General features: G+C 32.6%; 9 protein-coding genes and 1 long non-coding RNA gene across 11 annotated transcripts in view; 6 read left to right on the top strand and 4 right to left on the bottom strand.

Annotated features, from left to right (window-relative positions):
• The window catches only part of LOC107487188 (uncharacterized membrane protein At4g09580), a 2,956-nt gene extending 2,927 nt beyond the window's left edge, over positions 1 to 29 (top strand). The window contains exon 4 of the mRNA XM_016107796.3: positions 1 to 29. This exon is cut by the window's left edge and continues 433 nt beyond it. The gene's annotated coding sequence lies outside the window, so the exon portion shown is untranslated.
• A 492-nt stretch (positions 30 to 521) lies between these two features.
• Positions 522 to 3,575, bottom strand: LOC107487189 (nucleolar protein 12). The gene is made up of 6 exons (XM_016107798.3): positions 2,787 to 3,575; positions 2,620 to 2,678; positions 2,438 to 2,507; positions 2,201 to 2,326; positions 1,966 to 2,094; positions 522 to 1,346 (listed from the first exon to the last, which is right to left on the bottom strand). Exons 1-6 carry the CDS (start codon positions 3,477 to 3,479, stop codon positions 900 to 902), a joined length of 1,524 nt encoding a protein of 507 aa, XP_015963284.1. The 5' UTR covers positions 3,480 to 3,575; the 3' UTR covers positions 522 to 899.
• Positions 3,576 to 9,239: 5,664 nt separating this feature from the next.
• On the bottom strand, positions 9,240 to 9,889 carry LOC107487190 (uncharacterized). The gene is made up of 2 exons (XR_001591749.3): positions 9,757 to 9,889; positions 9,240 to 9,658 (listed from the first exon to the last, which is right to left on the bottom strand). It is a non-coding gene; the product is annotated as an uncharacterized LOC107487190 (long non-coding RNA).
• Positions 9,890 to 20,636: 10,747 nt separating this feature from the next.
• On the top strand, positions 20,637 to 23,708 carry LOC107487191 (cinnamoyl-CoA reductase-like SNL6). Its single transcript, XM_016107799.3, has 5 exons — positions 20,637 to 20,926; positions 21,007 to 21,161; positions 21,939 to 22,130; positions 22,947 to 23,284; positions 23,422 to 23,708. Exons 1-5 carry the CDS (start codon positions 20,797 to 20,799, stop codon positions 23,501 to 23,503), a joined length of 897 nt encoding a protein of 298 aa, XP_015963285.1. The 5' UTR covers positions 20,637 to 20,796; the 3' UTR covers positions 23,504 to 23,708.
• A 3,525-nt stretch (positions 23,709 to 27,233) lies between these two features.
• LOC107487192 (zinc finger CCCH domain-containing protein 12) lies at positions 27,234 to 30,213 on the top strand. 2 transcript variants are annotated; one of them, XM_016107801.3, is made up of 2 exons: positions 27,234 to 28,450; positions 29,792 to 30,213. In XM_016107801.3, exons 1-2 carry the CDS (start codon positions 27,610 to 27,612, stop codon positions 30,079 to 30,081), a joined length of 1,131 nt encoding a protein of 376 aa, XP_015963287.1. In that variant the 5' UTR covers positions 27,234 to 27,609; the 3' UTR covers positions 30,082 to 30,213. The 2 variants fall into 2 exon arrangements, with proteins under 2 accessions (XP_015963287.1, XP_015963286.1); XM_016107800.3 differs by having other exon boundaries at positions 29,744 to 30,213.
• A 1,055-nt stretch (positions 30,214 to 31,268) lies between these two features.
• On the top strand, positions 31,269 to 31,966 carry LOC107487019 (RING-H2 finger protein ATL29-like). Its single transcript, XM_016107599.3, has one exon. It carries the CDS (start codon positions 31,292 to 31,294, stop codon positions 31,964 to 31,966), a length of 675 nt encoding a protein of 224 aa, XP_015963085.1. The 5' UTR covers positions 31,269 to 31,291.
• Positions 31,967 to 36,786: 4,820 nt separating this feature from the next.
• LOC107487193 (transcription factor bHLH71) lies at positions 36,787 to 38,315 on the top strand. The gene is made up of 3 exons (XM_016107802.3): positions 36,787 to 37,215; positions 37,308 to 37,778; positions 37,879 to 38,315. The coding sequence occupies exons 1-3, from the start codon at positions 36,856 to 36,858 to the stop codon at positions 38,056 to 38,058; spliced, it is 1,011 nt and encodes a 336-aa protein (XP_015963288.1). The 5' UTR covers positions 36,787 to 36,855; the 3' UTR covers positions 38,059 to 38,315.
• A 4,916-nt stretch (positions 38,316 to 43,231) lies between these two features.
• LOC107487194 (RING-H2 finger protein ATL52-like) lies at positions 43,232 to 44,833 on the bottom strand. The gene has a single exon (XM_016107803.3). It carries the CDS (start codon positions 44,474 to 44,476, stop codon positions 43,328 to 43,330), a length of 1,149 nt encoding a protein of 382 aa, XP_015963289.1. The 5' UTR covers positions 44,477 to 44,833; the 3' UTR covers positions 43,232 to 43,327.
• A 5,280-nt stretch (positions 44,834 to 50,113) lies between these two features.
• LOC107487195 (28 kDa ribonucleoprotein, chloroplastic) lies at positions 50,114 to 52,281 on the bottom strand. The gene is made up of 4 exons (XM_016107805.3): positions 51,872 to 52,281; positions 51,695 to 51,793; positions 51,175 to 51,474; positions 50,114 to 50,374 (listed from the first exon to the last, which is right to left on the bottom strand). The coding sequence occupies exons 1-4, from the start codon at positions 52,172 to 52,174 to the stop codon at positions 50,201 to 50,203; spliced, it is 876 nt and encodes a 291-aa protein (XP_015963291.1). The 5' UTR covers positions 52,175 to 52,281; the 3' UTR covers positions 50,114 to 50,200.
• A 1,195-nt stretch (positions 52,282 to 53,476) lies between these two features.
• LOC107487053 (protein TORNADO 2-like) lies at positions 53,477 to 54,884 on the top strand. The gene is given in 3 exon segments (XM_016107633.3): positions 53,477 to 53,682; positions 53,685 to 53,971; positions 54,204 to 54,884. Coding segments are annotated over 3 exon segments (723 nt in total). The 5' UTR covers positions 53,477 to 53,558; the 3' UTR covers positions 54,516 to 54,884.
• The last annotated feature ends 16,636 nt before the right edge of the window (positions 54,885 to 71,520 follow it).

Below are 71,520 nucleotides of genomic sequence, written 5' to 3'. Positions count from 1 at the left end.
GTAATTTGGATAAAATGCTCATTTCCGAATCACTGTCTTCCCCCATCATTCAGGTTGCGGATTGTCATCAGTTTCATCAATGAATTTTAGAGCTTACAGTAATAACATACTCTTTTTTCTTCATTTTGAAAATAATGAGTAATTAAAAATATAGAATACATGTCGCTGAGAGTAACACTTCCTTAACAGACTTATAGGAACAAGTTCTCTAACGATTTTACCTTTATTTTATATTTGTAGAAACTTTCCATATAATTATCATAGAATTTCAAGGATAAAAGAGCAAAAATTAAAGAGAATTCTGTAGTTAATGCGGTTAGGCAGCTACTTGTAGGCATCTTGTAAATTGCCCGAAACTTTGGACAAAATTCATTAAGAAAAGTCGGCAATTAAGCACCCATTAATGATTGAGAAGCATTTTCCAACAAAGAATTTGGCACACAAATTCAAGCATTAAATGGCTTGAACCGTGTGATTTCCTTTATTAACAAAGAGGAAAGCAGGGTCCATTCTAACGTTGCTTTAAAACAAGGACTTAAAGTGATATCACATTAATTAATGAAAACATTCTAGAAAGTAGAATTACATATCCAACTTTAAATGAAATGAACGAAGAAGAGGGAGGGGGAAGGAGTTGAGAATACTGTTAAAAAAGGATTATAAAAGACAATATAGTTAAGCTTTCATCCCTTTATCTCTATCTACTGATTTTTTTTTTCTTATCCGAAAACCCTTTTGCTATAAAATAAATGCACCTTCAAGCCCACTGCGTGGTTATTAACTGGGAACACTGTCCAGTGAACAAGTCGCTTTTCACGCATGTTTGCTCATCAGCCATCAGAGCCAGTGAGGGCTAACAAGTTTTGTAATCTAAAATCCCTTATAATACTGGAAACGTGCTACCTATTCTTCTTCACCTTCTTATTTCTGAAGGAGCTATCTGGAGTACGACTATCAAGCTTGCGTTTCATCCCAGCTTGTTTTGATGAACCACTTTCTTTGAGCATTTTTGCTTTGGCTTTTCTGGCAGCAACTGATGGTCGTTTCTCCGAGCGTCCTTTTGATTTTTCTACTCCATGAGCTTTCTTCTTGAAATCAGATTTTGTTGCACGCAAACCCTGGTAAGATGCATTGAATTTTTTGTTTGACCTGTTGATGCTGCTTGAAGGAGACGTCATAGCCAGAGACTTTCTCTTGGCCGGGGTGCCAGGAGCTTGTGCTGGTGATGGCTTTGGCTTTGGCTTTGGCTTTTTCGATGGAGTGGAATCAGCCTTGGCATGACTGAGTCGTAATTCTCGGTCTCGAAGCTTCAGGTTCCGTTTCTTGAGTGCAGAATTAGCAGCTTCCTGCAGTTAAGACAACCCAATTTTAGTTAAAATTTATGGACATGGTTCTAGAGGGCAAGGCTGAAAACAATTTTTGCTGCTCTTTACAGGCAATATCATCCCATTCAATACTAACCTAATTACACCTTAACTGTTACAGCACTCATGTATATTACATATCACCATTGAACTATGTACCTAATTAATAATTATAACCCCCAACCCCGCAAAAAAACAAAAGAGAAAAAAAAAACTAAAGAACAAATAAAAAACAAGTACAGTTAAAAATAAAAATCCTGTTGGGATAATATATTTGGGTTCAAAATGGCATCTAAAAAATTTTTCAAAACAGCTAACCCATATGAAAATAAGGAAACAAAGCCTCAGGACAAACAATAGTCCAATGCAATTACAATGACCTATGTTCCGGATTAAATGACGGAAAACCTCTACTTCTCAGAAACAGATAACACGAAAAAGCAATCACATAATATGATGGTTTCTCACAGAAATATCAAGTCACAGACAGCTCTGATTTTAACTAGTTATAACATGGTTATTTAACCTAAGCTTTAAGAGCACAAAGTGAGCATACTTGATAAAAAAAACATATAGCTATTCGAGCACCAAAACAGCCTACCTTTGTTTTAAACAGCACATAGGCAATACCCTTTCCAACATTAAGATGAGGATCTCTAACAACTCTTACAGCTTCTACACTGGTTCCCAGGTTAGGTATGCTACAAAATAACTGATATAATTCTTCATCCTGGAGAGAAGGATCACATGTTATATCTATTAGCCTCTGTAGACCCTCAGACGTGATGTAATCGTGAGAACTCAATCATAATGAAAATTATTGACAAGAAATATACCTTCACATCAAATGGAAGGTTGCCCACAAACAAAGTTCTCTTGTTATCATAAAGTGGAGTACTCTCCCCTTTAAGTTTCTTGCGGGGCGGGCATGCCCTATCAACACGAATATGATTCCCTTCAACCTACATCCAGATAAATAAACTACTTTATAACTTATAAGCAAGCCATCACCAAAATATACAAGGTAAATACAATACTAGATACAATTCCACATAAGTGGGACAAGGACATACCACTGCCATGTTGTGGGACAAAGATGCCTGAGCAGATTCTTCCGTTTTGAAAACAATGTAGGCATGAACACTTGCAAAAAGTAAACAAACATTCATCAATTAGAAATCCCTAAAAATGAGCCCTCCTTATCAAAGCATTAAACCAAATCTGTAAATTGTTCAGTTTAGTTCAGCTCGAATACCTATCAGCAGCATCATTGATTTTCTTCGCAAGGATAGCACCCTTCCTAGGCTTTTTAGTCTGTTCAATACAAAATAGTACAACGTTAACTCAGATTCCAAATTGAAAAAGGATAAAAAAAAAAGCATTTAAATCTTGAAAGAACACCCAAAAGATAAAAAAACCTACGTCTTGTATCGGAACAGAACGAATCCTCACGGATTCAACCTCACCGAACTTCTTGAACTCTTTGAGCAGGGTCTTCTTCTTCACCTTGAGAGGCAAATTTCCAACGAATACCGTTCTCAAGAGCTTCTCCTCATCATCAAACCCTTCCTTCGATACCATCATATCAGCAGGGTTATGCAGCAACTTCCTCTTGTTCCCAACTTTTCCGTTCTCCAACAAAGACGCTTCTTTTTCTTCATCCACCACCGCACCATACTTCCTCTCCTCCCACTCCTTCTCAAGCTCCTCTCTTTTCCTCTTCTTCTTCTTCTTCTCCTTCCCCTCATCGTTCTTTTCAATTGCCAAGTCAGAGCCTTTGGCCTCTTCAATTGACTCGTGGTACTTCCTCTTCTTCCCCGAAGCTTCGATTGCGGAATCGGCGGAGGGCTTCTCCTCTAAGGTTTTCCTTTTCCTCTTCTCCTCGCCGGTGTCGTGTTGTGCGGATCCGACATTGTTAGGGATTTGAGTTTGTTCGTTTGATTCCTGAGAAGGTTGAGTGGGCTTTCTCCGAAAGGGGTTGTCGTCGGAGAATAAGGAAGCGAGGGCGGTGCTTGGTTCCGGTGCGGCGGCAAAGAGCGAGGAGAAAATGCCGGCGGCGGGACGGGGCGAAGCTAAGTCGGTTTGTGGAGGGTCCTTTGGTTTCTTTTTTCCCATTGTTTGAATTGGAGAATACACTGACTCGAAATTCGGGTTTGGGTGGCAGAAAGAAACCCTAGAACTGGACTCTGATTTAACAAGGAGAAAGGTGTAAAAAACTAGTCTTAGAAAATATATATATATAAAAATATAAAACAAAAAATAACAACTAGTTTACTGGCTACTATTATAGAATTATTAATTCTTAATGGTTGATTAGTTATTAACAGTTTATACACAAATAGGAAAAGCCAGCTCAAAAAATGTATTTGTAGTAGAAGTCATGGATTATATTATATGTGAACTAATAATAAGTTCAGCTTAATTTTTTCTTGATTCCAATTTAACTTTGTGTCACTATTATAACTTATAAGTTTGTTTTCAAAACAAATAGTTCAGACTTCAGACGCTGATCTAATCATACTACTAAACTCTCAGTTTTTTTTTTAGTTAGCTTCTTAAACAACATGAAGATTTAAGAATTAATTCTTCACAAATAATCAACGAGTAAAAATTATTCAAAATATAATTTTTAACTATTTAAATAAAAATTTAATTTGAATGTACCATGGAGAGAGTACTCTTTTACTATAAAATTATGGCACTTCAAAAGATACTTAATAAACTTACATGAGTGAGGTATTCAAATGCAGGAGATCAATCACCAATGTTTCTGCACAAAAGGGTATTCGTTGTGATTAAAATGTAATTGTGTATCTGAAGTGTTGGTGAGTTTGCATATAGGGTCCTCCTATTAATTTTAAAATGTCCTAAATTTGCAATTGAGTCTTACGGTCATTTCTAAACTTACAATGACTTTAATATTGTCCCTGAATTTAATAAAGGTGACTCACGGTCGTCTCTAAAATATTTTCTGAAAAATATTTCTTAACGGCGTGATGACGTGTACTAAGAGACGCCACGGTGGATAGGTAACAGCTATATAACGTGGCTGTTATCGTTATTGACTCAATTTAGTCCCTAAAGTGGTTTATAACCTTAGTCTCCAATTTGAGCTCTATCTGTATCCAACATTAGAAGTCACTCTCTTTCTTCTTCTCTATTCTTCTTCTTCTCCGCCACATCTCCTTCAACCAAAGCAGCATAATCAAATAAGATGAACCCAAATGACATCCATGCAAATTTAATTTAACCTCCGATGAATCCCACACCATTACCTCCTCCAAAATCACACAATAATCCAGTAACTTCTTAAGTCCGAAACTCATTTCCACTGTTGATTACCTCCTGAATGAGTTGCCATTGTCGATTGAGGAGTTGAATGAGATGCCTAAGGTAATCATCTTCTTTAGCTAGGAAATCATTTCAATGTGCTCACCATGAGTGCCAAAAGTTGAAAGAACCATATTAGTGCAAACAGTGTCAATCTCAAAGTCACCTCACTTATTGATCCACAACTCTCTGCAAATCATGGAACAATCCCAGCCTCCTATAACCATATATAATGGACTTCAACTCAAAAGCTGAAGCGTCAAATTTCTCCACCATTACCTCTCAAATCCTCAACCAAATCCTTGGCTTCACGAAACCTATCCATTGCACACAAACCACTAACTATCTACTCAAAAGCCCTGGGTTTTATGTAAACAGAGGAAGAATTACAAAAAAGCTAGTTCATGTAACAATAAACAACACCAAAACCTTTCTATGAGCCTCGCTTGGAGTGTGACTCAAGCAATTTACAGTAGAAAAGAGCAAGCTCTCTGTTTTGAGATTCAAGCTTGGAAGTGGCCTTAAAGACGAGAGCTTCAGCTTCCTCAGAACGACCCAGTTGATAAGAAGAGCTGCAAGGTCAGAAACAAAGGCAGGGTTCCAAGTGAACTAGGAAGTTTGGGCGATACATGAATAAAATTGCAAAATTTTGAGGAATTAGAAAATGGAAAAAGAAGAAAAGGGTTTAGGGTTTACAGCACTTACAGAGAAAGTGAGAGAAGAGAGGTGAAAAAAGGAGGAGGAGGAAGAAAATAGAAGATGACAAAGTAGTGTCTTCTAATAGTGGAAGAAGAAGAAGGAGATGTGGTGGAGAAGAAGAAGGAGAGCAGAAAAAAAAGAAAGAGAGTGACTTCTAATGGTGGACAGAGATGGAACTCAAATTGGGAACTAGGGTTATAAACCACTTCAGGGACTAAATTGAGTCAAATAACGATAATAACCACGTCATATAGCCGTTACCTATCCACCGTGGTGTCTCTAAGTACACGTCATCACGCCGTTAAGGAATATTCTCCGAAAAATACTTTAGGGACGACCATGAGTCACTTTTGTTGAATTCAAGGACAATATTGAGGCAATTGCAAGTTTAGGGACAACCGTGAGGCTCGATTGCAAGTTGAGGGACCACTTTGAGATTTAACTCAATATAAGTGTATATGACTTCTGGTGTGAATGCTGAGAATATTGTTGTGTTTTTATGTGAGTTTTTAAATACAGATTTTAGAGTCAATGTTTTGGAAGAGTGCATTAAAACATCCGTCCAATTCTTGCTGGAGGAGTACAGTGCAGCTCTAGAGTAAATGGTATTTAAAATCAGTGACGCAGTCTTGGTAAGATGGGCCAAAAGGCAAGATAATAATTATTGGAGTTTGAGTTTAAAAAAAATAAAGTGAATTTTTTTTACAAAGTTTCAATAATATCAAGATTCAATATGCTTCACACAAAGAGTTTAAATTTATCAATAATTGAAAAAAAATAATTAATAAACAAAACAAGAGTAGTAAAGTCTTGTGATGCTAATGAGAAGCTGCATGATTACCAAAATGATATACGTGTGCAACTTTAGCAACCATTACAAAAATGAGGCCTTATATACAGTGCTGGAGACGGAATAATATAATAAAAAATAAAGACAACTTAACAAGAGTTATTATAACCCTAATATTTAGTGGGAGAACTTTCTTTTTAATTTAGTGTTAAAGACTTTGTTTTAGGTGTGATTTTTTTTTATTTTGGATATTTTTATATTAGTAGTTATGTCTTATTCTTAATCATTATCCTTGATAGCAATATTAAAAGAAATATGACTGAAATGTAAGATTTGTTTTGTATTTTTTCTTTCTTCAAATTTTAGAGGAACAGTGAAAATAACAAAAATATCAAACACTGGAATAAAACAAAAATTAAAAAACACAAACTAAATAATTTACTTTTTCGAAATCACTCCAACCTTTAAACACTAGTAAGGTTGTCGAAATAGCATTACGACTCACAATGTTGCCTAATCCAAAAGAAGTTGCAACCATAAGCCTCTATCCTTAATCCGGTTAATCATTTTGCAATTAAAACATCACACAAGGACAATTATCCTACATACCTCCAATCAGATAATAATCAGGTGAATTTGGTGACCTAATCTGTAAACCGGATTTTGTTGGATTTTATCGAATATTATCCGACAATCCAATTGAAGGAAAAAAAATGACGAGTTTAATAAATTGGACAATCCTCTCTGCCTCCTTCTTGCTTCTTGCTCTGAATTTTTGCTGTGGCTAATTCAAATTTGATAAGTATTAGAAATATAAATTAGAATTTGATCATCGAAAAACATCTTCAAATCAATACCAAGAGTACGACTTAAGAGAGGAATCAACAAACAGTAGTTCAGAAAAAAAAAATAATTGTCCTTCATAATGAAATTGTGGTACAATTAGGCCAGCTGTGTATCAAAATTGAGTAAACAAGAGCATTAAACAACTGGATTAAGACATTACAAAGTTCATGCATGTTTGATGTGATGAGTGGTATGTTAATATGACTTGTTCAAAAATCAAAGTGCATATTTTTAGTTTGCGGCGTCCTAAAAAAAAGACATAATTTTATAAACTTTTACGGGAATTTTTGAATGCATATTCTAGAGTTAATGTTTTGATAGAGTGCATTGAAACTTCCATTCAATTCTTGCTGGAGGAGTATAGTGTAGTTTTAGAACGGTGGTCTTCAAAATCAATGAAGCAATCTTGGTGAGATGCTGGATCAAAAGACAAGGTGATAACTATTGGGGGTTGAATTTTGAAAAAAATAAATTGAAAAATTTTCTGCAAAATTTCAATAATATTAAGGTTCAATATGTTTTATAGGAGGAGTTCAAATTCATCAACAATTAAAAAAAATTTCATGATCAATAATAATAAGAATAGAAAAGTCTTGTAGTGCTAATGAGAAGCTGTGTGATCACTAAAATGATTTTCGTGTGCAAATGTGACATTGAGTATAGGGATGTGGTCTTTTATACCGTGTCGGAGGCAGAATATTGCAATAAAAGGTAAAGACAACATAGCAAGAGTTATTGTATCTCTAGTATTTAGTTGGAGAACCTTTTTTTTTTTAATTTGGTGTTAGTCTTTGTATTAGGTGTAATTTTTTTTATATTTGACATTTTTATATTAGTAGTATTATCCTATTCTTGATCATTATTCTTGATGGCAATGCCAAAAAAAATATAACTGAGATGTAGGATTTGTTTTGTGTCTTTTCTTTTCTTTTTGGGTCGAGTTTGTAACCCAACAATCGGGAAAAAAAAAATAGCCTACATAATTTATATACTATTCCGTCATTTTTTATTTTTCTTTTATTTTTATATATTTTCGACAATATTTAAACAAACTTGTAATGACTAATGAGTTGATTACATCAATATTCATTGTTCGTGTTATAAAAAATTAAGAGTTTCATTCAACGGGAGAGCGATGGTGCTTTTAATGTATCTAGCATGTAAAAGAAGGTAGCTTTCATCCTCCAGTAGGGATCATAAATGGGAGCTAAATGATTGCATATTTGCATGTAATCAAAATTGATATTTTTGACATTTTTCCTTTTCTGTGGCCTCCATAAATTTGTCTTCTCATTCGCTGAAGCAGGTGTGATATTATCACATTATAAAACAAAAAACAAAATAAGATCTTAGTTTAATCAATAGAAGTAGATCACATTGAAGCATATGTTTTTTTTTTGTTTTTTTTCCTTCAATTATTTGTTCAAATTGTTAATCATATAAAGTAAAAAAGAAAACCAGGTGCGTTGTCGTCCATTACATTAAGTAGATTATGATATTCCTCTTCCCCACATGAAATGACATGTTGCAAATCCAATTGAAGGATTGAACAACAATACTTTGTTTGTTTGTAGAACAAGAGTTCACTCTAATTCATAAACCCACTTAAGATATTTTTCTAATGGAACAGTGAAAGTGAGCGTGATCTATAGTTGTGATGAGATTGCTTACAGTGCAATTAACAAAAAGATAATACCTGATTGGATTGTGCTAATTTTAATTAGCCGGCATGTGGTTGTCTCTATCAGTCTGTCGGTGAGATAAGCTGCTTAACACTAATCTAAATCTAAATATACTTTTGGAGACTATAGTTTAGTCGGGGAACTGATTAATATTGACGAATTGAGCTTTAATCTTAATATTAAAACTTAAAAGGAGGAGTGAATAAAGTTAAGCAACTTGAAAAGTAACAACGGATTAAGAAACTCAAAACCAATTTTGGTACAAAAAGGTTAAGGTACCTCTCTCTGTTTGTTTTAGAAGAGTAGTAATGGCCTAATAGTGGATGAGTTTAACAACTAATTTATTCAGTATCCATTTTATACTAATTTTCAGATCTAAAGCTACATAGTAAACGAGTACTATAAACGTAGAGTCCACAACTAATCTAAGATTTAGCTAAAAATTATCTCAGAAGAAGATAAAAGTTCTGCGTTACTATTGATTATGTAGATATGGAAAGATAATGCCTAATAAAACAAGGCTAAGGATGCTGGGTAAAAACGATTAGCACTATTATTAATTGCATTAACAAAATTTTACAAGTCCATGTCTATCCCAATAATATCTATCATACATAATTTAAGCGGGATCTACAAAGTTATATTAGAATGTTACAGTCTCCGGAAGTGGCGAGAACGGAGGAGAAGGGTGAAGGGACAGAGGCAGCCATTTACTTTTCAGTCTCTGATATTCTATAACTTGGAGCTATTTCCGGTTAGACATATCAAACAACAACGATCCTTATTCTGTAACTTTCAGATTCAAATGCCATTTATAGAAAATATAGCACTCTCTACAACCTCTAAATACCAAAAATCACTTTAAAACACAGCCATTAACTTCCTCCTCCTCCTCCTCTTCTTCCTCTGCTTCCCACATGAAGTGCGCATAGGATCCCAGCACCGTGCTGCACATAAAAAAATATCAATTATTGTTGTAATTACTAATTACTTTACTATGTGATTTATTATTATTATTATTATTAAGAAAAGATGGAGGAAGTACCAATCATCAGGAGCAGCGTAAACGGCCTGGTCAAAGTAAGATTTGGCTCTCTCTTCATCTCGCTGCGTCTCCCAAATCAGCGTTCCGTACAGAGAAAGAAGTTCGCCGTCGCCGGGATTAGCGAGGATCGAAAAGAGCGTCCGTAGGGTTTGACTTCAGCATTTCCTCGTAGTATGCGCCAATCTTCATCCTATCGCCGCCGTTTCCTCCGGTCACGGTCGAGATTCTTCTATCGCCGCCGCCGTAGCCGGATCCGCCACCGAATTCTTCATCTTCGTCCTCTCGCACGATCACCGGGAAAGGGCGCGTTCCTCTTCGTTTCAGATCCTGGATAGCGCCGAATCCTTCGCTCGCGGACCGAATCGATGACTCCGACATCACTCGGCGGATTCCGTTTGGCGGAAGGTCTCTACGGCCGTCGGAGTCTAAATGTATCGAGAGGCTCGGCGACTGAACACGGCTGTTGTCACCGGAGAAGGACGCTTGGCGCGGGAGAGCGAGGCGAGGCGAACAGTTCCGGACCGGATTCAGGACCGGCACGGATCCGGTTCTTATGAGAGAAGCTCTCATAGCTCTTATGAGAAGTTTCGAGTGTTTGATTTTTTGGTATTGTGTGTAAGATAAGAGGCGATCACCCCCACCTACTAGAAGAGTTCAAAGGACCCCCTTTATTAAGGGGATTTAATGGAGGGGCAAAACGGGTATTTAACCATATAGTGTATGATTGTATTGCATCTGAACCATTAGCAGTTTAGCACCGCTGAAAGGGTTGACCCCCTGATTCTACTAGATTATGACACGTTTTTGTGGTCACACGTGTACCCCCCAAAATAGCAGGCTTTTTCAACTAATTTATTTCTTGTTTTCTAATTATTGTGTGAAAAAAAAAATTACGAGGAGATTTTAGTATTATTTTACATAAAGTTTTCTTATAACAAATCAAATGTGTCCTCTAAGATTAATAAGCATGATACTTTATTTGATTTGCTTTATCGTATTTTGAAGGAAATACTAAAGCTGAGGTGTGTATGGTTCGAGAAAAATTAGGTTTGATATAACTTAGATTCGGTTTGAAATATATATCAGATTTATTTATTAGACTCAAATTCGATCTTAAATTCTATAAAATTTATACATTTTCAGACCACGATTATATCGAGTAAAAATTGGGTGAAAATTAGACTGTTAATATTACATTATATTAATATTTTCTTATAAGCTAGCATGTGAAAACATCCAAATTTTTAAGACTCCAACCATTATTTGACATGGTAAAATTCACTTAGAAAAATATAACAAGAACCAACTCTTCTCTAAAATTAAAGCATAACTATAATGAATATTAATATTGTCTAATAACACCAAATATTTAAATCAATATAAATAATACAATATTATACATTAATTAGTCTAAAATCTTATACATTTTAAATATAAAATATTAACTCATAGTCTTATAATAACTAATAACACAAAATATTAACGTTTACAGAATAATGACCGGATCTATTTTTTAGACCCTTATCCAGTCCTAAACTCGGTAAAATCACACAAAATTATTTCCTAGAGTGTTCGAAATCGAGTCAAGTCTTCGAGTCGGGCCGGGCCATGCACACCCCTAACCAAAGCCAATTTAATTTGACAATGTAATATTATTATAGTAAAAATGTTATATGTATATAAAAAAATATTTATCAAAATGATTATTTTATTCTATTCTATATAATTTTTAATGTATTTAATTGTTAATTTTAAATGTATACTTAAGATAAACACTATTATGGAGTTGAATACAAGTTAATTATGGAAAGTTCTAAAGGAGCGTAGACTTTTCTGTGGGAGGGAGGCGCAAGAAAATTGAATCACGGGCGGTTTGTGAAATGGTGTGATGGAGTCCAAACTCTAAATATTACGCCACGTAGAAAAAGATCACGTGATGGAGTATTGAAAAGTAGTGAAGTGAAACTGATGTGGTGAAATACTTTCATGTAGATGTAGCATTGATCAATGCAATGTGAAAGTGTGTTCTAATGGTTCCTGTTGTGGCGGGTTTAACAAGAATGCCATACTACTCTGCAATTAAAATCATGAATCAATTTGTGTTAGAAGAGCTAATTAAATGGAATGAACAATCGGGTATGTATTACGCAAAGGAGGAAGCAAGAAAAAGTTGCTATCAGAAAGTAGAATATCTAAACAAGTAAACAACAATAGTGAAAAGGTAAGTTAAGTTAGAAAGTGATATTTGAAGTTGAGAGCATGTATAAAAATATTTTTTAATATTTGAATTATACTAATTATTATTTCAAAATTGATAAAAATATCTACGTTAATCTTTAACAATATGATAAATCACTTGATAAAAAAAAATTGACAGATTAATATATGATTTTTTTTCTCAAAAATTTAATTATTTGAGTGTACGTGATTAATCTAAAAAATTCGCTTTAGCATTAACTCTAAAAAGAATAAAATTTAAAAATGGATTCATATTAGGTGAAAAACTTATTTGCTTGTTTGATCTAGGGTTATCATGTTGAGTTATTTTCTAAAATAATAAAAGAGTCATGCTCTCAAATACAGCTACTCACTACGAATTATAAATATATAATATAACAATTAAATCATATCCATATTTCTTTTTGGGTGACAACACTTTTGTTTCTTCCTATTAGTTAGGAAGTAAATTTTGATATTATATCTTTAATTTACAATCATGGATTCGCCATATATAAAAGATTCAAGTCCTCCTCCTAAGAAATAATTGGTAGGGACATTAAAATAGGGAAGAAAATTCCAAGACTCATCACGTCGTTATTATTGTAAAATCTCCCGTCAACGGAATGGGCAAATGGTATGGTAAGAGTGCTTGCTGTGGTTTTCGTGCGAAAATGGTTTTGCATTGCATGGAGATTGGAGAATACAGACAAAATGGTTGAAAATGAATCTTAAAAAAAGGAGAGGACATTGGATAGTAAACACTTCTAGGATAAGGTTCATCTCCTTTGTTCCATTTTTGCACTCTCCCATTTCGATTGACTTTACAAGATAAGATAATTATTGAATTTCTATGCTTCAATTTTTATTTTTTAACCTTTCAACTTAAAATTGAAAAGAAAAATTATTGAATTTCTTAAAATTCATTGATTTTCAAGAATTTGTTTGAATTAAAAGGAAAAGAAATATTTTACAATCACAATATTTAAACTTTTAGAAAATATGCATATACCCACCGAAAGTTATAAACATATGATTTTGTCAAAATTTTTATTCAATTCTTGTAATAGTTGAAAAAAAAAAGAATGCCTTCCATAATATATATAATAGAATGCTTTTCATTGTTTGTTTATTTTCGTCATAGATGCTTATTTATCAGTTTTTTGGGAGATGACAGATCTTTGTGAATATCAGTAAATATTAATTGCAAAAAAGTTTTAAAATATATAACACAAAATAATAAATATAACACAATTAACCCTAAAGTTAAAATATAATATAAAAATCCATTCATATCATTTTAAGGTTATTTTTATTAAATACACAATAAATATATTGAAATTCTAAAATATTTATTTTTTATTACAGACTTATTATATTGATACCCTTAACAAGTGGTTTTAGAACACTTATTAATTAATTTCTTAAAATATTTAACTTTTCTAGTTTTTAGATTCATTGACAATTTATTGATTTAATGTATTTATGTACAATTTTTGTGGATATGCTAAATTACTAATGAACCTAAAAGTAGTGCGTAAAGAAGAGAAATATTATGAGAATGATGGACCTAGGGTGCACATGGCCGGATGAAGTCGGGTTTGATGTGATCCAGACCCGATTCGAAATATATACCGGGTCTATTTACTAGACCCGAACTCGGTCCTAGACTCGATGAAACCAATACACTTTCGGGCCACAATTATACCGGGTGAAAACCGGGCCGTTAACGTTACATTACGTTGATATCTTCTTGTAAACTAGCATGTAAAAATATCCAAATTTCCAAGGCTCCAACCATTAGTTAACATGGTAAAATTCACTTAGAAAAATATAACAAGAACCAATCATTCTTCAAAATTAAAGCATAACCACAATCAATATTAAAGCATAACCACAATCAATACTAATATTGTCTAATAATACCAAATATTTAAATCAATACAAATAACACAATCTTATGTATTAGTCTAAAATCTTATGCATTCTAAACATAAAACATTAACTTATAGTCTTATAATGACTAATAACACAAAATATTAAGGTTTACAATACTTAAATTCCACGTAAGAATAGTCATGATCCATCACTAATAACACAAAATATTAATTGTGTATGATGACCGGGCCACCGGGCCGACTTCGGGTGACCCGAGCTATAGCCCGGACCCGACCCGAAATAACGATGGGTCTATTTTTGAGACCCGTATCCGACCCTAAACCCGATGAAATCACTCCAAATTAGTTCCTAAAGTGTTTGGGACTGGGCCGGGCCTTCGGACCGGGCTGGGTCTGTGCACCCCTAGATGGACCTTCCAATTTTCACTAATGTCCAATAATACAAACAGGGTTTCAGCAATGCAAACCATCAAAAAAAAATTATAGACTTCCACACACACACAAGTTTGGGCTCTTGGTCAATAAGATATTTGTGTATCAGCTACCCCAAAAAAAATTGATGACTCGTTAACCAAAAAAAAATTGATGACTCTTTTGGATCAGTGGGTTTACCAATAAGTTTGAATGATGGACATATATGTATCAAACACCGAATTAATGAATTATCGATATACCGGATCTCTTTAAGTTGGGCTCTTAACATCTGTTGGGTTCATCAAACTCTTTATATTACAGAAATGGAATTCAAATAATTAATTAATTATTTTACCAAAAAAAAAAATTAATTAATTAATAGACACCGAACAATAAAAAAAAAGAAAGAATTTGAGTGTTCCGGATACGATGGTATATTAAGAAAATGATGAAATAGATGTTAATTTGTAGGATGAAATCTTAACGTTAACATACTAGTCATATAAAACATCCATAAATGGAATGTGTATATATCAAATTAGCTTTTGAGTTTTTTAGTATTGAGTTTATGATTATTTCTTTTTTGGTTAATATTTTTTGGGCTAATTTTTTTGTATCAAAAAAATATTAGTGTTTTTGTTAAAAATTGGAGTATTTGGTGTAATTACATATGGGTGAATTTTTTTGTGAGAAGTCAACACGTGGGGGACGTGGTGCAACACGTGGGAGGCATAGTGAACACGTGGCAGCATTCTGGTCAACACGTGGGGGACATGTTAAACACGTGACAGCATCTTAACCAACACGTGGAGAACGTGGTGAATAATTTTCACAACACTATAATACACTTCAAATATCAATATTTAACTAAAACACCACTTCTCTTTCCATATTAAAAATAATTTCTATATTTTTCGATCATATTTAATTTTCAAGGTTTTATGATTTGGATAAAGTCAAAGTGTTTGGCCTATGAATTATATATGTTGTAATTTGCAGACTTTTCCAACTAAGCTTGCCGTTGTCGCAGTTGTCATTTTCAAAACCAAAGCCACAACTTTGGACTGAGTCATTGTGTACTTGGCAATTAACTAAAGCGGAAGATAATTAAGCTCTCTATACAATTAGGATTAAAAAAAAAAAAAAGAAATCTTGTGTTTGTTTGGAATCTTTACATGGACATTGTAAAATTTATTTTATGGTGTGTCAACGTTTTTTTCTTTTTATCCTTTGCAAATCAAAATTATTAGAACATATTTAAGAATTTTGCTAGCTAAACAACACCTAATTAACTAATTACCAGTCAATTTGTTAATAATTAGTAATTTTGATTTTTTAAATTATTATTAATTAGTGATTATTTAATTTTTGTTTTTTAAAAATATATAATTAATAATTAATAATTACAATTATTTAAAATTAACTATTTAACAGCTGTTTATTTATATTTTTCCTAATGATAAAGGCCAAAAGGAGAGGGTAAAATAATAAACATGCTAAGAGGAGGGTAACACCACAAAACTCAGCCTTGTGTGCAGTGTCTTTTTCTTTCTTGTAATGTTAGTTTACACATCAACTACTCAACGTACATACATATGTCCTGTTTTCCTTTCAAATGTTCATTATTAATATTAATATTCCCTTCAATGCATACAAATATATCCAGAGAGACTATGAACCTTTCAAAACTTGCTTATCGTCATTCTTCTTCCCTTCTTTCACTCCCATTTCCTTTTTGTTTTCTCCCAAAAATCCGATCTCTTCGTTCATTTTTCTTGTTACAAGCGAAAAACCAGGAGTTAATATTCAAATAAATTTTTGAAATTTGAGGTGGAATTCAATTTGACCATACTCTCAAATTTTTTATTGATTTAAATTAAACCTCGAAATTTATAATTATAATTTAACATTAATTTTTGAGCTGAATTTTATTAATGACGTGTTGATTTAATATATTAACTTGCTGTAATTTAAATTTTTCATTCAAGTTTTATGTGATCTACACTTATAAACTTTCATAAACTTAGCCACTACTTGTAGAATTCCAAAATTTTTAAATTGAATTTGTTATTATCGTATTCGTAAGGATGTTGACGAGTTAATCAAATTTATAGAAAGTCTATTACATCTCAGTCACTTGAAATCTAGACGATAAGTCCAAATCTTGATAAATTAACGTGTAAAATTAACACGTCATTCACGTAAATTAGTTCAGAGACTAACGCAAATTATTATTGTAAATTTTGAGATCCAAACTGAGTCAATTATAATTTTAAGGATTAATTTAAGCTCAACCTAAAATTTCAGAGATAAATTGAATATTGACTCAAAAAGTAAGTGTGTTTCACACCAATTAATTAGTTTATTAACATTAAAAATAATAATATGTATTTCTTTGAGCTTAATCACTACAAAAATTATTGGAATAGCGACCGATTATGGTGTTCGTTAAAACCTTGGTCACTAATTAGAAAATAGCAATCACTTCGATCGCTAACCATTAGCGACCGATCTTCAACCAATGCTACCAAACTAGTACAAAAAAGATATTGGAATTAAATTGGTCGCTGAAGAAATCGGTCGCTAAATAGCAACTGGCCAAATCGGTCGCTGATGTTTCACTATAAAATCTAAAATCAGTCGCTGTTACTGATTTTTTTATTATAGATTTTAACTAATTTCACATATACCATTATTAAAATTCGATTTTCATAAATAATTATATTTCAACAAAATATAAAAATATCAAATAGAGATCAATTTTTCAAATAAATATCTTGTAAATACCTGCAACCAAACGCGTTGAAAGAGAATGCCACCGAGAGTGTAACTGCTTTTGAGAGTGATTTGGAACCTCATGCGCGTGCTTCGGCTAAGGTTGCAAATTGAAATAAGGTGAACAAACAATAAGAAAACAAATCAAGAACATATAAATTAAGAAATCAAGGCGTTTCTTGGTTTTGGAAACCTGAATGTGAACGATCTTCTTCTCTTCCGTTGGAGGTTCAAGATTGAGAACTGAAAGTGATGGTTCACTGAAAGATTGTTATTTGTTAACATGTGTACAAATCCTAGCTACCAAATTTAAACGGTGATAAAACGATATGCGAACTCAGATAACGCTAATACCGCCGGGATCTTAAAGATGAAGGCGACGATGCCAAGACCTCAGAGGATGACGCTGCAATCAGAAGATGATGAAGACAGTGCTGCAATAAAGAGACGACAATGGTATGGGTAACTCAGAAGGCGAAGAAGATGGTGTTATGCTTCTGGCGAGTAGCTCGGCAACTGAAGGGAGAAGATGAGAATGGTGTAGGTGAATTAGGGTTGGTGACGGTAATTTAGTAACTATTTTATTTTTTTAAAATTAGCGACCGATTTTGTGACTAATGAGTTTATAGTGACCGAATTAGTGATCATATAATCTTTCATCATATTTTTCTATCGATCGCTAAATTAAAAAATAGTGACTGATTTTGTGACTAAGAGTCCCAAAAGATGTTGCTTCTTTATTTTGGTTGCTAATTCGGTCGCTAAATTAAAAAATAGCGACCGATTTTAGCAACCAACTTTATTCTGATTGGATAAAAAAGTAATCGGTCGATAATTCGATTGCTATTAGTGACCGATTTTAGCGATTACTGTCTTAACGACCAAATAAATTTTCACTATTTCTCTATTGGTTGCAAAATCGGTCGCTAAATTAAAAATGGTGACCGATTTTGTGACCAAGAGCCCCAGAGACATTATTTCTCTTGTTTTGGTTGTTAATTCGATTGTTAAATTAAAAAAATAACGACCGATTTAGTGACCAATTTTATTCTAGTTGTATAAAAAATTTATCGGTCGTTGAATGTTATTAGCAACCGATTTAGCGATTAATTTTTCTCTAGTCCTAAAAATTCTATATCAATCACTAAATTAATTGCTATTAACAATCAATTTTTTAAGTCGTTAAACTCAGTCGCTATTCTAATAATTTCTTATAACCACTAAGAATAACTCAAGTCTACGTCGTTAATTATAAAAGAAATTTATCGCATGGGTTTACTTCCTTTGAATTAAATTTATTAAGTTGCATATTCAAATATGGTGTTCTATTATGGATTGATTCCATGTGCTAGCTAGGTACATATAGGGAGACGAATAACACTAAAAATAATCTAAAAATACATGAGACACCATGTCATCACCATGAATTACGTACTTGCATACATTATCATTTAATACCGTTTTCTCGAAGAGTACATTAATGTGACTATTGAACTAATATTTTGTTACGAGGAAAATATAACTTGGGATGAAAAATTGAAAAGAAATCGCAGAAAGAGTAGTCATGGAGATTATCTATTACAAATGTGATCCACCAAAAGCCCATATGGAGATGAAGACTTGCCCGCACAAACAAATTGGGATGGAATAGGGAGAGAGTGAGAATTCTAGTTATTATTGTTTTTGTTGATAGAAAAATCTAATTTTACATGAAAATTTTTATATGATAATTTTTTTTTTTACCTTTAGAATGGTATGGATAGATAATATTTTACATTTTTTAACTTTACAAAATGTGATGAATATAATGAAAAATTTTAAACTTTATAAAAATGCATTGTGTACATGCTCAAAATTTATATTAAATTGTGTGTCTAGCACGAATTATAACAATTGTTTGCTACACTAAATCATTTGAGGGTGAAGGAATGTACTTCTCTATTACATCGTTGATTTACTCAAATGACACCACCTACTAAATTGTGGTAAAATACAACGATGTACATGAAAGAAAAATATAAAAATACATCAATGTAATTAATTTGAAATAATTTGGACATTCACCTAAAATTTTATTCCAAACAATTTATTTAGGTGATTTATCCAAATTTTTAACTACTAAAAATAAGAGATTTCAATTTCCACCTATAACGAAAGAATTTTAATTTTTTCCTCTCTGATCTCTCAACCTCATAAAATGCATCTTATAGGATATTTTAAAAATACAACTAATATTGATAGTTCAACCAAATAAAATATTCTGAAATTAAATGAAATATAGTTACAATGTTTAAGTTTTCTTATATTAAAAATACAGGAAATTTAAAAATATCCCATCCAAATATATCTTAAATTTTATTATTTTACTCTTAAAATATACTATTAACTATTTTTTTTAATAAAAGACAAATTAGTGTACCTTAGTCATGCAATACCTTAAAATTAACTGACTATACTATGGGCCAAAAATCTTTGTTTTAAAGTTGTACATTAAATAAGAGTAATAAAATAGCTTTTGAAAATAGGAGAAGTTACATTTTTTAACTTCTTCAAAAGCTCTTAAATAATTTTTTAAAAAGTTAAAAGTTTATTTAAAAAATTGTACCAAACATTATTAATGTAACTTTTTATAAGTCAGAAGTAAAAAAAAAAACTTCATATTTCCCAAACAAGTTTTATATATACACTAAAATTAGTTATTAGTATAAAATATATATAAAAAATAAATTAAATCACACGTATATTTATATACGAATTTATTGGTGTCTAATTTTATGTAGGAATAATATTTTTGAAAATCAATACATAGTCAAAGACGTAGTAATTGACTTAGGCCCAGTTTGGGTAATCAGTTTAATTAAGCTCATTTTGATAAAATAACTTAAACAATAAATGACTCTGTTAAAAGTAATTTATAGATAAGTTATTTTGTGTTTGAATTTTTAACTCTAAAAGTGCTTATTTTATAGAAATGTGATGAAAAGTAGAAGTATTATGAGAGAAGTCATTTTTTTTAACTTCTCTATAAGCTCCTAAATAGCTTCTTAGAAAGTTGTAATTTTGTTTTAAAAATTGTACCAGACATTAATACTACTACTTTTCATAAGTCAAAAGTTAAAAAAAATTACTTCTAAAATTTTTCAAACGGCTCTAAGAGTGAGAGCATAACAATTTAATAATTTAAGAAGGCCACCTGTTAATTCTTAAAAAAAATTTAATTAATATGTACTTTTTAAGAAAACACATTAAGATGATTATTAATAAAAAATTTAACATTTCTTATTGAATAAATACATAATAAGTATATTTTTGGATTAATAATATTAAGAGAGTGTTAAAACTTAAAAGCTTTATGAAATTAGAAGAGAAGGAAGAGATGGTAAGATGGTGAGTTAGGTGCATATAACTAGGCACGCCACATTCCCACCAAACTACATTTATAATGGGTTGAAAGTTGAAGAAACTCAAATACGTTCCCCCTTTGTTTTGACCCTTTGACCCCATGACCCCCTCTTTTTATATTAAGAGCTTAATATTGTGTGAATAATAAATGAAATTAGAGAGACAGAAAGGTGCGTGCGCGTGTCAATCTCCTAAACGACAACTACCTCCTTCCTACCTATCTACCCTCCACACTCTTTGAATGCCCTTCTCTCTCTATAAATCAATCTACACTTTCTTCACATAACCCCCCCTTTTTATTTTCCACTCTTTCAACACAGATTAAGATCATAAGATGGCACCCTCATTCGACCACACCGCTCAAACCGTTTGTGTAATGGACGCTTCGGCCCATTTGGGCTTCGCCCTTGTCCACACACTCCTTCATAGGGGCTACACCGTTCATGCCTCCTTTCAAACACAAGGTATGTGTATCTCCCTAAATGGGATTATTCTTCTTACTATTTCCTCTTTTATCTTAATTAATTAATTACTTCTTAATTAGGGGAAGATATGTTGAAGGGGATTTCTACTGACCCAAACAAGCTTAAGATATTCCGCTCAGACCCGTTTGATTATCAAAGCATAATGGATTCCCTTAAAGGCTGCTCTGCTTTGTTCTACTCTTTTCAACCTCCTTCTGATCAACCTGATTATGATGTAAGCAAGCAAGCAACCTCCTTTATTTTTACCCTTCCTTGGAATTGTTATATTATATTATTATTTAATTTATTTATAAGATAGAGTTAATGCATGCAGTTTCTGTTGGGGAGGTTGTGGTTGGGTGAAAATACCAGCAGTGTTTGTTTGCGTTAGTCTTTAAACTTTGGGATATAATATAGCTTCCATTTATTGTGGTAGGCATCATTTGCCTGAATTTTCCCAACTTCTTCTATTCCATGGCAACTCTAATTTCCCTACCCAACGCTTAAGATTATGACAACTAAGCACTTCATACTTCATTCACAGTTTTAGTTAATCATAATAATGTAGCTAACCCATATGTCATTGTCGTCCATTCACTTGGTTAATCCCCCACCTTTTTTTTTTAATTTTTCTTTTTGGGTAAGGATATAGGAGTAATATCCATACTCCAATAACTATCCAATTATATCATTGCTTATTAGTAATCATATGGAACACATGCAATGGTTCTAATCTCATTAAAACATAACTGCTTGATCATCTCTATGTAAATCGTATAGGTATTATGATTCTTTAAATAGTAACCAGTGTATTAATTAAGAGAAAATTAAACCACATTAATATTCTTTAAAATATTTTTACTTCCTTCCAAGTTTGAAAGTAAGCAATAAACCAATGAGCCGACCGTCCAACCAAATTAATTTGGCAAAAGAAAGTTGTCAAAATTTGTAAAAAAAATAGCTGTAAAGGCGGTAGAAATTGAATTGAATTGATGAGTTGTCATGCACGCAGGAATACATGGCTGACGTGGAGGTAAGGGCTGCACACAACGTGCTTGAAGCTTGTGCACAGACAGAAACCATTGAGAAAGTTGTTTTTACATCCTCGGCCACCGCTGTTGTTTGGAGAGAGGATCGTAAAACCATGGAACTAGACTTGGACGAGAGGCATTGGAGCGATGTCAATTTCTGTCGTAAATTCAAGGTATAGTGTCTAACACCTTAGCTTCTAGACAGAAGAAAATTATTTTCCATCTAAAAGCAAAACAATATGACTACGGTTTAAAGAACATAAAAAATATTTCTAATCTTTACTTATTTGCTCGAAAAATAAATCGTTTTTTCATAATTCAAAACATTTGGTTTCCACTAGTTGAACACCAGGTCTAAGTAGTTTTTGTTATTTGGACAAATAATTAAAAAGCAGAAAATACATTTAGGGTGGGTGTGGTCGGAGAAATTATAAATAATTTCTAAGAATTTTAAGATAAAAATATCATATTTTCATATTTAGTTCAAAGTTTTGAAAAACTATTCCTAAACAAGTTTGATTCTAGAGAATTAAAATACCATCATTTTAATTTCTACTTTTTCATTCAGTATCTTTAATTTTCATGGGGATGAAATCTTTATAACAAAGTAATACTTAAACCACATGCTCTTTAGTTGGTGTAAAAAAACGTAATTTAGGAATTGTACAAAGTTGAAAAGTAAAGAAATGAGGAATTGAAAAGTTAGAAAAAGAAAAGCGATAATTAATTAAAAGAAAAGTATAGCGTAAAAAAACGTAATTTAGGAATTGTACAAAGTTGAAAAGTAAAGAAACTAGAAATTGAAAAGTTAGAAAAAGAAAAGCGATAATTAATTAAAAGAAAAGTATAGCGCAAATAGTTATTCTAATATTAAGATTTAGATGAGTATTTTAAAAATGTAGTATATTTTTATTTTATTAGTAATTATTCATGTTATTACCTCACATTATCCTTGATTAATTAATGAATAGTTGATATCTGTGAAACAGTTGTGGCATGCAATGTCAAAGACGATGGCAGAGAAGACAGCGTGGGCCCTAGCAATGGACAGAGGGATGAATATGGTGTCAATCAACGCAGGTCTTTTGATGTCCCCTGATCTCTCCATCAGCAACCCTTACCTCAGAGGAGCCGCTGAGATGTACGAGGATGGTGTCTTCGTAACCGTTGATCTTCCTTTTCTCGTCGACGCACACATCTGTGTCTACGAGGATGTCTCATCCTACGGTCGTTATTTGTGCTTCAATCATATTATTAACACCCAAGACGATGCCCTTCGCCTCGCCCGCATCTTGACCCCTGATGCTGCTTCTTCCATGCCTCAAAGGTTACTCACTTTTTCATTTCTAAAATATTTTATTTAATTTGCCTTTTACGTTTTTGGAATTTTGGTCACGTTGACTTTTGTATTTTAGTGAAGCATATTCTCGGGTGACATATTTGACTAAATTTGATTTTGTGCAGAGAGGAGTGTGGGAAGAGTTTTATAGAGCAGAGAATAAGCAACAAGAAGCTGAACAAGTTGATGGTAGACTTTGAGGCTTGAATTATGAATGATTTTTGTTGGAAACCAAAGAGAAAATACATACTGTGTGTACAATGTTACCATGTTAATTATTAGTAGAATTATTTGTTTGTATGTATGCCCCCCATGTCCCCATGATGAGCCACAAAATGAATTTATCTCATTTTTAAACTAAATAATTATAATTATTTCTTTATTATTTATATTTATTTCTTTATTTGTGCCACATATTTGTCTGCAGTTTTCAATTCTTTTGTTTATGCCTTTATATTTTCTTATTTTTTGAAGAAAATAGTAAAAAAAAAATGTGCTAAATAATTGGAAATCATCAACTTAATTAATGATTAAGTTATATATAGTTAATTAAAAGACGAAGTTAGTTTGTGCAAATGTATTGATAGTTTAAAAATATTTACACTACAAACTAAAGGATTAAAGAAAAATATTATCAAAACATCAGGATGATAATTTTTTTTTCACAATATTAGATAATTAATTTTTTCTCTTATATTTAATTAATATTAATTAATTTTTCATTTTTTTATTAAAACAATTACCTTCTAATATTTTACGGAATATATTAACCCTATATATATGCACAACCCTCACTATAAAAAAAAAATCACTCTCTTAAATAGTGACAGTACACCATCATATTCACTGGACATTCATCTTGTAAAAGAAATATTAGAAAATTAACAGAAATTATTTTTAATTGGTAATTAACAAGTAATAAGTGTGAACTAAAAATATGTTATTGGACTGCTAAATTAAAGGTATTAGATTAATAGTTAAATATACTCATCAATAATAATAATTTAGCTCGTACCCAAATTTTTTTCATCTTCCAATTACTACTCGTCCTAAAAGTATATTTTAAAAACATAATAAAAAGGAATATTTGATTAAAAATGATTAAAAGAGTAACTTCTTTTACCTTTTTAATATATTGGATATATTAAAAACTATGATTATATTTTTAACATGTACCCCATATAAAGGGAAAAATTAACTAAATCTTAAATAGAAATAACATGCGAGTTATTTTGTTGGGCCCAATAAAGTAGAATTTTGATGTGGCTACTAGGGTAACATTAAAACAAAAATAAAATAAAACAAGTTGATGGCGTGACATAATAGAATGTGTTGGTGGAGCAAGCACATGTGGTTGAGTATGAGAAAATTAAATGACCCATCAAAATGCATGGTAGAGCAGAAAGCAACTGCAACCAGGAGACTCTGGAGTGGACCAACACAAAGAACCTTAGCTGGCTTATAAATTCATAAATCGGATCGGTCGGTGGTGGAAAACAGAAAAACTAGAAGATGATGAAGAAGAAGAAGAAGGAGTACTAGCTAGTTCCTATGGTTAAATTAAATATAGTTGGCAAAATGAAAGCTAAGACTGTGGTGGCATTGCCATTATTATTGCATAAATGCATATGCAATTAAACCAAAAATTAAAGCCCTTTGCTATTTATTATTGGGTACGTAGTAACTTGCCTCAACACTTTGCAAAGTAAAATAAAGATAATGGCAATTAACAATACCCCAGCTAAATGCAGATAATAATAATAATAAGGTTTAACTACTCTATTGGTTTTTTATAGTTTCGCAAAATTTTTAATTACGTTTTTGTACTTTTTTTCCTTTTATCTTTGCAATAATTTTTTTTAATTGGCTCTCTATACTTTTTTTTCTTTTTATTTAGGTCTCTGCACTAATTTTTTTTTAAGTTGTGTCCCTATAAAATTAAATCTATTACTACTAAAAGAGACTTAATTGAAAAAAATTTGGTGCAGAGACTCAATTAAAAAAAAAAAAAGTATAAGAACCTAATTGAAAATTTCTAAAACTAGGGACCAATAGAATAATTAATAATAATACAAATAAAATAGTAGAATGATTTTATCAAGTTATTTTTATGATTAAGTAAAAGTTGTGTGTGTGTCTCATATTGATTTGACGCATACTTTTCATCGTTATTAGATAAAATATAAAATCAAATATGTCCATGCAAAAAAATATATTTCTTAAAATATATAGTGGAATCGAAGAACATGATTAAATTGAGTTGTGCAAAATGCGATGAATGTTGGTAGGTTGACCATACCATTTTTTTCAATCAGCATTTGATGCGAGCTTCTTCTGCCAAAAGTAGTTTATCAAATGTTTTCTTTTAAACAATAATACGTAGTTGGGTTTAATTTTCGGCCACCTAATAGATTTGTTCCGCGTTGAATGATCGACTTTTCTCTTCTTCCTAAAATTGAATGATGTATTTATTGAAAAAGGTCAACTAATGAAACTACAGCATGGCATACTTCATGATTGTTGCTGGAAGCAGAGATAGATGCAGATCTTATGTTGCTGTTTCATTTAATTTTCCTTCAGCCAAGTAGTTAATTAGTCGTTTCACTTCTTTATCATACATCTTAATTTGATGAGAATAATGTGAATCGGAATATTCCCTAATAATACTTTACTGTTTTTCATTAATTCGTAGTTGATAACTGAGAATTATATAATGTAAGATTGTGCTATTTTTTTCCATTTTTCTTTTCTGCTTAGTCATGTTTTGAAAATAATACTTACGATTTAAAGTGTTTAACTATTTTTCTGGGGTACATATTAATCATCTGAACCATTTTATTCTTCGGTTCTTCCCCCTAAACACATCAACAACACTGTTCAGCTAATTCCCTACATATGTTCATTGAGTTGACTTCCAGCTGCAATTATATTAGGAATAGATTCACATGGAAAAAAAAAATACATCTTTTGAAGAGAATTGATACTCATTTAAGAAAAATAATACATCTTTTGAAGGTTGTTTTGTCTTTTTTTTTTCATAATATTTTTTAACTTGGTATGTTAAGGAATAATCCGTGGTGAATCAGAATTTTATTTAATAATTTGTAGTTAGCTAATGAATTGCGACATACTAAAAATGTATGGATCGGATCATCTATATAATATACAAAAGAAACTCCAGATATTTGATACAGAGTCAATCGTTTCTTTTTTCTCTGAGAAATGGTCAGAATTGCATCTGTGTAATTATGTTCGAATTTTACTTGGAGACCTACTAGAAATAAAAAATTGCCTAAGAAAAAACAAGATGTTTTTTTTGTTCTTCTCTTATAGTGGCACAAGTTTATTTTTTATTCATATGGGGCCTAGGCCCGTTAAGCTGACAAGTGATTTACTAAAAAATAGCTTAAGGTTTTGCAAGTTCTGACAGATCTTACATTGGGCTATGGGCCATAAAGTATTTTAAAGAAAATTGGGCCGAGGGCTTTGACCAATCTCTAAGATGGACTAAACCCATTTGTTCCAGCATTTTTGTTACCGTGGTAAAGAAAAGAAAAGAGAAGCCTTTACGATGCATGATGAAAAAATGATTTTCTGTTTTCGTTTGCTTTTGGTCATATGATTTTTCTGCTTTTTTATTTCTATTTTCTTTTCTTTTTTGGGTTTTAAGTTTCATCACATGACCGAAAAGAAGAAGCAGAAAATCATTGTTTATAAAAGAAAATGGAAATAAAAAGCAGAAAATCATATGACAGGAAAAAAAAGGTAAATCATCAACAAATTGTTCATGGCAGAGGGAGCAAGGAATTAGTACTACAGCACTCCTAAATAAATCCTAATTTGCCATCCTCGAAAAAAGATATAAAAAAAATGAAAAATTTGTCGCACTAAAAATGCTAGTAATAAATAGTTCCTGATGTAATGTAGTTAGTTACATTTGTATCTGAAAATAAAAATCTAAGAGGAGGTTGTGTAAGTAATAATATCTGTTATGTCTTGTTCATTACAAGACAATGCCATTATTTCGGCAAATCTTACTAACACATGCCTTTGAAATTCAATCCATTTTGGGATTTGGGAACCAAGCTACTTCTGTCTCTAGATCTAATCCAATTCATACCATCTTCTTCTTCTTCTTCTTCATCATTCATAAAATTCTTAAATTTCATCTCTTTCGAATACTCCTAGGACTACCACTAACACTAGAATCATTTCTCCCCTTTCTCTCACCTAACACACACTAAACTCAACACACTTCTCAGCTTGTCCTCGTTTTCCGTGAAATTAGGGTTTTCCGATCCCCATTCCCGGCGATGGATTACAGCCGAGACGGCGACGTCGTTCAAATCATCGCCGGCGCCGCTAATGACCCTTCCGTCTGGGCAACCGAAGAGGACTACAAATTCTGGAACAACGAAGGTGACAGCACGCCTTCCAATTCCGGCGGAGGAAGCGGATACGACCAGAGGAAGAAGGCAAGAAGCTCTCAGGACAACAACGCAACGACGTCGTCGAGCAACAACAATAGCAACAGGGCGAAGGCCATAGGGAAGATGTTCTTCAAGACTAAACTATGCTGCAAGTTCCGTGCCGGAACCTGCCCTTACGTCACCAACTGCAACTTCGCCCACTCCGTCGAAGAGCTCCGCCGCCCTCCACCCAACTGGCAGGAGATCGTCGCGGCTCACGAGGAGGAGAGGGCCAACACCGGCTCCGACACTGTTGTTCCCGCCAGGGAGGAGTTCCAGATTCCCATTTTGGGGTCTTCCAATTACTCCGGCGAGTCGCAGCGGTCTTACAAGGGTAGGCATTGCAAGAAGTTCTATACAGAAGAAGGGTGTCCCTATGGGGATAGTTGCACTTTTCTTCATGATGAGCAATCCAAGTATAGAGAAAGTGTGGCTATAAGCTTGGGCCCTGGTGGCTATGGTGGTGGAGGGGGTGGTGCCGGTGGAGGAGGGGGTGGTGGAGGTACTGGAAGTGGCGGTGGTGCCAGTGCTGGTGCTGGTGCTGGTGCTGGTGCTGGTGGAGGTGGGAATGGGAATGGGCCTAATTCGAAGCCTTCGAATTGGAAGACGAGGATTTGTAACAAGTGGGAGATGACAGGGTATTGTCCTTTCGGAAACAAGTGCCATTTTGCTCATGGTGCAGCAGGTATGGTTTCAATTCCCTTCTTTTCATTTGCAAACTAGGAATTGAATAATGGCTATTTAGTGCGGTGGAAGTTTGGAATAATCGTTTTATTTAATTTGTCTTAGAATTGGAAACTCATAAATGCTTTGTGTTGTGGCGGTCACATATCTCCGTAGGTGTTCTTTCATTTGCACCTTGATATTGCGTTGTTTCATTAGAAAATACAGATAAATATGCTTATTATCAGAGACTAAAGATTATGTTAGGTTCCTTCTAAAATGAAAACAGGGTAGTATGTGACATCCTTATAGCTCTTAGATAGATGTTCAGTAGTAGAAATTGATCGAAAGTAAACACTTTTGGCAACTTCTGCATACATAGTGGAAGCAAAGTTGATGAAAAACGAAACTTCATAAAAATATATGCATGGTTTCTTGTCTGTTCCTTTCAACTCTTCATAAGTGAAGTTGAACCTATACAAGAAGAAACTGATTCGGTTTAGAACCATGCACTAGGTTTCTTTCAACCATGACAATAGCCTCTTTCAAGTTGCATATTATGCTTGGAGAATGCAACAATAACTTCAAGAAAGAAGAAATGAAGTAGATAAACTATTTTGAGAAACCTATTTTCTACCTTCCTTACATAAGGTATATTTTTCATGATACTGAGAATGGGGATTAAATTTAAACAAGGTACCATGATTATTAATAATTAGATGGCATAAAATGTTTTCAACTTCACATTTTGGAATTAGCAATAAATAAATAAGAGAGTCAAAATCAGAGTCTGAATCAAAAGCCAACATTTTGCTAAACCTAGGCAAGTTTCAGGAAAAAATGCAAATGTGTGTGAATAACTGTTGGAAAAGACGGTATTTTGCCCAAGTTTTGCTCCCTTCAATATATATTCTATCATCTGATGGCTTTCCCTGAGTCTTTGTCCCTGTTAAGTTCTGTGATTGCTTGTGTGTGGAATTGGTTAGAGAATGAAATTTGCAGCAATTAACTTGAGGGTAGGATGAGTCTTGAGCTCATCCTTAAGGTTAGTGTTGTTATGTTGAGGCCTGGGTTCATGAATATGCTAGTTATCGTCTTCTACGCACAAATTCAACGAATGCCGGCAGTAACTTTTTGTGGCAATGAAATGCTCCTCTGTATTATTAATGGTTGCAATAGAATTTCTCAATTTCAGTGTCAATCACACTACTTGTCCTTGAGTATAACTATATTGCATTTAAGAACATTTTGTCTGATGCTGGCACATAGCAACTTAATTACTCTCTAACACTGGTTCTGTCGAAATTGTATCTAGCAAGCCACCTACATGGAAAAAAGTTTGACTCTGGTGTTATGACCGCAGAATTGCATCGGTATGGAGGTGGGCTTGTAGAGGGAGAAAGTAGAGACCCTGCTTCTGCTGCTGCTCCCGACGCGAAGCAGGGAGGCGTACCTTCAAAATCTCCTGCTGATAATGTGGTTGCATCAGTTACCCCGGTTGCTCATTCGGATTCGATGTATCACATGGGAGTTCCTTCGTCGCAAAGGGCTACGATTGTGCTTCAGAGGCCTGGACAGAGAGCGCACCAGAAGTGGAAAGGTCCTGATAAAATCAGTAGAATATATGGTGATTGGATTGACGACATTGAATAGAGTAGAGTGGCAATCCATGCCTTTGTAACGTGAAAAATAATGGAACAGGACTCGAATGATACTATGTATTACCATGAAACCGAGTATGTAATGTCCCGTTTGGATGAAATGTGATGTGATAATGTATGTTTATGTTCTTGTTGGAAGAGGAAAGAAAAGAAAGAAAAGTGAAACAACCTTGTTTATGCAAGGATTTCCATTCTTATAATTTTTTCGTTCAACTAAACATATTCGAGAAATCACATGTAGGGGGACCCTGCCTAACGGGTTTATACAAGGGAAAATCTTCTCAAAAGGTCTTTCACTGTCAGCAAATAATTGTTATAGGACCCCTTATGGTATAAAATATAATATATGTACGCGTATTATTTTTAATAGGTAGATTTGTTTTTATGTGAATTTTTTTTTAGACGATAAATTGTAAAATTAGATTTTGATATTATAAAAATGTGGTTAAATAAATAAATTATATTTTTATATAAAATATTTTTGATATTTTTATTTGAGTAGTTTCTTTTTTAATATAGTGGCTACTCTAATAAAGATTTTATGATTGTTATCATGTGAAAATATTTTATTTTGACCATTAGATAATAAAATATGTTATAATACTTAATTTTTCTATATTATAAAAGTATTATCTTTATTTAAAGTACATCTAAATATATAAATCACATTTTTTAAACAACAATAAGATATTTTTAACATCTTAGTCTCTTTAATACGTGTGTTGAGACATGGAGGCAAAAAGTGTTGTTATTTTATATCCAAAATTAGTTATGGAACATTAAGGGTTGTGGTTGTTACAAGTGAGAAAAGTAACGGTGCATATATTAAATGAAAATAAAAATTAAAGGAAAGAAGGTTGATCATATTCCACGTTTGCAGTGCTGAAAGTACTCTCATCCATGCAACAGAGGAGAAGGAGAAACAGCATAACAGAGCAACATCATTCCTTTTGATTTCTTTTCATCCATCCATGCAAATAATGCAAATGTTACTATGTCGTCGTCTTCTTCGTCTTCACCATCATCAGAATCAGATCACAGAGGAGGATCAGCAGCATCAACAGCATACAACACACCACCAATACTCGTAGCTCTCGTCCTCATCGTCCTCGTCATCTGCTTCGTCTGCTTCACCCTCGTCTACTTCTGCCGCTGCTACTTCGTCAGCATCATCCATCAACAACGCTCCTAATTCCCCCTTCATGGGCCTCGACGCTTCCCTCCTCCACGAATTCCCCACCTTCCCTTATTCCTCCGTCAAGGATCTCCGTAAGGAGAAGAAGTACGCCCTTGAATGCGCCATCTGTCTCTTGGAGTTCGAGGACGACACCGTTCTCCGCTTGCTCCCCGTTTGCCGCCACGTGTTCCACCAAGAGTGCGTTGATCTCTGGCTTCAACGACACAAGACCTGCCCCGTTTGCCGCACTGATCTTGAAACCAGAAAGTCTTCTGCTTCTTCGATTACTCACGATCATGACAGGCAGAGTGCTGCTGTTGGAGGAGACGACGGTAATGGTGATGATGACGTCTGCATTGACGTCAAAGAAGGCGGCGACGACGACGACGGTAATAACAGATTCTTGCGGTCGCATTCGACGGGGCATTCAATAGTTATGGTTAGAGAAGAAGGAAGAAACGACGAAGATGATGATAGGTATAGGTTGAGGTTGCAGGAGGATGCAGAGTTGAGAATTGTTAACAATGATATGAAGAAGAAGAAGAATCACCAATACTCGAGAAGCTGCGAGAGTTACAAGGAGATGATGATGATGATGGCGGCGGCAAAGCCCCTTGTTCCGCCTTGTACTAACTGTGGTTATGTTGATCATCACACTCTCTCTGTTCCTTCTTCTTCTTCGCGTGTTGGTGCAAATTGATACTTGATTTAATTAATTTCTTAGTATATATGTAGCTATCTATGTATATTAGAATATTTTTCTTGTTAATCCAGTAATAAAGCCTTTAGGATCATAATTTTTACTTAGCAATAACAACACATATTTATGTATACTCAATTTGGGCGAGTGAAGTTGACTTTATATGAAATTGATATTTAAGAGGCTTTAGATGAAAATTTAGTCAAATCAGTCAACTCATCTAACGATTCTCAAATATCAACTTCACGTAAACTCGATTGTACCTGAGTTTCCACGCTCAATTTGCAATATCTCATGTGTCTTTCGAACTTGTTCTTTTGCTTTTCAAGGTGGAATTGGGACACTTAGAAACTCAACGCATAAACCTATTTCATAATTCATGACACAAGTATAGAGATAACAACTTTTCTAGATAGTTTCAATTACTATCAAAGCATAATTCATCCACTTAATAGGATCATTTTTTAGACTAAATATTTGGATAAAAGATGAAATGATAGGGGGTTTCAATTCAGTCTTATAACACTAATTTCATTATCAGCATTAGGGTCTGTCACTGCCAATGTTTTTTCCAATTATTGATGTTATAAGAGATTGCTTTGACTATTTGAATGACACCATTTTTTAGCTGTATTTGTACTTCTGATGCAGTCTGATACCATTCGTGGAATTAAAGCTGTCACTACTTTGAAGAAGCATTTAATTGAGGATTGAAACTTGATACATGCTTTATTTCCATCTTTAATTATAAATTATAATTTCTTTCAATAAATTTTATGCAGGAAATATATCCTTACAGAATTGGTAAACTTGTTTGCTGATATCCTCTGTGTCATTTTTGTTAGTCTTTCTATCTTTGCTTGTATTATTTATGTCCATATTTACCAACTACCGTTGGATATTAACAGTGTTTCATATGTTGATGTTAATTTTGTTGCAAGCCATTGGCAGCTATAGAAATACTTTTTTGCCCCTCTGTGTTGGTCAATTCAACTGATTTGGCAATTTCAATTTCATGCTATATTTTTAGGGTAGATACTTCAATAAAGATTAATAATTATCATTGTATAAAAATATTTTATTTTGATTATTAGATGATAAATTCTAAAATTTGATTTTCATATACTATAAAAATGTTATTTTTGTTTAAAGTGTGACAAAACAAATAAATTATATTTTTTAAACTAAAATCTATCATAAAAAATATTTTTGACATTTTTATTAGAATAATTCTCTATTTCTAATGCCTTGTAATAGTGTGGTACCGGTTATTATAAACTATAAAGTATAAAGTGAATAATACATGGTTTATTAACGTTGTTGATAGAACATAAATATCAAACAGTAGCGGTCTACTTGTACATGCAATGATTCAATTGCATGTTATGATTAATTCAATTAAACTGTTACGGTAGAACTTTAAAATTAGGTCTAAGCTATGGTCGATTCAATAATATCCTTTCTAGAGGCATATCAATCCATACAGATCGTAAACTAGATCATATCCACCAAATATCTATTCGATTTTTTTTTAGTTCACCTTTTAAATACTATAAAAAAAAACTTAATACGTGTTCAAAGTATCTTATATTTACTTTTTTTTTTACTAAACAGAAAAAAAATTGACTAAGTTCATATCTAAATCTATTAGACGTTGAATCTCACTCCATGGTTGACTCCAATTTCAGTGAATGTTCGCACCAGAAGTAATTACTCTAGCCATATAATCTGCAACACTATTTGCATTTCTCTAAATTAAAAGAATAAAAACTCTCCAATTCCAATTCATAATCTCCTGTATATGCTTTGTCAAATCCCATTCTAAAATATCTTTACTAAATATTCTTTGATTTACTAAGAAAAAAGCTTCTAAACAGTCTTTTTCACAAATAATCTCACAAAATTCACTATTCTAAACTAGAAATAAACCTCTCCAAATCGCATACAATTCAGCAAAAAACATTGCACATTTAGACTTTTTTAATGGAACCTTTCAATCAACATGTTATATTTACTTTTAATTCTTATATCTTTTGTAAGTACAACTGCTCCTAATTAATAAAAATATCAATCCTGAGTAAAAAATCATCAACTATTCTCCTGTGTTCTACTCTTACAAATTTATATTTCACATAATCCAATTGAATTGGACTGAGGTTTTACAAAGGACTAGTTATAAGGTGGTATTGTGTAGTATATAATATGAGGTAGTGAATTGGCAATTTCAAATTCTGACATACATTAGAAATTGTGAGTTATATATATAACCTTGAGGGCACATAAAAATTAACGATAGGCATGGATGTGGTTGCACATGCAATTGCATGTTATGGTCTGTGCACGGACATTGATAGATCATGAAAGAAACTCACAACTCATTGTTTGATAGTTGATAAAACTTCATTTTCAAGAAAGTAGAGAAAGAGTAATATATATATTTATATATATAGAATGGGAGAAGAAGAATGTGGAAAATTGAATGACATGATTTCAAAATGTGAGTGCTTGCAGTTGCAGAGGTGAGAGAGATGTACTTTTTCCGTGAAGGGAAGGCTTTGCAAACCAGATTCACATGGTGAGATCGAGGGGTTCTGACACATTGGACCGTGGTCCAACCTCTCCTCACAAAACTTCTCTCTCCTTCATATGTCTTCATCACCCACAAAACGGTATCTTCTTTTCTCTTTCCTTTCTTCTTCTTCCTATCAACCCCATTATTTTACTAACTTCTTCTAAATTAAGTAAATGTAATTCACAAATTCTCATGCATCTTCTTCATTTCAATTACTTACTTTTCAAATTAAAACTTCCCAAAACTAATATTATACTATTAACTAGGTAAGAAATAATAATGTTAATAAGTACACAATAACACAAAGTTACTTTATTTGACTTAGTACTTATATATATATATATATATAATATTTACATTTATATATTCATTATATCTAAAATTACTTATTTATTTTAGTAATAATTAATAAATACAAAATTTAAAATTTTGAATTATTTTAGATTAATTTTTATTATTTCTCAATTATTTTAAACTAATAATAAGGATTCTGCAATAATTTTTTAACAATAATAATTACATTCATGCTTGTATATAAATTTATTCATCAAATGAGTTATCAATCTAAAATACATATTAAAATACAAAATATATAATAATAATATTTAAGATAACATATATATACATAATTTTTTCATTATAACTCGGTTGTAACTACGAAATAATAACTTAATCATTAAATTAATTATTCATTTATTTCAACTTGGTAACTTTAAAATAATTCATCTAATTATAAATAATAAAAATTCATATACAATTATTTTTATATAAAATTAATATTTAAAAATTATTAATAATAATTTAAATAAATTTATTAAATCATCTCATAATGTTTAAATATCAATTTCTCATAAATACAACTATAAGTGACTTTTTACCATTATAAAGACCCATATTTCTACATTCTACTACTTGACCGAAGTATAACTGGTTGGACGAAGAAGAATCGAACTTCTCTTCACAAAAAAACGAAATATACCTCGAAATGCTCAACAATACTGAAACAACAACACACAAATATATAATATGTATATCTAATTTAATAATTAATTTTTGTATACACATTATATTTTATAATAGTTGAATGATGCACGTCAAGTCTTTATTTTCCATCAAACGAGGCCTTAATTGGATTCAGTTACATGCATTTGTCTGTTTTAGATGATACGCATTACATTAACAAAGGTGATTGACTTAGCTTGAAAGATTATTTTCCTAATTGTGAAGTACATGGTGGTCCTCACGATCATTAATGTGATTACAATCTAGCATATCAAAGGTATAACAAGTTCTTAAAAAGATCAGAAATAAAGCACACTATTCACTTGAAAATCAAAGTAACAACGGGTCGGGAAGTACGCACCATGTAGTAGGGGACAGATGCATTTGTCATAACTCATAATAGAAATGAAGTTGCATCCATATACATGACACATCAAAATGACTAAGCTTTGAGGAAGAGGAAAATGTTGATATATGCAAATGACATGTGGAATGTAAACTCTGTATTGTCAAATTAGGAAGCCATAATAATAATTTTTGGGAGGAATCTCTACGTGGGGCATGTGATGTATGCATGTATGTATGTATATGCATGCGTTATGCATATATATACACTTTCCATATCGATTTGGGTCCCTCACTTCACTCTCTCATTGCAGATTCTCTGCACTCTTTCACAGCATCTATCCAATTAGGGAGCCAACCAAAGCAAATTGCAATTGCAATTGCAATTACAAACAATCACTCACTCACACCCTTTTTTTTTCTAAGGCCGCATTTATTTATAAAAACAGGATACTGAGATATAAATACAGAAATATAAAATTATGTTTGACAGAAAAAATATAGATAGAGACAGTATATTCAGAGACACTGAATTAATGACATAATTTATTTTTTATTTTTTATTATTTTTGTTAATTTTTTATAATTATATTTTTTTATTATTATATTTTTTATTTTAAATTTTTTGAATGAAAAAAAATGAGAATAAATTAGATTTTTATAATTTGTTCTATTTTATCACCAAACAGAATATAAGAATACAAAATTTTATATCTCTATCCATCAGTGTCTTGTCCTGTCCTGTTCTAAAAAACAAACGCAACTTAATTTACTAACTTTGTTATTGCTGAAAAGTGTAACTCCTTTTCTGTGCAGGTCACGTGCTGCATAACCTCATATCAAAATTTATTTACCCTTTTCTCAATTTTTTTTTTCTTATATAATCATCAAGTTAGATTCTGATATAAAAGATTGGGGTGGTGTGTAATGTTACATTGAGAAAGGTTATTATTGTTGAGAGCAAAAAGCAATGGCCTTATTAGAAGATCATCATCATCTTTCATCATCAAATGAGTTTTCCAACTTCGTTGTGTATGATACTATTTCTGCAACCCCTTTTAGCAGCCATGGAAGTTCATCTACTTCTTTCTTGGTAGAAGAAAACAAGGTGGAAGAGTATGGAGAGAGGACAACAACACGAAAACGGCAATCGGGTGAAGCAGGGCAAGGGAAGAAGAAGAGAAGGAGAAAGCCAAGGGTATGCAAGAACAAAGAAGAAGCTGAGAATCAAAGAATGATCCACATTACTGTTGAAAGGAACAGAAGGAAGCTCATGAATGAGCATCTTGCTGTTCTTCGCTCACTCATGCCTGAATCCTATGTCCAAAGGGTTTCTTTCTATTCTCTCAAATTTATGTTCATGCATACATAGACATAACAAGTATACTAATTGAAAATTGAATGATTTAAAATGTTAATTAGGGTGATCAAGCATCAATAGTAGGTGGAGCTATAGAGTTTGTGAAGGAGCTAGAGCAGCTGTTGCAGTGTCTTGAGGCTCAAAAGTTGAAGCTTGTACATCAAGGAATGGCAGCACAACAATCCAACAAGAATAACAATGAAGATGAGTTGATGATGATGATGATGATGGTGATGGGATCAGCCCCTTTTTCTCATTTCTTTGTGCATCCACAGTTCACTTGGTCTCAGGCTCCAAACAAATATGCTTCCCACCACAACAAGACTAACAATAATAATAATAATAATCAAGCAGCCATGGCTGACATTGAGGTTACTTTGATTGAAACCCATGCAAACCTCAGAATCCTCTCAAGGAAAAGCCCCAAGCAACTTTCAAAGTTGCTTTCTGGTTTTCAGAATCTCTCTCTCACCATTTTGCATCTCAATGTCACCTCCATGGACCCCTTAGTACTCTATTCCATTAGCGCCAAGGTATGTTAATTCTGTTACTATTACACTTACTATTTGATTAATGAATAATAATGTTGTGTCCTTATTTAGAAAAATTCATTGTTTATTAATTCAAATGAAGGTTGAAGAAGAATGCCAACTTGGTTCTGTAGATGACATTGCAAGTGCAGTTCACAACTTGCTTAAAATGATTGAAGAAGAAGATTCCCTTTGCAGTTTATACGGTGAAGTTACCAAATCAACCCCCTCTCCCCTTCAAGACTCACTAGAGAATTCAAACACAGAATATTCTCTTAGCTAGCTCTGCTTTTTCTTTTTAAATTTATTGTCTGTTTTAATTAATTTTCTCAATCAGGTGTGCATAGTTTTAAGTGTTAATTATTCTAAGAACTAATGTTGTTTATTAGGGTCCTTCTAAGTACATGTTTTGAGAACATTTTGCACCAAACTTGAGAGTGGTTTAATTTTGGTTAAAATGTAAAAAAGCAAAGGGGAAAAAAATAAAAGTACTGACAAGGTTTTATCTTGTTTGCAGTGCTGAATGGATGTATTGTCCTACATTGCCTTAACACTAATAAGTACTTCACTTAGCTTCCTTTGTTTTCTTTCTCAATGTGATTATTATAATATTAATCTCAATTTATTTATTAATATATAAACAAGAATGGTTTTCATTAATTGTTTAGCTATTTGGATGAAACTATAATAACAACAAATGCAAACCAAAATAGGCATTTTAATTTCCACCGTATGATGGTTGTTGTTGTACTTACATACATTAGAAACTTTATTTGTGTTTAAAATAATATATAATATATAATGTATGTACTTGTTAGTTGACTTACTCACTTACCCATGAAAAAGCTCTCTATTATTATACAGCAGGAAGATGAAGTAGAAAACAAAACTGGCCAGGTATCTAGGTTGTGACCACACTCAATATTTTTTTTTTTAATGTTTATTTTAATTATTTGAGTTGTGGACGGAAGGGATAGTAAATATTTTAGATAAGTCACCAGCCATTACTTTGTCCAGAAAGGTATAATATAAGTAATAAAAAGAAAGAATCAGCTTAGAACATTTAAAGATACATTTTGGCCTCATTTGAGTTTGCTATCAGTGGTTATTGTCTTTGTTAGAACTAGCGGTGTGCATAGTTCGGTCCGGTTTGAAGATTCGGTTTGGTTTCAAATATTTTAAAGATTAATTTGGTGTGATTTCATCGGGTTTAGCGTTGGGTAAGGGTCTCAAAAATAGACCCGATCATTATTTTGCGTCAGGTCCAGGCCATAGTTTGGATCACCTAAACTCGATCCAGTGGCCCGGTCATCATACACAATTAATATTTTGTGTTATTAGTGATGAATGAAGGTTATTTTTATGTGAAATTTAAATATTGTAAACCTTAATATTTTGTGTTATTAGTCATTATAAGACTATAAGTTAATGTTTTATGTTTAAAATGTATAAGACTTTAGACTAATGCATAATATTGTGTTATTTGTATTGATTTAAATATTTGGTGTTATTAGACAATATTAGTATTGATTATGGTTATACTTTAATTTTAGAGAAGAGTTGGTTCTTGTTATATTTTTCTAAGTGAATTTTACTATGTCAAATAATGGTTGGAGTCTTGAAATTTGGATATTTTCACATACTAGCTTACAAGAAGGTATCAAGATAATGTAATGTTAACGGCCCAATTTTTACCTGCTATAATCATGACCCGAAAGTGTATAGGTTTCATTGGGTCTAAAGTTGGGTTTGGGCCTAACCAATAGGCCCGTTATATATTTCGGACTGAGTCTGTGTTACAACAAACCCGATTTCATCCGACCCATGCACACCCCTATTAGAGATGTGGGTACAAATACATTGAATCATGAAAAAATGTAACACATTTTTTTTTTACATTTTAATAAAGTAAAATTTAACCAATGTTGCTATATATCTTATATATTAATTAAATTTATTTTGTCAATCTATATATAGAGGCATGAATCATGATTACTCATTCGTAAAAGTTCTATTAAGCTCAATTAAGGAAACAATTGATTAAGATTTTAATTTAGCCCAATACTATATATTCTCATATTGTTGGCAAAGAGAAACAAAATGAGAATAATGTATGGATGTAAATTAATTTCATTTTGAGGCTCTACGACATGGCGTTGGTACATTGGGATAAGTGATACGTTTTTTTAATAATTTTGAAAAGAAATGCAAAACTTTGGTTTGTTTTAACTCTTAGCTTCCAAATTTGTTTCTTTGTTTGCAATTGATGTGTTCATTAAGACAGAGTGTCGAGTAGTGAAAGCTAGAAGCAGATACAGACATGCATGGATGATTCCCTACATAACTTTGTTGTAGTGGGGATAGATTTCTTTGCAGTGTGGTCTTAGCTTGCAAACTGCCAAACAATCAAATCATTATATATTATCATACAAGATATTTGAGCCGATCAAATTCATTGACAAATTTTAAAATTAAATATACTCTAAAAATATGTAGTTTTAAGCTTTTATTTATTGTTCTATGAAAATACAAATAATTAATGGCTTCTTTTTTTTAGTCCCCCCTCCCCAACTAATCATATGACAAAATTTGAAGTTCAATAGGACACATCACCTTCCCTTGTTGGTTAATGTTAGCATTTGAGTTTTTCTATGGATTGATAAAATTGTTGGGCCAACCGTGAGGAGCTCTCGACAATCGAGGAGATTCGGAAAAGAATCAAGTGAGAGAACATAAGATGAGATGACGTCCCATCCAACTCAAAACCTTAAGGTGTCAAGTTAATGGGTCTCTCATCTTATAAACTCATCACTCTTCCATGTTTTCTTTGATGTGAGACTAATTTCGACACTTCTCACACTTGCAACACTAACAAAAATTGTCCGTTGATGTAAGAATAATGTTTTTATTGTTAGTTGCATAATATATATTAATTTTAATGTTTAAATAAATTGTAAAAATTAAATAGGTTTTAGTTTTTGTGACGGTTTTTTGTCACTAAAAATAACTGAAAAAGTTGTCATGAAATAATCGTCACATAAAATGATATTTCTTGCAGTGATAATCATTAATGTCTAGAAGAGTGAAAGAAAAGAAAACTCATTCAGAATAATAGAGGCCATGGAATTGGTTAACAACCTTTTAAGCACGATATTATAATGTGATAGCCCTTTTTTTCAAAACTACTCTATTTTTATGGAACACTTTCATTATCCACTAGTATAGTTTTTTCTGCAATATCAAAGCGTGGTTCGGCATTGTGAGTTTGTGACGTACCTAATTTCATAATGTTTTGAGTGCAATGCAATCATTCTTGAACTTCTTATGATAACAAAGACCCGAGAAGGTGTTAAATTAAGTCCTGATGGTGGAGTACACAAACTTTTTAGAAAATGGACAAAAAAAAAAAGAACTAATTAAAATCCTTGATACAACAAAGGATGGATTAGATAAATGCAGTTCACTGATTCAGACATGCACAAAATAATTTGAGTCGTGTGATACATTAGACTTATAACATATACTATAAATGTTTGCAAGGAAAAATAAAAAAAATGAGTTAATTATAAGCCAAAAATTCGCACATTCAACAATTTAAAAACCGCATGCATTGCAAAATTCATATTAATTAGTTGTTGACTGCTGTTTTTTTTATTTATTATTTAATTTTTTCTCGTATTTATCCAAGTATAAATAAGAGATAGATAGAGAACAAAAGATTAACAGTAACTAAATCTAAATACAATCTCACCATCCACGAAATTTTCTTGATTATTTTGAGCAGTTTAACTTTCAGACACTAATTATAGCATCTAACTAATTTAGGTTTACTGAATGAGCTACTCGTCTACTTAAACAAATGTAGACACATCAAATCTCGTTTTGTGTATGCAATAATTTAGTTGTTTGTAAAACATTCTTAAATAAAATTTAAATCTGTATTCGACTACTTTTTAAGATCAAAAAATTATAGAATCTCCGAGTAATTTTCCTTGATAATCCAAATGCAAAGGCAAACGAGATATAATATCTCTTATCTCACTAAGATCAAGTATAAATGTATAAGACTATTTCTTGGACCAACTTGTTTACTTTAGTCGCTATTTATTAGTGAGCTAAACTTAAAATTGTAGCATGCTTAAAGTTGAATAAAAATTCAAGTGCAGTTAACTTCATGTGAAGTTGATAGTTGAGAGTCGTTAGATGACAATTTAGTCAAACCTGTCAAATCATTTACCGACTTTCAACTATCAACTTCACGTGAAGTTAATTTCACCACCTGAGTTTTCACATTGAAATTGACATGAAATAATCCTTCTAAACTATTTTGTTGTTTTGGCGTGTGAAAAAGAGCAAGTATCGAAAGCAAGTATCACAAGTCACAACCTAGTCTAACCCGAACAAAGAACGAACCAATTCATTCCCCTTATTCACCATGAATCCAACTATATGTCTCTTTCATATTACTAAACAGGTTCCTATCATTTCATTTCATGATATCAAATCCATATGCTTTTAATCGGTGCTTTATTATTATATTAACGCGCATATATGTATGACTTTAACACAGTTTAACATACAAAAGTCTTGTAACATAAGTACTACATGAATACACATCAATGTAATTTTACATTGTACACTGAAATATCGTTTGATAAAGATTTTTCTGTTCCAAAAGATACATATATGATTTCATAGTTTGATTCAAATTAGAAAGAAAAATGAAAGGGAATCTAAAGATTGATCATCCTCATGGCCCAATTGGAGTGACAAGCAGACACAATAATTTAAGGGCTCGTTGTTCAATAATGAAGATTGGAGAGGACTATGGTCCTTAATACCAACCCTGTGTGTTATGGCCACATCATAAATCAACATCATGCACACATTCATGGTCTACTAATTGGATAGCACAACCAGCACATTATGAAAGGGAAACCTTCAATGTGCCTTCTCCATCCTTATATAGTATACATCATTTTCATCTCCACAATGTTTTAAATGATTCAATTAATATATATTTTTTATGATATAGCAATCAAAATTAATATTGTAATAGTAGTACTTTTATTGTTAATATAGTTTAATACTGTATTGTTATTGAGAACTAGAAATTACCACTGATGATTCATTTGATGATAGAGAAATTCTTGGATAAACCACTCTCTAGTACACATTTTAAATAATTCATTTAATGTATAAATGCATTGTTTAAGAAATTGAGGTTAAGATTCTATTACTAGAATGAGACTTGATAGAGAAATCATGTGAAAACTGAAAACAGAATTATGAGAAAGAAAGTGCCAATACTTTCAGTTACCGGGGTGATAGTTCGATGCATAGATTTGGAGCATCATCATAGCAAGAAGAAGAACAACATGTGACTTCCAAGTTCCAAGAATATTGCTACAACAAAGATTCAATCATATCTAGCATTAAGATCTTCACACACAAAATTGGTCAATCTCCTTTTCAATCATCATCATCATATCTATATCAGAAAGAGAATTGAAATTAACATAAAAAAATAAAATAAAATGAGACACTTGTCATCATAAAGGTAAAATCCCCTGCCTTCCCCTGCCATTTCTTCCACTAAGAGAGAATCTTCCACTTGAGAATGATCTCTTCATTGAAATTGGACTCAGAACACAATGCAACACTCTTCTTCTATAGCTTGATTTGCTACTTTCACCCATTGATGATGATGATCTCTTTGAAGTGCCAACTTCTTCATTTGAATCTTGATCATGATTCATGTGAAGAACATCAGCTACTGAAAGTGTAACACCATTTTGAAAGGAATGGTCCATAGACACTGATCTTCTTATTGATTCATAGTAATCCTCATCTCTAATCTCAGCATGCCTTCCCCTCAAATTCCCCAAGTCACTGAAAGCTCTGAATGCATTATTAGTCTTTGGAACTTCTCTGTTACCATTCAGTGCACCTTCGTCCAACACCACATCCAATAACTCATCACTCTCCCTTGTTCCATTATCCACATTTTCATCTACATGAACCACATTCTCAGAAGAACCTCCATTTCTTGCTGAAGAAGGTAGTTCCAACACCTGGGGTGCCGGCGGCAGCGCATGAAATGGCACTGCAGCATTGAAGGTGAAAAGCGTGGCGCGGCAAAGAGGGCAATTGGAGTGAGACTTGAGCCATGTATCAATGCAAAGAATGTGAAAAGCATGGCTACACTTTGGCAAGAGCCGAATGCTCTCGCCATCTTGGAACTCGCTGAGGCAAACGGAACAATCCGTTACCTCAACGAGTCCTTCGCCTTTCCTGTACTTGCAAACAGTTATGGTCTTGATGAGTGCCTCATCTAGACCAGTTGTTGAGGCATGCCATGGCTCATGGAGTGAAGGGTTGTGGTTGTCTTCCAAAATCTCAACATTTGTTACTTCTTCTTCATGTTCTGCTGAGGATGATTCTCTTCTGCCACAGTACTTGGAAATTATGGTGTAGTAACTCACAAGGAGAAAAGCACTTGCCAACACTCCAATGATTGCAATAACAAGAGGTGAGAAATTCGGACCTGAATCTTCATCAGGGAATTCAAATGGAGGAGGAGGAGGTGGAGGGTACACTGTATAACACCACTGTGGACAGTACAAGCTGCAAAATCCTTGAGAACAGTCTTTGCTGTTCACATATGGAACCCAAGTTCTTGGGTTGCCAAGAGATGCCATGGCATCAGAACCTTACAACAAAAAATAACTATATACTAATATTTAGTACTAGTACAAGCCATCTAATAATCATGGGGTTTTAAAGGAGAAGAAGAAGAAGAATATGCTATGAATTATAAACCATTAACTACCACTGAGAACAATTGAAATGGAACTTAAGATACAAGAGAATAGGAGGAGCTTTTCTTGCAGAAGATGGGCATGAGATATGCTATCATGACATGAAATCTAACTGGTGGTTGATATTGTAATGAGAAGTTTTTTATCTGATAAGAATTATTAACTAGCACACAAGCAAAAGATAAGAAGGGTAATGTTGTTTCTTATAAGATTATATGTTTGCAAGTGAAAGGGGCAAGAAGACAGTGAGAATGTGTGTTTTCTATGAAAGGGGAAAAAGATAGCGTGGAAAAGGGGCCAAAGACAATGAAAATGGGAATACTTTTACTTTTTTTTATTTCCCCTTTTTCTTTTTTCTGTTCATAGCTTTCTCTGCTCTCTAGTTTTTATCTCTTTTGGTTAACTTACAATGGTTTGTTGTCTAATAAGGACGTGGTGGTCAAGGTCATGTTGGTTGAGAATTTATTAACAATAATCATTTCATTATTTATTTATCTTTTCTTGATGAATTGAATGAGTGCTTTATAAAGTGAAATCTAAAATTAGCTCCAATAAGTTCATTAATGTGTGTTTGTGGAGCCAATTTTGGCCGTCACGTTAGCTTTGTCATTGTGCTTTGACACAAAAGTGTTAAGACTTAAGAGTCATGCTTTTGTTGCTATGAATTCATTCACCTATGTTATGTATTTCCCACTGTATCTCCCAACCCGTCAAGCTAATAACTAATCCGCCGCGGTACTGAGCTCCATTTAAGGGTTTGTCGCTGGCCAATGGGTTGCTGCATGCACAAGGCGAGATTCGAACTTCCGACACTTGCTTAAGCGGACTAATGAGCTAACCATTAGACCAAACTAACTTGGTTTTATGTACCAGTTTAATGTTGATATTTTGGATATAAATAAGAAAAAGTCTAGGAGGTAGCAACTTTTGTGTTTTGTGGTCAGCACTTATCTATCAAAAGAAAAGTAAATAATCTCCCACAATTAGATGTAATCTCACACCATTAAAAACACTATTGATGGCCAATTGATGGTTACAAAACACAAAAATTGCTAGTCTCTAGCACTCCTCTATAAATAATTCAAAATGAAATGTCCTAATAACTTGTGCAACTTGGTTAATACTTGAGTTGAGTGAAAGTAGATTGTACTCTCTTGAAAGAAAAATAAAAGATCTCAAGAACAGAATAGCAGGGAATTGATATGTTTTGGGAACACAATGACAAGGTACCATTTTTATTATTTTTTTTTTATTTTTGGGTGGGCCTTCAACATATGACTATTCTGTGTTATTCTACTTTGCATATATTCTCCTCATGATTCCATCACTGAGTATGTTGCTCCCCTAACTAAAGCTCCAATGTGTGACTAACTTGTTCCTAAAGAAATACAAGTTAGATTATCATTTTTCATCTTTTTATATGAAAAAAAGTAGGAGATTATATTTGCCAAGTTACACTAAACTATATTTGCTAGTCAACTTTAGATTACGAGAATATATGCTCGGAGAAATAAAGTTACAGTTAAAATTTAAATACTTGGTTTGTGTCTTAAATCAAGTTAGAGTCAGATATAGTTGTGACTTGTCACCTAAAACCTAACCAACCATTTTGCTCAAAAGTTGGGACCATCATCATCTTCACTTGCTAGTTGCTATCTATGTAGGAGGGTTTCCCTCTCTCAGAAGCTACCCATTTAATGCACTTCTTGTTCTCATATAGGAAGTGCCATATCCAATGATATATAACTTGCATAGGATATAGTATATATGTAATTAATAAGAGTCTGTGGGTCCAGGGACGGACCTATGCATAAGGAAGAGGGGGCAAGCTTAACTAAAAAATAGTGATAATTAATTTTATTATATTAGTTAATTAATTACTAATTAAATTAAAATTTAATTTTTTAATTAAATACAACTTAAATTATTAGTAACTTTTTAAAAATTATTTAAGATAAAAAAATATGTTATTTATATGTTAATATTACTGTAATTATTTTGGTTAAAAAATTTATTTATACCATAAAGATTATAATAAGTAAATTTGACAATTAAATATGAGATAATAAAAAATAAAATAATTATTTAAAAAAATATAAAAATAATATTTAGTCATGTTAAAAATAAAAAAAAGTCGTTATAAATTATTTTTTATTATTTTGAATATTATACTGTATGAAATTATATTTTTATTATTTTAAATATTATAAAAGTGATTGTATGTATATTTTTAGTTCTTATTAATATGTATAGATAGTTCTCATTTAAAATTTTAAATATATCTAAACCAATTTGGATTGGTCAAGTGATAATTTAGTCATCTACTTAAGTAAGTATTGAGAGTTTGAATTTCATCTCGTATGTGTAACACGCAATTCATTGTCGGTCAATTGCAGGCTGTTAAATGGAACCCAAATTTACAATAAATTAGTTTTTAACTTGTTGGGGATCGTGGAAAGCCAAAAAAAATTCTATAACTAAATTTTATTATATTTTTGCCCCCACTATTAAATTTTTCTGGATCCGTCACTGTGTGGGTCTAGCTACCCTTGTTGTGATCACAAGAAGCAAAATAAATTAAAATATGTTGTGAATTGTGAAATTGTGACTTTATATTTTGTTTTTCCTTCCTTTGATGCACTTCCATTTTCGACCATTCCGTCACAAAATACTACTGTATAATAATAAGAGAAAGTACGAGAATCCAATAAAATATTTGTACAATATGTATAATGGAGTTTTATGGAGAGTTAGAGATATAACTATTAGTGTTATCTTTTTCTATTAGCTGAAGTTTTAGAGCGCTAGATTCAAAAGGTCAAGAGTTCGATCCTTGGTGAACCCCAAAATCAGTTTAAGCTTGTAGGAAGATGTTCATTAGAGTTCGATTCTTGGTAAACCCCAAAATCAGTTTAAACTTTTGAGAAGATGTTTATTATTCCTAGTACTCGAATGGTTATTCTAGATAGTATGGGAGATGTTCATTTTGTAATTTAATAGCCCATTGTACACATTGTACAAATAATCCATTGTCTCCCTAACTGGATCCAATAATAATAATAGTATTTCAAGTGGTTTATATATTGAGTTATTTTTTCTTTAGATAGAGGAGAAAAGTATATGTTCTTATAAGTGGGAGAATATTATTTTTCGAAGAGATAACGAGAGAAAAAAAAAAAAAAAGAGAGAATCATTAAAAGAATGTCAGGTTCTTATCTTATCAGACTATAATGTAGTTAAGAAGAATCTAAGGCTATAGATTCATTTTGACACTAACAAGCAATAACTTAAAACACATTAACAAATTCTTTGCAACAAACTAAAATGTATGTTAAACCTGATACTGTTATTTGTAATAAAAGTCGCTGAAAAACATGAGTAGGGCCCAATTCTTCTACTAGTGCCATGCAAAGACATAATCATATGCACAAAATCCAATGCATTATTGATCCAAGTCCTTTTGAGTCTTTTGACAAACAGCAAGACGAAAGAATAAAGATGACCTTCATGGAGCCCCTTTACCTTTTTTGGTTTTCAGGGAAATTTTACTTGTATTTAACTATTTATGGTATTAATAAATGAAAAGAAAACTCGTAATTGGGTTTGAGTTGGTTTTAAGAAGCTATTAAATTACATATGAATTTGTTTACAAAATTTTCAATATATTCTATAAGTGAGAAACGATGATTATATAATTTTTTTTAAGTCTAATTTTTATGATATAAAAATATATTTTTTTATTTTTATCTAGAATTCTTAATTCTAAAAATTTTGCCTATATCATTTCTCAGCAAAGGAAAGCTCTTGATTGAAGCATGATTTCACGTTGTAACCCAACTTCAAAGTTTTACTAGCTCTTAGATCTTATTGTTGTTTATGTGGTCAAAAACGAATCTTTTTTACTAAAGAAAGCTAGGAGCACATGCATAGCTTGAATCCAAATGACAATCATTATGGTAACCATTGTGGCTTTGTTACTCAATAAAAATATTGGCAGATCGATGAGTCAAGATTTAGATTAATAATGTTTATTGAGGTCGAGAGAAAGGTTCGATTGATAGATTTGGCAAGATGTTTGTTTATAAAAATTTGACAGTAAGAAAGACTTAAATTGATTTTGAGAGTTATAATTCAATTTGGGATTGTAGTCGACTTAATGGTAGAATAGTTTCTGCAGAGTGATGAACATAGCTAAGGGAGCAGTTATTAGGACATGTTTGGCGAAAACGGTTACTTTATTAAGCCATTATCAGATTAACAAGTCTTACTAGAGAATTGGTGAAAGATGTTTATTAATAAGATAGCAAACAAGGATTTAAAGGTTGGAATTTTTTTTATAAAGAGCTCTTTACACATTCACAATTTTAACAACTGAGTCTGATAATTTTCATTAATATAATTTATTTTTTTTTAGCAAATTTGAAGTTCAATCATTTTACATTTCTAAATTTGTCATTATTTTTTTTATTTACATTTACAACAAACTTTACATTCAGTTATTTCAATTTGTGAGTTCTATTAATTTTTATTTTAGTCCATCTTTTAAAAAACCAACAAAAATCGTTTCTTCTTTTTATTATGACAAAATGAAAGACTTTAATGCATGGTAAATTAGCATCCACAAAAAAAAGGTAGATTTTACTCCTAGATATTATATTTCAATCCGACCTAAAAATTTCTTACAAAAATCCTTTCAATTCTGATTTGTAGAAAATCTGTTAAACAGTCTTAAACTTTTAAATCAAAGTATTTTGTGATATTGAACAAGACGTGAATCAAGACTGGTTGTCATTGTTTTTGCATGAATTTTTTGGGGAGATGGAAGCAATAGCACTTTTCCTTCAGAAATAAATTTATACGTACGTTCACTTTATGATTATTTGGTAATTATATTCACAAAATTAGGGAATATATATCTTCTCTTGGAACTAGGTAACAAGATAAGAATTGTTGGCAAAGAGAAAGAGTTGAGTTGAGTTTTGGTAAATATATAAAAATGTGTTTTTTCAAGTCTAATTGTGTGTTATTGAGTTGCAAGCATGTTTTGTGAATGTAAGCTTTATTTTTTTTTTTTTGGATTACAATATCCTCCAAGCTGATAGGTCAAGGACTAATCCATCACAGATCTACCGCCAAACGAACAAGTGAGCTGATCACTCGACCAATCCAAATTGGTTAATGTAAAGTTTATTTATGTGCCATTTCTTGCATGTCTCTATATGATTTTTGGCATAGCCCAACCATAAATGCGTTCAATAAAAGGAAAAAACTATTTATACATACACCAAAGTCTTATCTTATAATGATTTATGGTTGAACTTATTAGTTTCAAACTCAAATGTACATTGTTTAATTTGCAACTTCATTAATTCGCAAGATTATTGAGTTACACCCTTAAAAATGTGAGTGGAAAACTTAGCTTAGAAATAAAGATACTATATATGAAGATTTATGTCGAAAATTGATTTCTTAAAAGCTTTTCAACCACATTTTTAAGGGTATTAGTAAAAGTGAACATGAGTGAAAAAGGAGTTATCCATCAAAGTTGTGTATAAATGAGGTAATCCGGCTCCAAGAATCAATTATAAGAAAAAGGGTTAGGATTTATGATTGTTCCAGCTGAGCATCAGAATCATGGATTTCCTCCTTTTCAGTTTCAGCTTCTTTGAGCTTCTCTTGATCCACCAATTCAGGAGCTTGGTCTTCATCCCTTTCAGTTGGAGCTGCTTTGACTTTCTTTTCACTCAACTTAAGACGAAGTGGTCGCTCCATTAATTCCTGCAAAAGGAGAACACAACCAAGTAGACAATGAAATTCAAAATAACACAGAATTCATCTTTAATTAAGGACTAATTTGGAGAAACAACTTAATTAAATTCTTTTAAAAAAAAATTAAAACATAAAGAACTTATATTAAAGTAGTTTATAAATAAATTATTTTATACTTAAATCTTTATCATAAAAATACTTATTTTCAAATTATTTTAATAAATAAGATTGATTTATAACTTTTGAAAAACAAAGTCAAATTGTTTTGACTTTTTCAAAAGCTTTGAAACAATTTTTCAAAAAATTAAAAGTATATTTAAAAAATTGTATCAAACAATATTAATGTAATTTTTTATAATTAAAAAGAAAAAAAAATAACTTTTGAAACTTATCAAAAAGAGACTCTAAGTACATGACAAAGGCTAGTTATATTTTGCTTATTCTGAAAACAAAAGACCATGGAAGCATGACATGTTAAAATTTATGATAATAATTTAAGAATAAACTTCAAATTCATATACTATTGTGAGAATGTACAATAAGAAGTATTTAATAATGGGCCAAGAATGTAATTTAATCATAATGACAAAATCAACCTAAATAAACATAAAAATCAATACGAAATATACTTTATATTGATACATAATACCCTAAATATAATCCAACACTTAAACATAGATACCTAATGTCACATAAAAGTATTTCTTCTGATGAACAATAATTTCAGCTAAAGTTGCTCTCTGTATTTAGCATTAAGGACTAAACACAATTAATCATCAAAATAATGAAATTGCAAAATTGAGAAGTACCTTCCCATCCAAAGCAGAAATTGCAGCCTCTGCATCCTCTTTTGTGAGGAAAGAAACAAATCCATACCCTGCAGATCTTCCGGCAGGGCTCTCAAAGACAACCCTGGACGAAACTGGGGTTTTGAAATTATCAGTGAAGAATTGTCTGAGAACGGGTGATCTTACTTTCCATGCAAGGTTGGCTACATATACCACGTGACGTGTCTCGCCGGCAGGGGGACTCGGAGACGGTGGAGGAGGAGGCGGCGGCTTCTTGAATCTCTTGGCAAGCTCTATCCTTATTTCCCTTCCTGATATTTGCTGAATCACAAAACACTTAATGAGCCTCAATGCAAATCATACATAGATATATTGAATTTTTAAGGTGAAAACTGAGGTGAAGTCGACTTTAGTTGATATTTAAGAGGTTGTTATATGAAAATTTAGTCAAATCAGTCAAATTATTTAACGGTTATCAGGTATTAATTTCAGGTGAAGTCGATTGCTCTTTGAGTTTCCTTTGTGCATGAATAAAACTTACATGAGAATTGAACTTGTGAACGACAGCCAGAGCCTCTTCCCCTGAAGCCATAGTAACGAAGGCAAAACCCCTGCTCTTGCCTTGTTTGTTCTTTATGATCTACTATAATACTTATTTAAATTAGAGACAAAACCATAACTTAACGGGTAATAATAAAAGAATGTTGGCCAAACAAACCTCGACGTCTGTTACAGTTCCGCATTGGCTAAACAGGTCTTTGATGTCAGCAACGGACATAGACCAAGGTAAGTTGAAGACATAGAGCTTCTTCTTCACGTTCTTGGGTTGTTCCTGAGTTGTAGGTGTGTGTGGTTGTGCTTCTTGCAATGTGGAGCAGAGGAAGGAGAATGATCTTGGTGTGGAGGCATTGAAAGAGAAGGAGAGAGAAGAGAGGTTTGGAGAGAGACGAGTGTTGTTGTTGGAGAAACGGTGAGAGTGAGATGCAAATATGGAGAGTGCTGACTCTAATGTTGCTGCCATTGACTTTGGAACTGAGATGAGAATGGAACAGAAGAGAAGAGAGAAGAGAGCAGAAAGAAAGAGATAAGAGGTTTTGTGAGGATACAATGTGTCCAAGTATCACCATTTTGCTGCTCTCATCTCTCATAAGTCAATTTCATTACAACTGGATAACCTTATTCAGAAACATGCATGGTAAATGTAAATATAACTTGTATAGATTAACCACTAGTATATTTTATTTAGATAAATAAATATATATTTGCAAATACAAGTAAAAACCGTAGAAGTTTTCATAATTTCTATACCTCAACATTTTAATAATTTTAAAATTAAAAAATTTAAATTTTATATCCCAAAAATTAGAAAATTTGATTTTTGTATTTTTCACAAATTAAAAGATTCAATTTTTATATTTTAATTTAAATAATAACATATTTAAAATTAACACTCTAACCATTCATAATATAGATAATAACCATTATAAACCCAGTATAAAAAAAATGTTAAAAACAGTCTATCGTTTACAATAAATATACATACTAAACAAATAAACATTACTCAAAAAGTTATGTTAAATAATTAATGACTTTTTTTATCAACATAAATAATTACTAATTAAATAAAAATATATTATACCTTTAAATTATTTATCTAAATCTTAATATTAAAATAATTATTTATTTATTTAAATTATTATTTATATTATTTAATATTTTTATTATCTGCTTTGAAGCACAAGATGACAAAGCATGAGGAGGGAATCATAAACAGTTATGGAAGGAATGTCAAAATAGTCAACAAAGAAGCTGACAAGGCATGAGGAGGGTGATTTTGTTCCAATTTTACCCCTGCCCCTTATGTATATATATATTGCTGGCAGCCACTTCTTCTCTTTCCCGCCAAATTTTCCCTCTTCCTCTCGTCTCATGTCCCAACGTCACTGTTACTGTACAAGGTACACCTTTTCAGAAAGGAAAGCACTCCTCACATATCTAATCCCTCCAAAGACCAAATCCCTTTTTCTATTATATTATATTTTATTCTCTCCAATAACAAAAAAAAATGGAGAGAATTCATTTCTTATATTATTGAAGATTTATATACTGTTGAATGTTGATTATTTCTTGATTATTTCATGATTATTTTTTGTTTAATTTATTTTTTATATAAAATTTTAAATACTAAAATTATTTTTTTAAAATTAAGCATATTTTTTAAATACTATAACATTAAGCATATTTCATAATAAGAAATGAACAGTAGTAGTATGTTGGTGCAAGCATCCAAGGTGAATAATTAATTATGTGTAGGACTGCCTAGCCTAACAAAGTAAAAACAAAATCACACAGCATCCAATTTTATTCACACTTGAAAGCCACTCTTCCCAAAGAACCAAAGCAAAATGGCACTCAGCAACAATGTGATCGGAGGCATAAACCTAGTGGCGGTGATACTCTCAATCCCCATAATCGGCGCCGGCATATGGCTAACAAACGAGCCAGCAGACTCGTGCGTCAAGTTCCTCCAATGATATCGTACCTGGTAGCCATGCTCGTGCTCATAGTGTTGCTGGTCATCATGGTGGTGTTTGTGTACATGGTCACCATTCGTGGCCATGGAGTGATAGAACCCAACCGTGCTTACTTGGAGTACCATCTGGACGATTTCTCTTCGTTCCTAAGAAGACGGGTGAGAAGCTCCTTCAAATGGGACCAGATCAGAGCCTGCCTGAGCTCCAGTAACATGTGTGCCGACCTCAATCAGAGATTCCGAATGCCTCAGGATTTCTTCAATGCACATCTTACACCAATGCAGGTACGAACTTACGTATAATTATTTAACGGTGAAAAAGTGTAGTCGATTTCACGTTATTTCACGTGAAGTTGATAGTTAAAAACCATTAAAAAAAATTTGGTCAAATCAATAAAATCATCTAATCGTTCTTAACCATTAATTTCACGTGAAGTCAACTGCACTGAGTTTCACCTTATTTAATAGCTTTAAGATTTTAATGAATGAATTAATAGTGGTGTGGTGTGTGTTGTAGTCAGGGTGTTGTAAGCCCCCAACACTATGTGGGTACACATTTGTGAATCCAACTTATTGGATAAGCCCGATAAACAGTGCGGAGGACATGGATTGCCTTCAGTGGAGCAACGACCAAACACAACTTTGCTATGCGTGTGACTCCTGCAAGGCTGGTTTGTTGGCTCATCTCAGGAAGGAGTGGAAGAGGGCCAATGTCATTTTGATCATCACCATAGTTGCATTAATCATCATATATTTGGTTGGCTTTTGTGCTTTTAGAAATGCTAACACTGAGGATCTCTTCCGCAGATACAAACAAGGCTATACTTAGAACATCATGTTACTATTTACTCTTTCTATTAGTTGCTAGCATTTGTGTTGATTCCAACTTGAGAGTTGAAAACTGAAGCAAAAGGTTTCAAGGGTTCGGCTAGATTTGCGGAGAGCACCGAAAGCTTCATGTCTCGGGATTCTCAATATGTCTATCATTATTAGCAAGTAACTTTTAATGGAGCTTTTTCACATGTTGTCCTAAGCTTTATCCAAGCCAATAACTGTTTTAAGTTTAATAATCCTATAGATTATGAACCTTTAGATATTACCATGTATTATTAGATCTTCAGGAAACTCTTATATATGTGGCATCGATCTTTTATGCTTAAAATCAATTAGAAAACCATTGAATTTTTTTTTCAGTTAATATTTATTTTTGTGTTTAAAATTTTTTTTACTTTTAATTTTATTTGGCCACTGTTTTATTAGATCTTCGTCCTCGTCATTAACGTGTTAGATAATAGTAAAACTCTTATGTTACATAAATCTTTTATGGTTAAAATCAATTAGAAAACCATTGAATTTTTTTCTCTCAATAATTAGTTAATATTTACTTTTGTGTTTAAATTTTTTTTCTTTCTCTTAACTTTATGTGTCCACAGCTTTATTAGCCGATTACTAATTAAAATTAAACATATTATATGTATACTAAAATTAGTCATTAAAATTAATTATTAGTATAAAATATATATTTAAATATAAATACATATTAAAGATAAATTAAATCATACATCTAATTTTAATGATTGATTTTATTATATAAATAATATTTTTAAATTAAAAAATAATAATTTTTATTAAATCCTCTTCTATTTTAATACATGCCAACAACAAAAAAAAATTTCACATTAATCCATAAATTTATCTCAATAAAATATATAAATTTAGTTACAATTTCAGTCTATATATTTTTAGTTTTATCTTTTTAATTATTATACTAATGTACTCTTTATGTACTCTTTCAATTTTATTAATTTCTTAAGAAAATTGCTCTTAGGAGCGCTAGATCCATCCTACTCTTAATTTTATGTCCATCAATTACTTTTTTTTTGGTCATGATCCATCCTCTACTCTTTTTTTTATTTGTTCTTTTACACAACACACACAACACTCACATACACTACAACTACTATCGGTTCTATATAACTTCTGAACTTAGTCAGGATTCCAACCCTTTGTTCGATGATGAGATGGGCCTAAATATATACCAACAAATATTAGTGGGTATGTGCACATATTAGAATCTACCGGGCCTGTAACTTTTTTTCCTTTTGTTTGTATGTTGGGTTATCCTATTTTTCTAAGACCAAGGCAAGATGTTGCTAAAAATAAGTAACAAGGACCTTTTTGTATTTACCTTAAAAGCCCGATTTTATTTGGTTCTGACAGGTTAAGATTATTCATTAACTTACAAACGGGCACCATTTATACAAACATTTATTGTTTTCAAGGCCCAAAATAAGACAAACCAAAATTAAAATAATTCGACAAGGTAAATTACATACCATCAAAAAAAGAAAAAAGCATTGCAGATAAAATGAAATTCCTGAATTCAACCCCGCCAAAATACAGTATAATTTAACTTGAATGAGATATATGTCGATAATAACGTCTTAATATTAGGTACGGTGCATTGCATTATTTATTTAATGAAAGCATTGTATGTATGTTGAGTTACATTATTAGCAAGGTGAATAGAAAGAGAGTGAGATGAGGAAGAAGAAGAATTGGTATTGGGTAGGTTGTGTCAGGGCAAGAAGGCCTACCACACTCAAAAATTGAAGAGCATAGCATGTGTAATGTGTACGGCCACTCTGACAAACAAGCATAAGCAGAGGAATTAGCATTTAGCACCTTATGTGGTCGTTTTATGTATGTATGTGTCGCCACTCACCACTTAGACATTGATTCCCATATCCACTCATCACTGCCCATTACAAAACAACACTAAATACCCATCCCTACGCCTTCTCTACTTCTCTATTACTTCCCTTTAATTCTTCCCATTCCATTCCCATGCTTTTCCCACCTCACACTAAGCTTACTACAATCTTCATATGCTAATTTAGTTTTCGATTACTGAGGAGATTTTGAGGAGAAATCAAGTGAGATAACATAAGATGAGAAGACACCACGTCCAACTCAAAACCTTAAAGTGCCAAGTTAACGGGTCTCTCATCTTATAAACTCCTCACTTTTCATTGCTTTCTTTAATGTGTGACTAATTTTAACACTCCTCACACTTGCAACACTAACACTTGTTATATGTTAATTGTTAGGAAAAGTATAGGTAGACAATAAAAATATTAAACAATGTGAACAATAAATATATCGAATGTTTATTTCACTAGGTGTGCAAATGATTATTCTAATATTAAGATTTAGGTAAGTAATTTAGAGGTGTAGTGTATTTTGATTTGATTAGTGGTTGTTCATATTATTCAAAAAAATTATTGATTACCTAGTATTACCCTAATTGTTAATATAGATTATTTATGAATTAACGATGATTTGAGAGTGAAGCGAAATTTGGATGTTTCACATGTCCAAGTCTCTTTTCAATTGATTTAATCAACAAATGGTTTTCTACTTACGTGTCTTGTTATATATGTGTTTGCATTGAACTGAGAAATGATTTATGAGCAAAATAGGCAACAGAAAAGGACCTAATATTGTAATCCATTAGGGATTGTCTACCCCAAAATCATCCAACCATGATGATAGAGACCCATGTTCTTGGAGCAGCTGGAGGAATATAATTTCCTAACAACGTTTCATTATACACCTATCTATCACCAATGTGTCACTCTTGATATTTAATCGGTAATGTTTCAATATTTAAACTATATGGTAATTATGTTGTATCTCATGAATTGAAGTTGATGTAAACAATAAATAAATAAATTGAACTACAAATATGTGTGATACCAAAAATATGGGAGAGAGATGTTTTAAATAATTTGGCCCTCCTTGCACTTCCCTCAATTTCATGCTCACATTTTGTTATTACTTATATCAAATATTACAAAAAATAGTTGCAATTCCTAGTTTTATTAAAAATTGACTATCGTGTAACGAATTATATCAAAATATCCAACTAATAAATCTTGAAATAGCACACTAAACATTTGGGGATAAATAAATATGATTTTTTATATATAAATATGAAATAGCACACTCAATTTAGTGAATTTACCAAATAAATTAGATCTCAGGTGTACTCGAGATCAATACATTCAAATTCTTTCTATATATTGAGAAATACTATTTGTACACTAAAATTAGTCACTAAAATTGGTCATCAATAAATTTTTGTATAAATACATGTATGATTTAATTTATTTTCATAGTGTATTTATATTTATATCCACTAATTACATTCGAGATGTATTTTAAATTTTAAATAGATAAATGTTTAAAAAATTACGAATATCGATTTATTTTATTTACATATAAAAAGAAATTCTAAATACAGAGGAATTTCTCAACAAAAAGTTAAGGGGAATAGTTTTTTTTTTAACTAACTTCTGACAGAATTCAGAAAAGAAAATCTCGTGAAGGCTAGTTTTGAGGCCTAAAATGTAGTTGATCCTCATCTACTACAATTGTTACAATTTCAGATCAGACGAGGGATCTGATGTTTTTTACATTCTTTTTCATGTTTTTTATAACACTAAAGATAAATATTCTGTTTTTTTTTTATTAATTATTTTAAAAAGAAATGTATATAAAAATGGTGTATATAAATTTTTAAAAAAATCCAGGTGGAGTGTGTGATGATGTCGCTAGCACTGACCAGTGTGGATCAACTTCCATTGAAGACCAACCATGTTGATTTTGATTTTGATATTTAGAAGGCGTGAAAATGAGCGAGTAATCTAGTGACCCCTCCAAAAAAAATTCTCATCATTGATTGGAATCTCAGTACCATGGAAACTTGTAAAAAGCATCAACACTACCAATAATAATAATAATAATAATAATAATAATAATAATAATAATAATAATGTTCATCATTGATTGAAAGAGTTGACTTGTAGCTTGTAGGAATGGCCAAACCTTTCTTTGCTCCTTTTCTTCTACGTTACATATTTTTTTAGGTTCAGAATAATTGTGGCCATGACTTTATGATATTAATTAATTAATTTTGTTAAGATGAAGAAGGGACTCTTTCAGCCTTAGGAGGGTATCTTCAATGGGCAAACGCCTTGGACCATGCCTTAGACCTTTTCTTTATAAAATAAATATATTTTTTGAAACCTAAACAAAATATCTTAAATAGTGTATGTAGATATTGAAAGAGTCAAGGCTTCAAACATGTATATATTCCTCTACCTTATGAACCTCAATAAAGTTATAGAGGACTTGATAGGTATTATTAGTAATTACTGTTGCACTATGGTGTCATAGGCAAAAAGGTATGGAACATTATTTCTCAAAGTGTTCCATTTTATTAGTACAAAATGAAGCAACATTAGAGAAAATATAGTAGAATAGTCTCTGCTTTAAAGACTAAAGAGACTAACGTGGATACTATTATTGTCACAAAGGCCAAACCAAATAATGGAGGGCTATGTCAAAATCTATGATCCTCTCTTCTCTCTTTAATTCTTCCCTAACCATACCAATCAAAATTACAAAGGGAATGTGACTCAGATACATATATAGATGCCACCCGTGTGTTGGTAGTTCCCTCTTTAAATTTACTTATTTTATATATGGTGAAAACTCAGCTGCAGTGGACTTCAAGTAAAGTTGATACTGAGAACCGTTAAATGATTTGGCTGATTTGACTAAATTTTCATCTAACGATTCTCAAATATTAACTTCACTTGAAGTCGACTTCACATGAATTTTCATCTATATATATGTTTTTTAATCGAATTTTATGTGAACCACATGGAGATGTACATTGAACCATTACACCATTGTGGATTATGGGACTTGGATCTGTCGAAATTAATGCAAGAACGAGAACTAATAACCAATTAATTGTTTTTTAATTTGTAAAAAAACACATCGTTACATAATTAGAAAAAGGAAATGCAGGGATAGTTAAAAGTTAAAAGTTAAAACACGTGATATGGGTTGAAAGTCTCTCTATATATTGGGAGTTAAAATAATGTTATTTTATTGACGCTATGAAAACAAAATTAAATATGACTAAGAATAGGATGATGAATGAGATCGCGCAGATAGATATTATTGTATGTGACTTGTCAATACTCTAAAGCAACCTCGAAACACAAAACCAAATTAGGAAGGGGATGGGATATGTTGGAAAAATTAATAAAATACGAGTAACAGTATTTCTAATTAGGCAACTATATTTATTGGACAATAATTAATGTTGGCCCAATTAAACAAATACAATAATTATAAGCCAAGTATATGATTATTTGTCAATTGTATGAATAGTTAATCCAAGTATAGGCATTATCATGAGCAGGTCTTTCAAGTTGGCGCTTAATCACAAAGATATTTTGCGACTATAAATTAGTTGCTAGTTATATGGGGCATATAAGGAATTAGGAAAGGACAACGAACTTTTCTTGCTTCACACCTTTAATTTTCAAATATATTTTGTCATATTCATATATACTATATCTTACATACGAGATACTTTTCAAAATTATTATTATTCAATTACATCAACTTATGTGAACAAGTGTAGACTAATATATCAGGTTGCAACAATAGTTCAAAAAAGGACGAAGATTGAATAGTTATAAATTTTGTTCTTAAGAATCTTATCATCAATTCTGGCTGCTTTAATTAATTAATTAATTAAAGAAGTAGAATTGTTATATATGTAACTGTACTGACTGCTACTGTATGTATATGTTCATATATTAAAATATATATAATATTATTACATAGATATCTACGCTGCAAGTAGCGAGTTGTTTGCCAATGAGTAATAACTCAAATAACATAATCTCTTCATACTCAATTAAAAAGTTGCGAATTTAAATCTCTTATCTTTGGTTAACAAAAAAAAAACTAGCGAGTTGTTTATATACACAAATAATAACATAACATTTGCCTAGGAGAACACTTGCTGTTGCTGTCACACGAAAGGTAATAATAAACAATGACATTATTAACTTTAATAGTTTGATAATATAAAATATTATATTTTTACATAATTATTTAAGAGATAATTATATTTATTAATGTAACATTATATAATTATTGTATAGAATATGTATGAAAAATTATTTTATATTAAAAATGTATTAAAATTAAATTATTCTTCTCTCCTTCTCCTTATTATTATTATTGTTGTTTTTTATTTTTTATTTTTTTGGTATTTTGAGATAAATTAATTTTGATGAGTTGAAATTGTCGTGATGTGTTTAGGGGCCAGGTATGTGGGTGGCTAATTAAAGTTGTTTGGAGGATGTGAATGTGGATAGCTACTTGCATCGCCCTTCTTATCCACTTCTGGTTGAGACTACGAGGTCTGTTTCTTCGGATTGAGATCAATCCTCTTTCTTTTTTCTTTTTTTGGTTTGTAGTAATAATAATTTATTTTTTTATTTTTTGCATTATCCTTCGTGTAAAGTTATTTTCATGGGTTGTTTGATTGCTTCCGGAAATAAATGATTCTACTGTAGGACTTCAATTGACCTCTATGACATTCAAGGAAACCTTATGCCTATGCCCCAACACTTTACTGTTTCTACTCTATGCTTGGTTTCGATTAGGGTAACAATTCAATCAAATTTCTCATCGTCTTTCAAATTACACGTATTATTATTATTATTATTATTATTATTATTATTATTATTATTATTATTATTATTTGTTCGGTTGCTCGGAAAATTAAAGTGGTGAATCAAATGGTGTCGGGTCAACAGCAACGGATTGTGTGAGACAGAAACGGAGCTAGACTAACTATTTAGAAAGGATAGTGTTTAATAATTTACTAAAATTATTACTTGCTGTAAAATAAAAGTAAAAAATTTAAGTGAACGAAGATACTGAGAGAAAAAAAATTTAGATTTTATTTTGTAAATAAAGTAAACTATTAGACTAAACCTAAAACTATTATACTTTGTTAATGTTATATAAAAATGGACTGATTTTTTTTATAAATGAAAGAAAAACTGAAAAAATATACCAAAAAAAAGAGGGGACTGAAAAATAAAAAGAAGATAGACTATATCTATTATTCTTTTTTTTTAACAAAAATTAAAAATTTGAAGGGCCATGCCTATTGCCCCCTTTTCATATGTGTAGCTCTGCCCTGTTGTAAGGAGAGATCTCGACCTAAATGTGAGCTCTTTGAGTTGAAGGATTGTCTTAGTCGTTAGTAAATCCATAGGTGGGACCAATTATTAGGACATTCTGATACTAAAGTCAATGTCTATACAATAAAATAGTTAATTAAAATAAAAATGACATACTTTAAAAAAAATAGATTCTTCTCCGTTTATAATCTGTATTCGAATGGACTCTTTACTTTCTTCTTCTTATTATTATTATTATTATTATTATTATTATTATTATTATAAAAAATCGGCTCAGTAGAGTTGTCCCACCATAAGATTGTTTTCCTGTTCTAAGCACTCCTCATAATTAACAACTGAGTACATTATTAAAATGATTCTTTGATGTTTAATTATTATTTGTTGAATTAATTAAAATGTCTTTTTTTTTCCTTTCTTTTTTCACACATGCATCCAACAAAAAGAAAGTAGTATTATAATTAACACTTGTCAAACATAATAAAAAAGTTGTACCTGATTTCTATAATTCCAAGTACATTTTAATCATACAAATTAAAGCAAAAAGGTAAAAAGGTGGCCATTTTTTTATACGAAGCTTGTCAAGAGAAATGTATAATCAAAGTTGAATTTTCTGCTTTAGAAAGTCAAGAGTTTGATATTGGTTATTAATCTTTTGATTTGTGTTAAACAACAATAGAACTATTTGAGTTGCATTATTAGTAGCTTGGAACCATCATCTAACTGCAAGGGTCAAACAAGAAGAAAAATGTTAACATAAATTTCTGACTCATCACATATTATTATTATTATTATTATTATTATTATTATTATTATTATTATTATTATTAAAGTTGGCTAATATATATCCTTAAAACACATAATGAATTTATTATTAATAAAAAATTTTAAATATTTTTATTTAATAAATACAAAATAAATATAATAAAAAATTAATTTTTATATTTTTAATAAAAAAAATTTAATTTATAAATTTAATATGTGCCCTTATGACACAAAATAAATAAGGTGAAAACTCAGGTGCAGTCGACTTCGTGAAGTGAATAACTGAGAGTCGTTAGATAATTTAACTGATTAACTATCAACTTCACCTAAAATCGACTGCACATGAGTTTCCACCAATAAATAAATCCGTATTATTATTCCGTGCCTTGCTGGAAAAAAGAAAAATACAAACACTCGTAGGGTTATGTAGAGTGTCATATGTGAGTATTGTGTGTATGAGCAAATATAAAATCCTACATAGTTGTTGTGAGCCTCAATGATGATGAAAATGAGCATGAATGGTGAGAGTGTGGGCTTGAAGGAGGCTACCACTTTAATTTCTTTTGCTACTTTAATTTTTATATATATATATGATTAAATCATTCACCATCATCATCTTCATCCGATCCTATTTTTTAGGGTTAGTAAATCAAATGACATCACGGCTTCGGCAATTTGATTAACAAGTGGGTACCACTTTTACTTGTACCTATATGAATGTGGCTCTCTCTTTCACCCAAGGGTTCAAATATTATTATTATATTATACATGATGATCATCATGAGTAGTTGAGCACCATGCCACACAAATGCAATTCCATCCCACGTTATACTTAATTTTTTTTTTTTGAGGTAAAAAATTCAACACAACAAGATAGAGCATATAAAATAACAAAGAATAACCTGATAACTTTAGTCATGACAACTCCTAGTTATCTTTAGCATTGTCATCAATAATTATAGGGTTCACCACCACTCCACTCATCGGAGAACAAGAAGAATCTATTAATAATATCCACCACACGTAAATTTTGATTCCTGAAGATTTTATCATTCCATTCTAACCAAACCGTTCAGATAACAGCAAAGAAGCCAATCACCCACCTCCTCCTCTCACCTCTTCTTGCTGCAGCATTCGTCCAACTTTCTAAGTGTTATTTAAGTGTATCAGGCATGGTTCATTTCCTTTCAAAAACGAATAACCAAGCACACCACAGCTGTCAGAAAATCTCACAACCAACAAACAAATAAAAAGCAGACTCCACAGACTTATCACATAAAATACATATACGATCATTTGGGTTAATTACACCTAGTCTACACATTATACTTAATTCATTCATGTTTTATTTACCAAAAAAAATTATATATAAAACAAAATAAAATGGGAATAACTTATACTTTAGGGCGAGTAATAAATAAGTCAAATAAATTAATAATATTAGGGGATCATATTATGACGATGGAGCATGTCACCAAAAATAAGAATGCAAACCCTCTCTCTAGCAAAGTAAATAATGAAAATTAAAGTAATTGAGATGTGTGTGTTTACATACATATATATTAATTTATATCTCCACTAACTATAGCAGTCTAATAATGTGCTCTGTATCAAAAGAAAAAGTCTACTAATGTGCTCCTATATGGCTACCACCATTTTAAAAAAAAATTGCTGCTTCTAATTATTCTATGTATAAATTAAACCACTTTGGATGGCCACAACGTGGAATAAATGCTTTAAATTTTTTAAAAAATGATATTTGTACTATTTTTATATTTTTATATTTTTCATAATATAAAAAATAATTTTTTCATTTTTTCATTTTTATTAATTATTTTAATAAAAAAATCTGCACAAAAATAATATAATATTCTTTTTAATTTTTTTTGCGGCCGTATGTTTGGGAGCGCATTATGAGGGAATCTAATCTCTTTCAATAATCTGGAACCTTTATTTGAAAAAAAAAAAAACGGTGATACTACATATAACAAAAAAAATAATAGTAATAACTAATAAGTGATGCTTTGCGTATTAAAACTCTTACATAAGTCACTGTCTACTTTAGAATTTCTTAAGGAATCATACAAATATCTAATGAAGATTGGACTACGCAAGTTGTAATTTGAATAGGCTTAATAAACGCATTGATCATAATTCATAAGTTCCTAACTATATAGAGCTACAAACCATGGGTTATTTTAGTACAAGTTAGTGAAATGACACAATACAAAGAGTCATGATTCCATAGTTTCTTTATTTGGGATGCATATTCATGATTGCATGTTGCTTTCTAAGCATAAGTTAAGAACTTGGGTAATTTTATTTTCCCTCTTCAACAGTGGGGCACTTGTGTTTTTTTCCCTTCATCAATTAAGTTAGTGATGTGCACGATTTAGGAAAAGCAAAGATAGAGAGATATCAAATTGTCGTCACTAGTTATTTTGTTTATAAATAACTAAATGTTTAATTTGCCTAGGAATGCAGTGGGAAGGTTCTTATGATAAAGAAGGCAATCAATAAGACAGAGACAAGATATATATAGTTTGGCATAAGGTTATTTTCACAACTCCGGTGGACTCTTATTCAGATCAATTCAAGTACTCCAATCCCTTTCATCAAACTAACATATGGATATATATGATGAATATGAAAATAATAATTAAGATTATTCAAATATTACCGGGACAGTTAATTAATGATTAACCTCTTGTTACTATATATAATGATAGTATTTTAAGTAAATAATAGCGTGACGAAACAACACTAGATCAGCATTCGATCTATAAGTCACGAAACTTTCAAATCGTAGAGATAAGGTAGCGTTTAGTGGAGAGATAGAGATTGAAAAATTGAAATTGAGACAGAGATTAAGAGATAGAGATTGAAATAAATCTCAGTATTCTGTTTGGTGCAAAGTGGGTGACAGAAATTGAAATAAGAATGAAACTCTAATTTAATTTGCACAAAGAGTAAAATTAGAATTAATTAATTGAAATAAGGATATTTTAGGTATAAAATGTTATTAAAATTTCAGTCTCCATTTTTTAAAATTTTAGTTCTCTATGTTCCTACTTTTTGGAGGTACTGAAATAATGAAATTTTGGAGACAGAAACAGAAAATTTAGTCTGAACTAACAAATATGATACTGAATCTCAATTTCCCAATTTCTATCTCAATATCTCAAAACAAATGCTATCTAAGAGCATGGTATAAAAGCATTAAATACTGAAAAAACGGCAATATCATAAAATTACATATGGGAATAAAAAAAAAAGAAACTCAACAAGTAAAATTCAAGTCTAAAAATATCATAAAAAAATACTTAATTAATATCATAATGTCTTATAAATTTTTTTTTTTTGTCTAATTCTATACTAACTGAAATTAAAATCTTCGATCTTCACACTCTCCGTTCGTGATCTCTATTCTGAAAAAAAAATAGATAGATTTAAATGTCAAATTGGATTTGGTTAAGAGTCACACACCTAATTTAAAGAGGAGAGATAGATTGTGATGGCTATTTTATTATTGAATGCTTTGGGTAAGGTTTGTCTCACATATGCTAATTAGTTGGGGGAAGAGAAAAACCGTATGAACTCATATATGATGCAACACTAGGGACCGTTTTTTAGTTAAGATTTTGCCATTTGGTTACTCCCACTATGCCCTCGTCACCTCAACTCTCTCCAACAATTTTCTTTGGTTTTCTCTCCTCTCTTTTGCTGCCACCTACATCTTATCTTATTTTTCTTCTCCTCTAATTTTACCATGTGTGTATTTATTTTGGTGAAATTCACGTGCAGTCGACTTCACGTGAAGTTGATACTTGAGAGCAGTTAGATGATTTGACTGATTTGACTAAATTTTTATCTAACGGCTCTCAGATATCAACTTCATGTGAAATTGACTTCACCTGAATTTTCACCATTTATTTTATATGGATTCAGTTAAAGTGTGGTGATATATGTGATTAGTTTATATTTAATCCTATAAATAATTATAATGTAACCTATTTCAATTTAAGTTAAAATCTTATTAACTAACAAATATATCAGTTAATTATATTTATTAAAAATATAATTTTTATGTATTAAATACATTGTTAATATATATTGTTCATACCCTGACCCAATAATAAAGGCCCAGGATCAAGCAAAAGACCTAACCCAAAGGGTTGGGCCTCACCAGTACCAATCTTCATCCCATGAAGTCGGTACTCACTATGACTTGTTCTAAAGAAGTCGGGCACGAGGGTTAGCTGGCAGATAAGCACTCATTCAAATGAGTAACTGCCCCTAGAATCTCTCTAACCACTTCTACGAGCCATATCCTAACCTTCCTAAGATAATGGGATGGTTACCACCCTAAAAATATGGCACTACTCCAACGGTGGTTATTGGTTCACCACTATAAATACACTGACACCCCTCAGGTATCTCTAAGTTTCAATATATTCTAAACCTGTTCACACTCTTGCTAACTTAGGCATCGGAGTGTCTTTGCAGGTACCACCCCCATCTCTTCGCACAAACAAGTCGGACGGAGCCTCCCGAGTTGAGGTACCTCTGGAGTAAAAAAACCCGAAGGTAAACTCTTCAGAAGGGCGCGACTCAGAGAAAGAGGGGCCATCCCATGTAACTGAACTCATGGGATTAGTCCACAGTCGCCTGGAACAATTAGAACAAGAACGGGAGCGACAAAAGGAAACTGAAAAGAACCTAAGAGAGGAGATGGAGCGACGAAAAGAGTTATAAAGAAAACTCTTAAAGTTAGAATCCTCCCTCAAAGGCCGCAACTCCCATGACGAACGAGAAGAGCCACCCTTAGGAGGGGAGGATCCTTTCAGCGAGGACATAATGAGGGCAAAAGTTCCGAGGAACTTCAAAAGCCCCGATATGGATCTCTATGACGGAACCACGGACCCAAAGCATCACCTGAGCAATTTCAAAAGTCGGATGTACCTAGCTGATGCTTCTGACGCTACACGATGCAAAGCTTTCCCGACCACACTATCGAAAGCAGCGATGAAGTGGTTCGACAACCTCCCCCCAAGGTCGGTTACCAGTTTTGAAGACCTCTCAAGGAAGTTTTTGATGAGGTTCTCTATCCAGAAAGATAAAGTGCAACATGCACCGAGCCTCCTGGGAATAAAACAGGAGGTCGGAGAACCCTTACGAGCCTATATGGAAAGGTTCAACAAAGCATGTTTAGAAATTCAAGACCTGCCCACAGAGGCAGTTATAATGGGGTTACTCAATGGACTCAGAGAAGGCCCCTTCCCACAGTCTATATCTAAAAGACACCCCGTTTCTCTAAGTGATGTACAGGAAAGAGCTGAAAAGTACATCAATATGGAGGAAAACGCTAAGTTGAGAGACCTGAGTTGGCGACCTGGGCTCCCTCCCTCAACAAAGGAAAAGGGAAAGGGAAACCAAGAAAAAGGAGGAACTCGGTCTCGAGAGACCAAGAAAATACCACTCTTATACTCCTCTGAAAGTGTCTATAGTGGACGTATACAGAGAGATTTGTAACACTGAAAGACTGCCACCCCCTAGACCCATTAAAAATAAAAAAGGGGGGAGCCGCAGCGACTACTGTGAGTACCATAAAATATATGGTCACTCCACAAACGATTGTTACGACCTTAAAAATGTGATAGAAAAGCTGGCTAGAGAATGTCGGCTTGATAGATATCTCATAGAAAGGTCGGACGGTCATGGAAAGAGAAAGCGAGACGATATGGATAGAAGAGACCCACCGCCGCAGACTCCAGAAAGACATATTCATATGATCTCAGGAGTGTTCGCGGGAGGGGGACTCGCCAAATCCTCTCGCAAAAGACATCTCAAAAGAGTCTACCAGGTCGGAGAAGAGTCATCCGACCTCCCTACCATTTCATTCACAAAAGAAGATGAGCAAGGAATAATCCCTGGACACGATGATCCAGTAGTAATAACTATGATCCTGGCAAATGCCCATCTCCACAGCACCCTAGTAGACCAAGGAAGCTCAGCGGACATCCTTTTTAAGCCCGCTTTTGACAAACTAGGGTTGGATGAGAAAGAATTAAGAGCCTACCCCGACACCTTGTACGGATTGGGTGATACGCCAATAAAATCACTGGGATTCTTGCCCCTCCACACCACCTTTGGAAAAGGGGAAAAATCAAAGACTCTGAGTATAGACTTCATAGTCATTGATGTGGGGTCAGTATATAACGCCTTAATCGGCAGAGCTACTCTTAATCGACTCGGAGCAGTGGTATCCACTCCCCACCTTTGCATGAAATTCCCGACTTCAGCGGGATAGCAACGGTAAGGGGAGACCAAAAGTTGGCAAGGAAATGCTACAATGAAAGCCTAAATTTGAGAGGAAAAGGCAGAGAAGTTCACACAATAGAGCTCGGCGGTGCAAGGGCCAGAGAAGAGCTGCGACCACAACCGGGAGGAAAAACTGAGGAGGTACAGGTCAGAAAAGAGGAAGGAAAAAATACTCATATAGGAGCCAACCTAGGGAAAACCCTAAAACAAGAATTGACTAAGCTCCTAAGAGATAACTCCAACCTCTTCGCCTGGAAGGCCTCCGACATGCCTGTGATAAACCCCGAGCTTATGTCCCACAAACTCTCGGTTTATCCGGGATCCTGACCTGTACAACAAAGAAGACGCAAGCTCGGCCCAGAACGAGCCCTAATAGTAGAAGAACAAGTGCAGACACTCCTGGAAGCTAGCTTCATCAGAGAAGTCAAATACCCAACATGACTAGCCAATGTAGTGCTAGTCAAAAAACAGCATGGCAAATGGAGAATGTGTGTCGACTATACCGACTTAAATAAGGCATGTCCCAAGGACCCTTATCTGCTGCCAAGTATTGATGCCCTAGTGGACTCCAGCTCGGGGTATCAATACTTATCATTCATGGACGCCAACTCGGGATATAATCAAATCCCAATGCATGAGCCAGACCAAGAGAAGACATCATTCATCACACCCAGAGCTAATTTCTGCTACGTGGTCATGCCATTCGGATTGAAGAATGCAGGAGCCACATATCAAAGGTTGATGAATAAAGTGTTTTCTTCTCACCTTGGGAATCTAATGGAAGTATACGTCGACGACATGCTGGTAAAGACCAAGAAAGAAGTCGACCTCTTGTCCGACCTCTCACAAGTCTTTGACACCATAAGGCTGCACGGGATGGGACTAAATCCCGCAAAGTGTGCCTTCGCGGTAGAGGCAGAAAAATTTCTAGGATTTATGCTAACACAAAGAGGGATCGAAGCCAATCCCGATAAGTGTAGAGCCATCCTAGAGATGAAAAGCCCGACTTGTTTGAGGAAAGTCCAGCAGCTGAATGGCCAACTTGCAGCCCTCTCCAGATTTTTGGCAGGATCGGCACTAAAATCCCTTCCACTGTTCTCCTTATTAAGAAAGGGATGTCAGTTTGAATGGACTCCTGAATGCGAGGAGGCGTTCCAGGAGTTCAAAAAGTTTTTAGGCCAACCTCCTATTCTGACCCGACCAGTATCTGGAAAAGACCTCGTCCTGTACTTATCCGTAGCGGACAAAGCTGTCTCATCAGCCCTGATAAAAGAAGATGAGGTCGGACAACATCCAGTTTATTTCATCAGTAAAGTTCTACAAGGCCCTGAGCTAAGATACCACAAACTAGAGAAGTTTGCCTACTCCTTAGTAATAGCCTCACGAAGGCTACGACCTTACTTTCAGGCTCACACAATAAGAGTCCGAACGAACCAACCCATGAAGCAAATCCTCCAAAAGACGGATGTGGCAGGGAGAATGGTTCAATGGGCAATAGAGCTTTCCGAGTTCGACTTAAGATACGAAGCTCGGACGGCGATTAAAGCCCAATGCCTCACCGATTTCATTGCAGAATAAGCAGGGGATGAGGAGGAAAAACCAACTACATGGGAACTCTATGCAGACGGATCCTCCAATAAAACAGGAAGTGGCGCAGGCATAATATTGGTAGATGAAAGAGGAACCCAGATAGAGGTTTCCCTAAAATTTGAATTTCCAGCTTCAAATAATCAGGCAGAGTATGAAGCCTTGATTGCTGGATTGAAGTTGGCAGAAGAAGTCGATGCTACAAAGGTGATGATATATAGCGACTCACAAGTGGTGACCTCCCAGATAAGCGGAGAGTATCAGGCAAAGGACCTAAATATGAAGAGGTACTTGGAGAAAACTCTGGAACACTTTGGGCGCTTTGCAGAAACCGAGGTTAAACATATAACTCGGGATCTAAACAGCAGAGCAGACGCCCTATCCAAGTTAGCAAGTACCAAACCAGGAGGGAACAACAGAAGCCTGATCCAAGAAACATTCCAGGAACCCTCAGTAGTAAAAACAGAAGACAAACAAGAAGTACTTGAGGTAGTCGGTTTAAACCTCGGATGGATGAACCCCTTGGTCGAATACATGAAATTCGACATCCTCCCTAAAGAGGAGAAAGAGGCTAAAAAGATCCGAAGGGAAGCACAACACTACACCTTGGTGAGAAATATTCTCTACAGAATGGGGATATCAACACCATTATTAAAGTGCATACTGACCTCAAGAACCACCGAAGTATTAGAGGAAGTACATAATGGGATATGCGGAAACCATCTCGGAGCAAGGTCACTAGCCAGGAAAGTAATCCGAGCTGGATTCTACTGGCCGACCTTGCAGAAAGATGCCACAGAATTTGTGAAAAAGTGTCAACCATGTCAGATGCACGCAAATTTCCACGTAGCTCCACTAGAAGAGCTCATCAGTATCACTTCTCCATGGCCCTTTGCAAAATGGGGAATGGATTTGTTAGGTCTTTTTCCCCAAGCATCAGGACAAGTCAAATATCTGATCGTGGGAATAGATTACTTCACGAAGTGGATAGAAGCAGAACCATTGGCCACTATCACCTCTCAGAGGAGTCGGAGGTTCCTCTACAAAAATATCATCACGAGATATGGGATACCTTAT

Source organism: Arachis duranensis, chromosome 5 (assembly GCF_000817695.3).
Source record: "Arachis duranensis cultivar V14167 chromosome 5, aradu.V14167.gnm2.J7QH, whole genome shotgun sequence".
NCBI lineage: Eukaryota > Viridiplantae > Streptophyta > Magnoliopsida > Fabales > Fabaceae > Arachis > Arachis duranensis.
This window is presented reverse-complemented; position numbering and strand designations above follow the sequence as displayed.

What these genes read in the sequence shown, in the direction of transcription:
- LOC107487194 (XM_016107803.3), bottom strand. Translation starts at nt 44,476, where the DNA reads ATGGCATCTCTTGGCAACCCAAGAACTTGGGTTCCATATGTGAACAGC.
- LOC107487191 (XM_016107799.3), top strand. Translation starts at nt 20,797, where the DNA reads ATGGCACCCTCATTCGACCACACCGCTCAAACCGTTTGTGTAATGGAC. An exon ending in ATTTCTGTCGTAAATTCAAG is followed by an intron (nt 22,131 to 22,946) that starts GTATAGTGTCTA and finishes TCTGTGAAACAG; the next exon opens with TTGTGGCATGCAATGTCAAA. An exon ending in GCTTCTTCCATGCCTCAAAG is followed by an intron (nt 23,285 to 23,421) that starts GTTACTCACTTT and finishes GATTTTGTGCAG; the next exon opens with AGAGGAGTGTGGGAAGAGTT.
- LOC107487019 (XM_016107599.3), top strand. Translation starts at nt 31,292, where the DNA reads ATGGGCCTCGACGCTTCCCTCCTCCACGAATTCCCCACCTTCCCTTAT.
- LOC107487192 (XM_016107800.3), top strand. Translation starts at nt 27,610, where the DNA reads ATGGATTACAGCCGAGACGGCGACGTCGTTCAAATCATCGCCGGCGCC. An exon ending in TTTTGCTCATGGTGCAGCAG is followed by an intron (nt 28,451 to 29,743) that starts GTATGGTTTCAA and finishes AATTGTATCTAG; the next exon opens with CAAGCCACCTACATGGAAAA.
- LOC107487195 (XM_016107805.3), bottom strand. Translation starts at nt 52,174, where the DNA reads ATGGCAGCAACATTAGAGTCAGCACTCTCCATATTTGCATCTCACTCT. An exon ending in GAACTGTAACAGACGTCGAG is followed by an intron (nt 51,794 to 51,871) that starts GTTTGTTTGGCC and finishes GTATTATAGTAG; the next exon opens with ATCATAAAGAACAAACAAGG. An exon ending in TTTCTGCTTTGGATGGGAAG is followed by an intron (nt 50,375 to 51,174) that starts GTACTTCTCAAT and finishes CTCCTTTTGCAG; the next exon opens with GAATTAATGGAGCGACCACT.
- LOC107487193 (XM_016107802.3), top strand. Translation starts at nt 36,856, where the DNA reads ATGGCCTTATTAGAAGATCATCATCATCTTTCATCATCAAATGAGTTT. An exon ending in CTGAATCCTATGTCCAAAGG is followed by an intron (nt 37,216 to 37,307) that starts GTTTCTTTCTAT and finishes AATGTTAATTAG; the next exon opens with GGTGATCAAGCATCAATAGT. An exon ending in TCTATTCCATTAGCGCCAAG is followed by an intron (nt 37,779 to 37,878) that starts GTATGTTAATTC and finishes ATTCAAATGAAG; the next exon opens with GTTGAAGAAGAATGCCAACT.
- LOC107487189 (XM_016107798.3), bottom strand. Translation starts at nt 3,479, where the DNA reads ATGGGAAAAAAGAAACCAAAGGACCCTCCACAAACCGACTTAGCTTCG. An exon ending in TGTCCCACAACATGGCAGTG is followed by an intron (nt 2,327 to 2,437) that starts GTATGTCCTTGT and finishes ATCTGGATGTAG; the next exon opens with GTTGAAGGGAATCATATTCG. An exon ending in ATGTGCTGTTTAAAACAAAG is followed by an intron (nt 1,347 to 1,965) that starts GTAGGCTGTTTT and finishes TCTTAACTGCAG; the next exon opens with GAAGCTGCTAATTCTGCACT.